Genomic DNA, 72,089 nt, shown 5'->3' on the forward strand with positions numbered 1-72,089 from the left:
TTAAACCAACTGAAAAATTAGATAAAGTAGATAAATAAATAATAATAAAAAAAAAATATAAATGCTTTCGTCTTAATGATCATCTGCGTACATTTTAGCTTAAATTGCAGAAATACGTTTATTTTTTAAACTTAAAGTTAAGATATTTTCATTATCACAAATTAAATTAAAATTAAATCACAATTAAAATACCATTCACCCATTCACGTTGGTAAAAATCATAAGTTTTGCTAGAAATCATTTTCTTTGAAAAAAATGTTTTTATAGATACATTTTATATAAAAAGTGTGCATATTTTTCATTTACTTCTTGGCTCATGATCTGGTAAATTATTTTACAAGGTTTTGAGTTATAAACTTACTTCCGCTATCTTTTTCATTTAATCTGAAAAATAAAGAATTATTTTTGTATTATTTCAATTTAACAAAACTATACTTTCTTAAGCTGAGGACTACTTCTTTAAAGCATGCCATAATCTATGATGCATTTAAGGAGAACATGCTACTTGTCAGGAACAAAAATTGCCGATTTGAAAAAAAAAGTTCTCATAACAACTTATGAAATTTGTAATACCACACTTACACACAGGAATTATTTCCTTTAAGAATAACACATTTTTCATTTTCCTCACAACGTCCATTTAGTGATTTATAAACATTACACATGATTTCTTCTTCTGATCTAGTTTCGTTGGTTACTGTAAACAAACAATACATATTGGTAAGTTGCTAGTGCAAACATAGGAACGCCACCTTTCCTTGTTGATCTTGTTTATTATATATTATATAAGAATTCATTCAGCCTTCGAGAGAAAGTATAACAAACTATGGGCATTGAAAATAGAAATGCATTACTCCACCGGTCGAAACGTTATTCATTAATGTTGCTTTAATGTTAAGAAATATTTTCTAATTGAATAAAGTTTTAGTCAGAAAAGAAAGAAAAAAAAGTCTGATTTCTAGAAAACTAGATTAACGTATACACTTACATATACTAACAGGTTATAGAATTTATCATCACGGATGTTGCAAACACAGTTTCATTAAACACGTCTATTGTGTTCTCTCCAGTCAGAAAAGCGGTAGTTGTTTTTGTAAGATTATCGGCAGATGCAGCTTCCGTGCTATATATTACCTCAAAATCTACCTTAAGACTTCCGACACTTAAAAAAAAGTTCAACACATTTCAGACCTCGACACTAACTTTTTTAGCAGGTGGTAAGCCGGACCACTGGATTTGAAATTAAGGTGGTCCTTCCAGAAGTCAGGTGGTCAATTTTATTATTATATCATTTTACTGCAAATTTAGAAAAATATATGCTTTCAAAGATGTATTATTAACTTTCAATAAAACAGATATTTTAGATATATATTTTATCTAATCAGAAATTAAGGAGAGCAAGATAGTAGGTATTCTATCGTGAATTGAGTTATTTGGGGTTTTTTTTTTATCTCATTGTAAATAAACAACAGGACTCATATTTATGTTTACTTTTATATTGAAATGATTTCTCCCTAAACTCAAGGAAATAGTGAAACCATTTGTGTCTTATTTTCTTACTGTTATTCAAATATGCATTACTGGTACGTGGTACATCTTATAATTATGATAATTACATGATTGTATCTTTTATAGATTAACGTTTTTAATAAAACTAATAAATTATCTTATTCTCGTCTTTGAAAACAAGGAAATATCTAAAGGATAAAAAATAATAACAATGTTAAATATACATGTATAACTATAGTTAAGTTTATTTATCTCACTGGTTTATTATGGAAACAGAATATTAACATCCCTGTTGCTTGATGGTTGATATTTATTTTTGACAGTGAGTATTTTAAACCTTTTAAAGTAATTTTAACACTGGAAGAAATAATTCTCTTATCGTTAAACAGTTAAAATAAAGAAAAGTAGCAAAGAATTACTACATGTATTTTTTCAGTTCTTTTCGTTTGCTGGCTTTTTTTTATTCAAGTCAAGTATATTAAATTTTAAGTTTATCCGGTATCCCATACAATATCATAAATACCATCGTCGGATACCCACGGTTGATAAAAATGTAACATAACATAAATGTCAATGGTTCCACCGTGGGTATCCGACGATGCATAATTACTGGCGTCATTTGAATGAATTTTGTACCAAAATTAATATCACAAATTCTTAACTCGTTTAACTTGCATAAACAAAATATTAGCGACTTAAAATAAAAGTTATTCGTGACTTAAGAACGTCTTAAACTAATCAGATATTTATGTATTTTGTATATTTATGAACCATTAACATGTACATCGGACAAATGATTTTAAACAAAATGTATATAACATGTTTTTGACCAAATCGCCATTCTCCCAAATGAGCCCTGCAGCAACCAGAAATTTCGAGTGGTCCGACGGACCAGTGGCTTTTAAAATTAGGTGGTCCTTGACAAAATCAGGTGGTCTCGGACCAACGGACCACCGCTAATGTCGAGGCCTGCATTTATACATGTTCATTTCACAATTAAATAAGACTGACGCCAAACATATTAGAGTAAGTAACAATTGATCACTTTAACTTTATATCACATTCCAAAATAAATGAAAAGGAACATTTAAAATAGAAATGGCAACGAGTAAAAGATTAATTGTGTAATAGATGACCAAATTTACTTTATATAAGTACTATATTTCTATTTAATTCTGATATCTTAATTTCCATTATGCTAGTACTGATACTTTACAATCACTTTTGAAACACTATACGATCACTTTTGAAACAGTATATACGATCACTTTTCTGTGTTTAAAGTTAGGCAATATTATTACGCTGCTAAACAATAAGTATTTGGAATCATTTGGCACTTTTGCCATCTTAAATTTATCCCATTCTGTATGTTAATTGCTATTAACAAGTGTCCTGTTAATTAACATGTGTTTATGACGTCACTTTATGACGTCAAACTTAAACGAAACACTTGGACGTGAAGGTTTTGACGTCTTAAAAGAGGAGAAGCGCTCTGACCACCATTGCGGTAAGCCGTTGTTTTCATTTCTCGGAAGTTTTCCGATTTTCTTTTATTTCCCCTACCTTATTTATTTTTATATGCATGTTAATTATGAAATATTAATGACTTAAATATTTAATACAATTCATAAAACTTACATTTGCCTTTATTCTCATTTCTTTTGTTTAATTTACACAAACGGTCCTGTGATATCGAACCGAAAGACTGTTTCCCCGTTTACACTGGTGCACTCGTGACCAGGATCGTTTGTGCATTTATATATTATTATCATATATAGTAGTGTACTGTACATATAAATTTAGATCTACCATCAGTATTTTACCGTATTTATTTTACTAGATCTAGTCTGTACTTCAATAATTATGTTCAAAAAAAGTTTGCTTGACTTTCTCACGCCATGGAGAGGTAACTCCAGTAAATCCGTAATGCAAACTCCAAAAAAAAGAAAATTAGATTTTAATGAAAACAGAGCAAACCTTGTCGGATATTTGGCACGATGCCCTCTACAATCCCACAGACAGCAATGTCCATGAATAGTACATCTAGCTGTCAAAATGGCTACGACACTAATGTAAACAGTAGGCCTACACGTCATCATTGTGACGTAATAAAACCAAAATCAATCGATAGATTTTAATGAGGGTATAAACGCCACTAAATCTTGGCTATCGCCAATTTGAGAACTTGCCTTCGTCGTAGAGAAAGAGAGCCCGATCAAATTCAGTGGTGAAATCTGACTTTGGCTTGTTTATTATCCATTTTGAAGCAGGTCGCAAATTACAACAGGTGTCTGAACTTGACAAAGCCCAAAACTTGGGCAATTTGCCACCCCCTCAGAGGCCGTGCACAATGTGTTTTGGAAGAATTGTCTCAAACAGAGTTGAGCCATTATTCTTGTCTGAGAGAAAGCTCTCAATAAACGTTTCAACCCAAGTGAAAAAAGAACCTCGAGTTATAAAGTTTGGAATTTAGAAATAAGAGGCGAAATAAGCAAGAATCCCCTGTTTGAATATGGTTTATAATTTAAAGCGTCTCGGTATAAAAGCTTACCCCGACATGCCGCACAAAACATTAGAAACCTTAATTGTAGATCAATTTATAGAGGGATTAAATAGGTCAGAACTCTGACGCCACGTGCAATTCGGGCACCCTTCTTTATTAGATAGTGCCATTTCTCTTGCAACAGAATTTGAGGCATTTGACTCATTTAAGACTTGTAAGCCTAGTAATGAAGAATATATCCGTCCCGTACAAAATCAAGATGTAAATACGCAAACATCGCTAGAGAAACTTGTCTCTTCTCTAAATGATAAAATTGATTTACTTTCAGTCAATAATATGTCAGGTAATAGTAAAAGACAGGGCAATAGATCCGCTCACCGTCAAAGAGTATGTTATAATTGTCACGAAGAGGGTCACATTAGTACCTACTGTCCGTTAAAAACAGAATAGATCAGTATACAATCAAGATAATTACAACCTTGGCAATGCGCCAGCGCAGTCTACATGTACGCTTCCTAATGAAATTAAAAATACCACAAATCAAAATTCGTTAAACTAGAACGGGCTGAGTTTGAGGCCGAAAGCCCAGTCCTTTTGCAAAAATTTTAATTGTGATTCAAACATAAGGCCTTCTGTTAATGTTAGAGCTATTTCAACACAAGGTTGTTGGTTTCTAACCCTGTGTTATTGGTGGTAGTGAAAAGGATTTATTAATTGATTCTGGTGCGTCTTGTAGTATTTTGACATATGACTGTTATAAATCCTTGGCTAGTTTGCCAACGCTTAATAGAATAAATGTTGTGCTTAAAGGCGCTGACGGTACTCCATTGAATATTTTCGGACAATGTAAAACTCAAGCTTAAAATTAACGGTCGTATGTTTGAACACAAATTTGGTTGTTGCCCAGTTAGATAAAATTGATGGTTTATTGGGCCAGGACTTTCTGGAAAAATTTGATGTTACTACTAGTTGGGGCAAGGGTATTCTTAAAATAAGAAATTTTAAAGTGCAGTTGAAAAGAGAAAATACAAATGTATGCACTCGCGTTTAGTTTCGGAAACGATCAGCATTCCTGCAAAATGTGAATTGTTATTAAAGGGTAAATTACTTGATTCATGGAAAAATGGTACTTTTGGTATCGTAGAACCTAATGATAAAATTTTGCAGCGTAAAGATCTATTTGTAGCCAGGTCTCTTGTAGAAAGCAACAACAAAGAAGTTGTATTCTCTATTTTGAATTTAAATTCAGAGCCTGTAAAGCTGAAACAAGGTTATGAAATAGCAAATTTATCTCAAATTTCGTCAGCACAAGTAGTTTCACACGGTACAAATTTCAACGTTTCTATGGAAAATGATGTACTTCCGGAGCATTTAATGCCCATGTATGAAAAGTCTTGCGAAAATCTTTCAAAAATCACAATCTGAACGATTGCGAAAATTTTCTGATAAATTACCAAGATATTTTTGTAGGGCCTGATGGGAAATTTGGTTGTTACTGATGTAGTAAAAACATTACCATAGACACCGGTGATTACCGTCCAATTAAGCTTCCTCCAAGACGTTTGCCTATTGCGCAACGTGAAGTTGCCGATAAAAGAAATAAATGACATGTTAGAAAATGGTATAATTTCCGAAAGCAATTCTGCTTTTGCTAGTCCTATTGTCTTAGTACGAAAGAAAGATAATTCAGTTAGATTCTGTGTAGATTATAGAAAGTTGAATGATATTACGCGTAAAGATGCCTATCCTTTGCCTAATAGGTTTTCTGATTCTCTTGACCAATTGGCGGGTTCTTCTTGGTTTAGTACTCTTGACCTAGCTAGTGGATTTTGGCAAGTTGCCATGGATACTGATGATAAACATAAAACTGCATTTGCGACGCACAGAGGCTTGTTTCATTTTAATTTTATGCCATTTGGGCTAGCAAACAGTCCAGCCACATTCGAACGTCTAATGGAACTTGTACTAAGTGGCCTGAGATTCGAACGCTGTCTGGTATATTTGGACGACATAATTGAGTATGGCGACACATTTGAAAAAAGCATTTAGAAAACTTAACGCTTGTCTGCGACAGATTAAAGTCAGCAAATTTAAAATTGAAACCAAAGAAATGTGTATTATTTCAGAGGGAGTCGCTTATCTAGGCCATGTAGTATCTGGTGACGGGGTGGCTTGTGATCCAGCTAAAATAGATGCTGTTAAAAATTGGCCAAAACCGATGTCTGTTTCTGATGTTAAAAGTTTTCTTGGACTTGCAAATTATTACAAGAAATATGTAGAAAATTTTAGCACAATTGCATATCCCCTTACACAACTTACGCATAAAAATAGACGTTTTCATTGGTCCGAGGCATGTGAAAATTCATTTACAACATTGAAGTCAAAGTTAATTTGAGGCGCCAATTTTAGCGTAATCCTACAACAACAGGACGCTTTATTTTGGATACAGATTGTTCTAATTTCTGTATGGGCGCCATCTTATCACAAGTTCAAAATGGGGAGGAAAAGGTAATTGCGTACGGAAGTAAGAGCTTAAATAAGTCTCAGCGCAAATACTGTACTACTTATAAGGAATTGCTAGCCGTTGTTCATTTTGTCCGTCATTTTAAACATTATTTATGGGGTAGACCTTTTCTAGTACGTACAGATCATAGTTCACTTAATGGTTAAAGAATTTCAAAGAGCCTGAGGGTATGGTTGCGAGCTGGGCTAGCTATTTTAGACACATATGATTTTGAAATTGAGCACAGAAAAGGAAGTTTGCACGGGAATGCCGATTCCCTTAGTAGAATTGCACAATCAAAATGCAAGCGCGAAAATTGTACTGACTGTTACCCGATTAAAGAGAATAATATTTCTGTTGTTACTAGAAACCAAGCAAAGAAAAGTACATTATCAACTGAAATCGTTCCAAGTGCGGAATTCGAAACCCGTGACTTCTGATATTAATTCTAAATCAAAATCAAGTAAAGGGCACGAAAAAAGCAAATAAAGACAATCAAAATGAAATTAGTTTTATTTCACCAGAAAAAATTTGTAAGTACATGGATTGACACTTGGTCAAATGATCAGCCTAGAGATTTCCAATTAAAAGACCCTACATAACGCCCCTTGATACATGCAATGCAATCGGACAAGGAAAAGCCATCCTTACAATCTATTTCGAAATATAGCCACGGTACTAAAGTTTTATTCAATATATGGCATGAATTGACCCTGGTAAATGAGGTTTTATATAAAATTTCTGATAAGGATATCGGAGGTAAAGTCAATCTTTTGGTTACCCCTAGCAATATCCGCAGATATATTTTTAACCAATTACATAGTAATAGAGTTGCATGACACTTTGGTAGAGACAAGACTGTGAACGCCATTAAATTAAGGTTTTACTGGCCTGGTCTTACTAGTGATGTCTCTAGGTGGTGCAATGAATGTGATCTATGTTCTAGGCGAAAACCTGGCCCAGGTCGAGGAAAGGCCCCAATGAAAAAATGTGCAATCCGGTTTCCCATTGGAACGTATTGCCATAGATATTCTTGGCCCTTTACCAACTTCTGACCGTGGTCATTCTTATATAATGGTTGTAGGAGACTATTTCACAAAATGGACAGAATCTTATGCTATTGCAGATCATACAGCACAAACTGTTGCAGATACTTTAGTGACCGAGTTTATATGTCGTTATGGTGTCCCATATTGTATACATACAGATCAAGGTCGAGAATTCGAATCAAATTTGTTCAAAGCCTTATGCAAATTATTAGATATAGACAAGACCCGCACTACCCCTACCATCCTCAGTCTGATGGAATAATTGAACGTTTTAATCGTACATTGCAACAAATGTTGGCAATGTTTGCCAATTCAAACCGAAATGACTGGGATGACCATCTTCCTTATGTTATGTTTGCATATAGAACTAAAGTGCAAGATAGCACAAAATGTACACCATCTTTATTAATGTTTGGTAGAGAAATAAATGTACCAATTGATATTTTGGTCGGAGATCCAAATAATAATGATATGTGTCCTATAGAATATGTACAGTGGGTTCAAGCCGCTAGTGAGCAGGCTTTCGAATTTGCACAACAAAACTTGACTGGCTCTTTCAAGAGACAAAAGTATTATCATGACCAAAATATGAAAACTAAAAGTATTGAGGTAAACTCATGGGTATGGAGATGGTATCCGCCTAATGCAAATGTCAAATTAGATTTAGGCTGGACCGGACCATACTTGGTTTTAGGTAAACCAAGTGATGTGACAGTAAAAATACAAAAGGCTCTTGATGCCCCAATGATTACTGTACACATTAATGACCTTAAACCATACCTTGGAGATACTTCCAGACTTACATCTTGGATACAACAAGATGACCCAAATAGGGAATTGGTAACCATACCAAGTCAAATTGTGTTATCAAATTTAGATAACGATGTAACCGAAAGTCCACCCAGATTCAATGAAAATTATGAAGATCTAACAGATAACTCCTTAAAAGTTATGACAGATCATCAAAACATTAAATTTACCAAAACTGGACATGAGACAAAACCACCAATACGTTTATTGGAAGAAATCTAATAGCTTTGTTTTTTTTTAGAAATAATTGCATAAAATGTAATAATTGTTATGTAGAGAAATATGTACCTAATTAGTTCATGCATTTAATTAAATCAATCATTATCTCATCATCTTTACATAAGATGGTTTACTAAATAAAAATGTTCTATAATAAAATTTTGCATGTTATGCTAATGACTTTATAATCTGTAATCCTTGTTACTCTCAGATGAAAAACTTTATTATTTTGTTACAATTCAAATTAGAAAGTAAATCAATCATATGTTATCGTTATCGCAATTTGTTTCGTCATATCCAGCAACACATGTGCATTCATATCCATTTACAAGATCTTTACAGGATCAACCGTTTTTACAAGGTTCCGACGGCCACTCGTTGGTTTCTGCATAGTTTCCAAGAAATTCAGTGTTAATAAAATATGTATAGAAACTGTTTTGCAATTGTTAGTTTAATCATTGAAGTCGTAACAGGAAAGCATTATGAATATTTATTTAGTTTCACATTTTCTTAAACGATTAAGCATTATAAATAGTTTGACTTCGTATACAAATTTATATTCTATATGTGTTTTTAAAAATCTTTCACTAATTAATTATAATAATGTAGATTCTTATAAAACCTGACCTGAAATATAACAATGGTTCGAATCTGGTTTTATTTGTTATCTTATATTCTTGTTTTGTTTTGTTTGTAAAGATGTTGTTTCTGCCGTAATGTTTGATTTCTTATAGGGGAAAATCTTTGAAATCAATCAACAGAGCATTTATATTCTGATATATAAGGCTGTTGTGGTGAATAAAATATGGTAATAGGTGTTTCTAAAAATAGAAGCAGGCCTCTATCCCACTTGGCACCATTGCTGTGGTTTTGAAAATTATTAAGCCTTTGTTTTATATAGATAGAATTTAGTTACTTATTACCTAATGTTCTTAGTTTGCTCAGGAGTACTCTTGAATAGGGAAAAATCTAATCGTCAGGATAACACCACCTTTTGAATGCAAAGGGAAATAAACCACATATGTTGAATAAATTTAAATCAACCAAATTTGTAATGAACTAAGTTTTTATTTACACTAAACTAAAAGTTACTTAAAACTAAACAAGTTGACAATAAGTACTGTAATATAAACTGTTTGTAATTAACCAAAAATATGATAATCAAAATAAACTAGTGAATAAAAGATTTAAACCAATTGAAAGTTGTTTTAACTGTTATAAATGAAAATATGAAAAAAACCTTAATGATTCTGTGCTGTTAAACTAATAAATCTGAATAGTAGCAAGCCCTGTTTTAATCTATATGAACAAAAATAAAGATCTAATAATTCAAGATGGCTGCCACTTAAACAAAGAAAAGATATTAATCGATCTTAATTAATTCTGTGAAAATAATTACTTAAATTACTTACAAATTTATCAAAAATGTTTAAGTGAATTTAGATAATCTCTAAGGTTCATTTAAATGCCAAAGAGCCTAAAATAAATTAAATAATTAATTAATTAATTAACCTTAGAGAGGTTTTAGAGATCTTACTTTTCCAAAAATCAGCAGCAGAATGTCAAAACTTCCTGATATGCTTGTATAAATAGACTTCTGAATCCCAGAGGGAGCTAGCATCTACCTTCAGGTGGCACTGCATGTAACAACTTATCTGATTGGTCAAATTACAGCCAACCAAAATTTACTTAACAAATGCTCTCGGCTTATCAGTACTTTACATAACTTTTCTAAAAATAGATTATGATTCATGGAAAAGTTTGCAACAGTATTAAATGACCATGATTATAAAAATAATAAAGTTTTCCAAAATATTTGTAACAATAAAACTAGAAACTAATATCAACTAAACATATTTACAAACGTATAAAAATCATGCAAATGCTAAATTAACAATATGTATTTCATTTAAGTTTAAAGTCCAGTATAAGTGAAAGAAGAAACATTCTATGTATATCGTATGTAAAGAGTCTTAGGCCATGTTAAGTAAGTGTAAAAGTGTGTATCAATAAGTTCTACAAACTATAATCAACATTAAACTAATGAATAAAACAATACATGTTCAATATGATTAAACTTTAGAATAAACTTAAATCTAAGTTAAAGTTTAAATCCTTAATATTACTTTAAAAATATATATGGAGATTATATGTGCTATACTTCGTAAATTATACAACATTATGTAATGATTATGTAAGCTGTTCTAGTTGGAATCCAACTTTACAACATGTTAAAGAATGTATCAATAAGTTCTACAAACTATAATCAACATTAAACTAATGAATGATCAGAATGAAATGTCTATAAAACAATACATGTTCATTATGATTAAACTTTAAAATAAACTTAAATCTAAGTTAAAGTTTAAAGCCTTTAATATTTCTTGAAAAATATTTCTTAAGATTATATAAGTTATACTTCTTGAGTAATATTATGCAATATTATATAATAATTATATAACATGTTGAAGTTGGAATCAAACTTTACAACAAGGCAATATAATTTGTTCTTGTATTTTTTACAGTTTTTCTCCCTGATTTTTTGCAACACATGTACATTTTCATCATTCAAAAGATCAATGCAGGCACCATTATTTATTTAAAGGTCAAGAGAGGATTTATTTATATCTGCTCCAAAAATAAAAACAACAACAACAAAAAATCAATAAATAAAATTAAAATTAAAAAATAAAACAATTATTATAAAACTAAATCTCATATGATGAATTTTTTCAAAGTGTTATTTTGGGGAATTTAAGCGGCTTTCAAATTACCTTTTTACATCAAATCAATAAAGAAAATTCACCCCATTATAATCCTATGATTTACAGTGAACAGTTAGTAACCAACCATTATAAGATACGAAAATGAAATTCAACAAGAAAATTCGGCATCCAATGCACGCAGGTCCAAACAAAACCTGAAAACATCAAAGGATTTCCACGGAACCCAGCAGGGCACCAAATAAAGACATAAGTGTGCACAGAGGCAAAGCAAGGACAAGACGCTGCAAGATTTAACAGTCAGAAACAACAACAAAAACGTCAATAAAAACCACAGGGACAAGGGTCAATGGTGAAAGGGATGGAGGGATCGGAGGGGTAGTGACGGGGAAAATTAAGGAAAAAGGGACAACTTTACAGACCGGGTACTCTAGCTTAACAAGTATAACTATAGGTTTTATTAATTTCTCAGTCAAATCGGGCATGAAACATTTTTTTATTTGAGCGTTATTTTAGGCTTCCAGTTTTGATCATTCTATCAACATGTATAAACAAAAGCAGACTTAATCATCTTGAAAATTTCATTCGTTTATCGCACCGTTTTCACAGTATATGCCGTCATATCCAGCAACACATTTACATTCATATTTGTTGACAAGATCGATACAGGAACCACCATTCTCGCAAGGGTTTGAAGAACACTCATTGATGTCTGTTAAAATATAATAAATTAATGACCGTTCACTTTAAACATTGTCTTATTGCTATAAAAAACACAAAGTAAATGCAAACAAATATATAAAAGGATTGAGTAGGAAAGCTGAAAGTTTGTTTAGTAACTCTATTATTTTGTGGGATCTAAGAGGGATTATAAAAACCTAACAATAAAACAAATCAGAAAATATACTATTTAATGACATGTATGACGTAATATTTTACAGTGAAAAAGAAGTCAAAGACACAGCAACATTGACCTTATAAATCCACGAGGAAGTTACATTTTTTCATATTTCAGTCATGTTATATTTCTGATATTCAATTTCAACATTTTAACATTTAATGAATTATTCCATTAATTTTTTTTAATAAAATAGGAAACACTGAAAGACAAAACAATAAGAAAAATTCAAATTCATTCCGACAATTCAATAAAATTATTCACTTAAACCTCTTCAGATGAAAAACTTTATTTTTTTGTTACAATTCAAATTAGAAAGTAAATCAACCATATGTTATCGTTATCGCAATTTGTTCCGTCATATGCAGCAACGCATGTGCATTCATATCCATTGACAAGATCTTTACAGGAACCACCGTTTATACAAGGTTCCGACGAGCACTCGTTGATATATATATAGTTTCCAAGAAATTCAGTGTTAATAAAATATGTATAGAAACTGTTTTGCAATTGTTAGTTTAATCATTGAAATCGTAACAGGAAAGCTTTATGAATATTTATTGAGTTTCACATTTTCTTAAACGTTTAAGCATTATATATAGTTTGACTTGGTATGCATATTTTATATTCTATATGTGTTTTTTTTTTAAAAATCTTTCACTAATTAATTATGTAGATTCTAACAAAACCTGACATGAAATATAACAATGGATCGAATCTGGTTTAATTTGTTATCTTATATTCTTTTTTTTGTAAAGATGTTGTTTCTGCCGCAATGTTTGATTTCTTATAGGGGAAAACTTTGAAATCAATCAACAGAGCATTTATATTCTGATATATAAAGCAATATAATTTTTCTTGTATTTTTTTACAGTTTTTCTTCCTGATTTTTTGCAACACATCAATAAATAAAATTAAAATTAAAAAATAAAACAATTCAATTATTATAATACTAAATCTCATATGGTGAATTTTTTCAAAGTGTTATTTTCGGAAATTTAAGCGACTTCAAATTACTTTTTTACATCAAATCAATTAAGAAAATTCACCCCATTATAATCCTATGATTTACAGTGAACATTTAGTAAACATTATAAGATATGAAAATGAAATTCAACAAGGAAATGCGGCATCCAATGCACGCAGGTCCAAACAAAACCTGGAAACATCAAAGGATTTACACGGAACCCAGCAGGGCACCGAATAAAGGCATAAGTGTGCACAGAGACAAAGCAAGGACAAGACGCTGCAAGATTGAACAATAAAAAAAAAACAACAAAAAGTCAATAAAACCCGCAGGGACAAGGGTCAATGGTGAAGTGGGTGGAGGGATCGGAGGGGTAGTGACGGGGAAAATTAGGGAAAGGGGACAGCTTTACAGACCGGGTACTCTAGCTTAACAAGTATAACTTAGTCAGTCAAATCGGGCATGAAACATTTTTTATTTGAGCGTTATTTTAGGCTTCCACTTTTGATCATTCTATCAACATGTATAAACAAAAGCAGACTTTATCATGAAAATTTCGTTCGTTTATCGCACCGTTTCAAGGCGGCGCCCCTCTGTGTTCCTCAGATGTATGTCTATGTTGTTTTATACTGTTTTGGCGACACTTTTGTGTCCCTTGTTGTTTCTCGTCTACGGTAAGTATCTTCCCCCTTGCCCCTTGTTTTTGTTTATTTTATTTATCCCCTCCCTTCCCCGGGTATCATGTCCCCTTCCCCTGAATTTTCTTACTTTATGGGCCTTATATTAAATCATTTATTTGTTTTCTTTTAGTTCCTTATCAGTTTCTAATTATTTATTCTTAGGTAGTGGTTTGCCTGCCCGTACTCTGCCTTATGCCCTTTCCTCTTTTTGTTTGGGGTCCTCCTTGGCTCCTTGCCACTGGCTCTTGTTACTGGGTCGGATGGGGGCTGCGTTCATTGAACGCCGCCTTTCCTTGTTGATCTTTTTTATCATATTTTCACAGTATTTGCCGTCATATCCAGCAACACATTTACATTCATATTTGTTGACAAGTTCGATACAGGAACCACCATTCTTGCAAGGGTTTGAAGAACACTCATTGATATCTGTTAAAATATAATAAATTAATGACCGTTCACTTTAAACATTGTCTTATTGCTATAAAAACACAAAGTAAATGCAAACAAATATATAAAAGCATTGAGTAGGAAAGCTGAAAGTTTGTTACGTAACTCTCTCATAGGAAGCTTCTGGCATTAATAAGAACATTCAAATCCAAACATACAAAAATTGTATACTTGTAATTTTGAAGCTATTTCTTTCAATAAAATAAAATTATATACATATTTTTAGTAACGATTCAAAACAGAAACTGCAACAATCATATTTCACCTTTGTTTAAGTTCGTTCTGTCATATACAGAATCACATTTGCATTCATATCCATTGACAAGATCCTCACAAGAACAACCATTTTTACAAGGTTTCGACGAGCACTCGTTGATATCTGCATAATTGTTAAGTAATTTGGTGTTATTAAAATATGTATAGAAACCGTTATGCAATCGTTTGTTTAAGTCTTTGTAGTCGTAACAGGAACGCGTTTACAATGTCTGGTTAGTTAAACGTTTTTATAAACGCGTTTTTGCGTACAATATTATTGATCAAATTATAATGTGTATGTACAATTCGTCAGGAGATATCAAGCAACATAAGTGTACATTAATAATTATTATCAAGATATGTGCAGGTACCATAGGTTCGGTGAACACTCATTTATGTCAATTTATTAGAAAACAGAACTTGAACAATTATTAATATTAAAAATTACATCATTTTAAATGTTTAATGTCTGTAATGTGATATATTTGGTGATCTACCAGTAACTAAAAGCCTAATATTAAAATAAATCAGACACTATATCCCTTTATGACATGTATGACACTGTTTTACTTTGAATAAAAGTAGTCAAAGACACAGTAGCATTGACGTTACAAGTCTACAAAGCTGTCATATTGTTTCAAGTTTGAATCTAGTTGTAAACAAATTAAAACAATTTTTACGATACTAAATTTCATGTGATAAATGGCTGCAAAGTATTATTTCTAAAGGGTTTAAGAGAGTTTTTTTTTTTACATAAAATCAATTAAGAAAATTCAACCCATTATAACCCTACGATTTACAGTGAAATGTTAGTAAAGATTAAAAAATATGAAAACAAAGATCAGCCAGGAAAAGTGGCATCCAATGCACGCTGGTCCCAAACAAAACCCGGCAACACCAAAGGATTTACACGGAACCCATCAAGGCACCAAACGAATTCATGTATTTACCGTATTAAGTTTGAAGGCTACTGATCGTCCAGCTTTTCAGTTAAAAATAGTTTTGATATCATAAGCATTTCGATGTTTTTTTTCAGAAATGGCATTGTTTATAATGGCGGAAACATCTTAAAATCTATATTCTTGATTTTTGGCCAATAACAAATACAGGCGTTTTATTTTGATAAAAAACGAAAGTGAAAAAATGACCAAAAACAAAAGATGCCTATTTATAAACACAATCATCCGTGTACTTAAAACGGGACACACACATGCTTCAATAAAGGTCCTTATAAAAGCATCAATACTAAAACTATTCACCACTGTCACAGTTCTTGCCGTCATATCCAGCAACACATACACATTCATATCCATTGACAAGATCTTTACATATACCGCCATTTTCACATGGGTTTGTAGAACATTCATTGATATCTGTGTAAAGAAAGTTAAGGAACACTCATTAATGTCAATACAATTGGAGTTTGGCTGTTTCATTTTGCTTTTAAGATGGTTTTAACAAATATTTTGGTCATATCACTGCGATCAATCCACCTTATTGTTTTTTAATAACTGTTATAATTTGTTGAGCAAGTGATCAAGTGAGCAAGTGATCAACTACTAATTCTACATTTTCCGAATCTGCATAAAACAATAATGTTGGCGTATTTTCTGTTTTGTTTTGTTCATCAATTTAAATTTTACACGCAATGTCATATATTTTACTAGCTCCTGCAATAAAGTTTAGCTTTATTACATTTTTTTTCTAGTTTCCAGCGCTTGATCTTAGCGAAAAAGAAACAAATATGCTGCAAACTTAGTATCGTTGCTTATTATGTCGAACTTATTACTTTTGTTTTGTTTGAACAAAATAATATTAATGATTTAGTTTAATACAGCTTCATGAATACATGTATATTTACACATGACCTATACTATATCTGTATGAAAATGAATGTATGATACTGATCTAAAACATATACAGTGAGCAATGGCGTACCTCGGCTTATTATGAGTGTACGCCGAGTGCCGGTTTTTGGCCGAATGATCGCCAGAGACTTACATATCAAAGACAGCTATGTGCTATAACTAAGGATTTAGGGGATATTTAAGCGAATTGTACTACTATTGTCTTTATCTATAGTTATGAAAATAACATTAAGTACATATATTGAATGTAAGAGAAATAGCACGAAGTCTAACGTGTACACTGTTTTAAATAATTTAAAAGCTATTTGCTTTTAGAAAAACAAAACATAACCAGGTGTCTCTTTTGTAAAAAAAGATGGGTTTTATTTCCTTTTGTAACAAGTTTAGCTTTTTCTTTGTTAATTTTCTTTTGTTTCACCATACATGTAGCTTAAAGTGAGATATAATCAAGGAAAATATGCGTTAAAAATGATCTTTTTGACTTTAATACAAACACAACAGCTTAAATGTTTAGTGTAACGAAAAGTTACCGTATTCACAGCTAAAATGTAGTATCGCACGATCATTTAGCTTCCTTAAAATATTTTTAATGCGTATTATGTCAATGTTATAGACAATAAATATTGTCCTTAACATTTTTGTTCTCAACTCTAGTCTTTCAATATTTAAGTCATTTCATTACGAAGTTAAATGTTGGTACAAACAGACTCGCCAATTTCTTATCTTAAGTCGGCGAAAATAAAAGAATTTAGACATGATGTGTCTGATATTGTTTTACATTGTTCTCGTTGTATATTTGTCTATGTTTTAAATATGTATAGATGTGACTACGTATAATATAGAATATATGTAGAATGTATATATTGTGATATATTTTGTAAATACTGGTATTCTTTTTTACGGTCAAATAAACAAAAGTTGAATTTGGTTTGTGACGATGGATGTTGGCAATAGTTCACTGCAAAGATCTGATTCACAGTGTCAAAACTATTCTACATACTTTGAAATAAATACAACTTAAAAATTATATACTGATTTATAGTTACAATGTTGAATAAGAAAAAATTACATACAGCTAACTGACCCCCTTCCATTGTGCTGCGAACGCAAAGTTGCAAACATCTTTGAATATACATGTACATGTAGATCTAGATATAAAAAATGAAATAAATGTTTTCTTTTTACTTATCTGATTCTTCTGAAAAATAAAATGATTGTAATATATTGGACAATTTCTTATCCTTTTTGAATTTTGACGAGGTTTATTAGCATTATAACGCTAAACTCAAGCTGGAAAAAGAGAAAATTCTAAAGAAATTGTTTATATCATATTTTTTACTCCCTTTATTCATACTTGAAGTTTATTGTGCATAAAAAGGTAACGCATATTCGAATAAGGTAACATCCTAAGCATACCTGTAGAATCAATTAGCAGCTACGAATATGTTAATGATCTACGCCCAAATAAAGTATTTCATTTTTTTATTTTTTTTTCGAATCGTTTTCTTTTTATAAATCCCGTGCGTATTGGCGCCACTGGTGAGTATTGTAATACGAACGGGAATCAACTGTAACTTGAATACTTTTCTGTGTGTACTTTTATGGAAAGTTATATTCAAATGTTTTTAAAATATCTAGAATTGGTTTGCAAATGCACGTCTTGCCTTTCATGTAAATATGTGTGCATTTATTCAATTGTTAAAAGATCTCTCACTACTCGATTATGCAAAGAAAGGTGATACTATTTTACTTATCAGTAGATCGGTATTTTGATTGGCCTTGACCTAGCATTTAATTAAGGATTTGTTTACAAGTGTGTTCTCTAAAACTCCACAACCGTTAAGGGAGTTCACGTGAAACATTTCGGATCATTAATATATATTACTTTCCTCTAACATGATTTTTCAATGAATCGTACTACTCTGAAATAAGAGGCTTTTCAGCGTGCTGTCTTATTTGCAGCTATTGTTTTAATATATACATGTATACTTAACATGTGGAAATTTATAACCAATTTTGGACTTTTATCACTACGAATTCGCACAAACAAAATATTACATGAATCGTTACATATATAAATGTAATTTGGTGGGTGGGAAAATCAGTGAACATAAATCTGAATTATAGATCTGAATTATGAATAAAATAGTAAAATGAGTGAATAAAAAATATACTTTATGTTGGGAGTTTCAGTTTCTATGATTTTGAGTATATTAATCAATCTTTTCCTATGTTTGTTGTTCGGTGCATAGAAGAAATATTAGTCAGTGACCTACAACTTTGATACAAAATACATGTTAGTATATAAAACTTGAATTTTACCTTCGGTGATGTTTGAGATAGAACTTGTCGACAAAGAAATAACTAAGAATACCTTATTTTACAAAGGGGTAAGGTAAAGTCTAGTACTAGAGTAGTAGGACTTGAAAAGTGACTTACAATAATTTTCAGGTACTTAAGGTTAAGTGATTCTAATACTTTTAGTGATGGATATTAAAAACTGCATAAGATGGTGCTAGAGGCGTAAAAGATGACGTCATCGGAATTTTGAAAAACTACTATTTGATATCAATAAAATAAAGAATAACGGAATCCCTAAAGAACACCATAGAAGCCATCAACAAAAATGTTGATGGCTCGATTTGGCTGAGTCTATTCATCGACGGTAATGGATATTTTCTTTAAAAAGAAGTTAAGTTGTAAGCAAAAATAAATGACATCTTGTGTGCAACATTTTACTTGAAATATAAAAATGTGGAAACAAATATTAGCCAACATTAATAATCTAGAATATTAAGGGATTTAGCGGCTTCCTTTGACTTTCTACGTTTTGCACCGGTCTTGAGCCAAATGAATATTCATTCAGAAAACTGCAGACTCAAACAAACAATTTGGTACATAGAACAGTTGGGTGACATAGACAACTTCGATGTCGTTTTGCACTATGATTTTACGGCACTTTATAGCAATATGTTCCACAAAGCAATGGATACAGATATACTCATTGTAGATTCCAATCAAACTTGCTTATGAGTAAGACAGTTTTTGAAATTATTATGAAAACTTTCTCATATCTTAATTTTAAAATAAATCTTAGGTTGAATATTAAACTATGTTCAGTAAGCGTAAGAACAGATAATGTATAAATAATTTAATCATATATATCATAATATACAGGAAATGCGTGTTGCTAAAATATTTCGCTGTGTGAATTGATCCATAGGATTCCTTGTCAAAAATACATTTGAACCTTCATATTGCCACATTTGTACACATGGAAATACGAAATTTACAGTTAGAACAGTAAAATTGTTAACACGAGAACGGCCGAATTCTTTTATAGTGATCTGTGCAACTTTGACATGAACCTGATTACTGAACATATTTTTACATTCAACCTAACAAAGACTTTAATGTTATATGTTTTGACTGAGTAAAGTATTACCATGTTCACAATTTTTCCCGCCATATCCGTCAACGCATGCACATGTAAAGCCGTCAGTTTCATTGATACAATTACCGTTATTTTGGCATGGGTTGTAGACTTAAACACAATAAATGAATAAATTAAACACAATGAATCAATAAAAAAAACACAATAATAAATAAACAGATGATGGTTTCATAAAATAATAAAATCAATTAAACCAATCGTAAACCAAATTAAATATAAAACTTTATCAAAAGCAAATATAGAATATGATAAACAAAATCAACAAGGAAAGGTGGTCTTCAAGATACTCTCACACTGAAGGGACAAAGTATATAGTTATTTTCCCTTTTACCTATGAATAATGGACATGTCAGACGTATAGTTCCGGAATAAATTGTCACTTTTTATTATGTTGCGTTGTTTACAAAGCAAACAAATATACATATATATATATTTAAATTCGAAAATGGCCTTTAGAAAACAAAATGTGTTAAGTAAGTCTACAAAAAACTTTATCTTCTTCATAAAGATTATAATAATTTAAAATCTTATTATATTTATTACTAACCTGACCAATTATACGGATCAACCAATGACTGACAAGCTAAACATTTAGCAGTAGACATTTTGTTCTCTGGTACACAAACGCCATCGATAAAACAGAAATTAGGCTTAAATGAAAAAGTGCTGTTATTCGTATTTTAAAAAAGGCAAAATGAACAAATAAAGTAAACAGTGATCTCTATTATCATTTCCATGTCCGGTTCCTTGCTTTAATATGTACCTATATATTTGATAAAACTTTGATCGTTTTTGTTAATGAGTCTGTAATAAAAAGCTATTGTAGTAGAATTTCCAACAGTGAAACGCTGGTACAGCGAGTTGTAGTAAAAGAAAAAGTCTTACCTTTATGTGGAAGAATGGGAAGAAAGAGGTAATCTTTGCATCTTGACAAGTTGAGTCGAACACGTAAACGGTTTTATTATTTCCGTATGTAATGCCATTGTTGCTGATTGAAAAATCGTACTTTGTAACAAATACACCTTTAGTTCTAATCGACTTGTCTTGAATGCAGCACACTCCAGTAAATATATCCTCATAACCACCTGAAAAGGTGTGCGTCGAAATGAACTGCCTTTCACCATTGAACGTGATCTGTCACAATATAAAAAGTAAACAGGAAAAATGTTCAGCATGTATTGTACGAAAACAAAAAAAGAAATGTATTGTAAGAAGCCTCTTTACGTACAAAAATTAATCATGGTCAATTTGGAGACCACGTTTTCATACTTAAGAAATAACATCGGTATCAGCGGTGTTTATCGGCTGTCTATCGTATTTGTCGTTTTGATGCGATTAAATTAACCGCCCAGGCCGTTAAATAAACGACAAACACCGCACAGACTGATACTTGTGGATTATTACAAGATAAAATGAAGGCTTAATTCCATTTAATTTAGTTCCGCCCATTGTTTTCTCGTTTAGGGCACACGTATTTTTCAATGGGGGGCCATACGCCGCTTTTCATGGAATGACACTACTGTGTCACATTGAAGGTTCCATGATAACCGCCGTATGAACACATCTGCGGATGTTTCTAAATCCAAAATTTTACTATTTCATGTTTACATGTTGAATTCTGCTTAAGCCGGTGCTAGGGTCGTGGACGGTAACTTGCACTTTCCAGTACCGTCCATGAACAGGCTCAATCAAACAGAGCCTGCAACATTTTCAATTTTGCCGTGTTGGGCTTTCTTTAGGGATCTGTATTTATCTATTTTATCCAAAACATATTTTCTTCAAGCGGATGTTATTTCCGTCTTCGACTTTTGTATAGCGTTATTCTATTTGGCACCCTACTGCCGCTCCGCAGAACATATACATAAAAAAGAACAGCTCCATACACATTCAGTCCTTCATCAGTGTGAATTGGTAGTATAACACCGTTTACGTCTTCTTTGTGTACAGTGACAAAATCACGACATATGTTAGAATAATGAATTATTCAATTTATTACCCAACTGATTAATTAATTATGGGTGATTATTTTAATGTTAATTGTACTGGAATGATATTTTAACTTAATGTATCAATTGCAGATAGGTTATCTCTTCCTGACACATATGACTGTTAGTTTTCATATAACAGCACAATTTGAGACAAAACCTAAACTATTTACCTCAAATATAAATTCCCTATATGTACCTTGGAAATATTGGCCTGGCATATAAAACCCTCCAGAATATTTGAAGATCTGACATGGAAACATAAGCATTCGTCACCATCAGCTAGGTCACATTCTCCGCCACCTTCTATGTCGTCAATTATCAAAGGATCTCTTTCATCTATATCACATTCTGGTCCGTGAAAAAACTCAACACAATCACAATCACCTGTAATATACGTCTGCAATTCATTAAAAAACACAAAATAGTAAAAAATTTACCCATTCTGACAAAAAGCCAGTGATTTCCAATATTTTCAATAATAAATGATTATTATAAATTCCTTCAAACGTTATAAGCTTTATCAGGTACATTTTTGTCAACTACAGCAAGCACGCACGCACTAACATACACATACACACTCTGCATTCACACATTAAGTGTTGCACATGAACATTTATGGGTATATTACTTACTGGTATCTGTGCAAACGCCATTGTTGCTACAATTTCCTGGGCAGGTATTTTTATAAAATTTAACAACCTTTTCAGAGTTTTTTTCAGCGTATGCAGGGTCACGTTCTATGACGTTTTTCACAATGTTATTAATAGATTCTACATGCGCCAAAGCCCATGATGTATCGTTTCCAACCTGAAACAAAAAGTTGGTCAAAAAATGAAATATTAAAAGGTATTATGTAATTACCTTTTCTAAAAATGGAATGATATCCTGTGACGTCAATGCTATCTTCATCTTCAACTAAATAATTATATTAGATATCAACAGAGCTTCCAATTACAAGCGTGCCTTAACACTTAAGCAAGAAGCGCCGCAATGCGACCAAGTTTTGATGTGACCGCAATAAATAGCTCAAAGTGCACTGAATTTATTGAGTAGAAGCTGAAAATTCAATTGCAAGCAAATGGCCTTCACCTTGTTCCAATATATCTAAGTGGCAATCCAAAGCTGTCACACAGCAAGTTTGGTGTCAAAAGGTCAAAGCAAACTCAAGTTATCACGTGCAATTGAATACATTAACCTTAATCACAAACAACTGGGTAGCAATCAAGTTTGGTGTCAATAGGCCAAAGCAAACTCAAATTAATGAGCAGAAAACAAACATCTGAGTAGCAATCCCAAGCTAGCTGCCTCTTGATATAAGCTATCCATACACAAACATGGGTGTCAATAGGCCAAAGCAAACTCAAGTAATTGAGCTAAAACTTAATTTCTATTTTTAGTAACAGTGACCTTGACCTTGATCACAGACACCTTAAAGCAATCCCAAGCTTCATCATGATATAAGCTACCTATACACCAAGTTTGGTGCCAATAGGCTAAAACAGACTCCAGTTATTGACCAGAAACTGAATTTCTATTTTAGTAACAGTGACCTTGACCTTGATCTCAGACACCTGGGTAGCAATCCCAAGCTGCCTTTGGATAAAAGCTATCCGTACACTAAGTTTGGTGTTAATAGGCCATAGCAAACTCAAGTTATTGAGCAGAAACTGAGTTTCTATTTTAGTAATAGTGACATTGACCTTGATCACAGACACCTGGGTAGCAATTCAAAGCTGCCTCTGGATATAAGCTATCCATACACCAAGTTTGGTGTCAATAGGCTGAAACAAACTTAAGTTATTTAGCAGAAACTTAATTTCTATTTTAGTTCCAGTGACATTGACCTTAATCACAGACAGCTGCCTGCCTCTTGACATAACTAACCAAGTTTGGTGCCAATAAGCTAAAGCAAACTAAAGTTATTAGCGAAAATTGAATTTCTAGTTTTAGTAACGGTGACCTTGACCTTGATCACAGACACCTGGGTAGCAATCCCAAGCAATCCCACGCTGGCTCTTGATATTAGTTATCCATACACTAAGTTTGGTGTCAATAAGCAAAAGCAAACTCAAGTTATTGAGTGAAAACCGAATTTCTATTTTTAGTAACAGTGACCTTGACCTTGATCACAGACACCTGGGTAGCTATCTCAAGCTGACCTTTACCTTGATCACAGACACCTGGGTAGCAATCCCAAGCTGCCTCTTGATATAAGCTACCTACATACCAAGTTTTGTGTTAATTAGCCAAAGCAAACTCAAGTCATTAAGGAGAAACTGAATTTCTATTTTTTATAAAAGTGACCTTGACCTTGATCACAAACACCTGGGTAGCAATCCCAAGCTGTCCCTTGATATAAGCTATTCATACACTAAGCTTGGTGTCAATAGGCTAAAGCAAACTCGAGTTATTGAGGGTAAACTGAATTTCTATTTTAGTAACCGTGACCTTGACCTTGATCACAGACATCTGTGTAGCAATCCCATGCTCCCACTTGATATAAGCTACCTACACACCAAGTTTGGTGTCAATAGACAAAAGCAACTTAAAGTTATTGAGCGGAAACCAAAAGTTTACGCCTGCCCGCCCGCCTGCCGGCTTGGGCATTAAAATAATCCGGTTTTCGTTGAAAACCTGGTCAATAAAAGTGCTTGACAATTATATAAGAGATAACAAGAACAGGCCAATTCAGCTGAAAGATATACTGAATAATCAATCTGATAGAATTGGGATTAAGATATGAAATTTCTTTTAGAAATGTCTAAGTGAATGATTAAATATGGTTAAGAAAGTATGTTGTTCTTTAAACTAACTTTTAGATAAGTTCCTTTGAAATTATAAATATTTTGATGGTCCCTACACTTTTAAGTGAAATATTATAAATCCAAATATGTTCCGCTAATTTATTTAAACAGTTAGTGACGGACGGATGAATGATGACAGCATATGATTCGATGTCTTGTTATGAAAATGTTTTAATAACTGATTCGTCAGAAGTCAGAATCAAATAAGAAAATGTTTACACAAATACCTTTTTTGAAAGCAAAAGAACGAAACCTGAACTAAAAATGATAAGCCCAATATTTATAGTGTATAATAGATATTAAAGCAGCACACCTCCATATTTATCCTAATTTTCATGATCTTTTAAAGTATTAAAGTAAAATATTGTAAAGTAACCTAAAAGAAGCAATGTATACATTACAAACAGCACTTACAACCCATGTAGATTATCAAAATGAGATCAAAATATAAAAAAGCCGTTACAGCGTTAGTAACGCAGTAGAAATATGATTATGAATACTAAAAATTCAATCATTTATCGCACATAACAAAAAACTAAAATCTTGAATATGTTTACTTTTTTTAAAATCTCCGTACAATTTTCTTAGATTTAATTTTATTGAAATATTTAGGGTCAACTTGAGGCATTCAGTTTTAAATAAACAAAATTGTGCGATAATGTATAAAATCAAATATGTTCAAAGAAAGACAATTTAATGACGATACTGAAAAAGATACCCGCCTTAACGTAAAAATAACGAAAAAGGTACCAGCCTAAACGTAAAAAACCCACTAGATGTAAAATCAATGATGAGCGGTTTAAGGTTGTAGGTTGGTATATTCGATAATAAAAAGGAATCTTTTAACCAAGAGTGAGTTATCTATCGATAACTTGAAGGATATTAAAGACATATCAAGTGACGGATTTGTTATATCTTCTGATTACATCGATGCATTGTATCTTAGAGGAGATTTTAGATAAGGAAATAAAAATAAGAAACAGAAGGCTGAGACTGTGTATTATACCGATACATTCTTTGAACTTCGTTATTCTTTCCTTTTAATTTGTCTATTTCTAAATATTAAAATGAAATCTTTAGCGATTTCCCTAAAAGGAACCTATGCAAATGCTCGGAGGTCTGTTTGACTGAACCTGTAAATAAAGGGCGGTAGAAATGCAATCTATCAGTCATGCTAAATAGCACAAAAGAAGACTCTGTGTTCCTCAGATGTGTGTCTTGAAGGTTCCATGATAACCGCCGTATGAACACATCTGCGGATGTTCTAAATTCAAAATTTTACCATTTCATGTTTAAATGTTGAATTCTGCTTAAGCCGGTGCTCGGGGGTGTGGACGGTAGTTTGCACTTTACAGTACTGTCCATGAACAGGCTCAATCAAACCGAGCCTGCAACATTTTCAATTATGTTTTGTTGGACTTTCTTAAGGGAATCTTATTTTCTCTATTTTATTGTCTCATACTGTTTTGGTTACACTTTTGTTTGTTTGTGTCCCTTATTGTTTTCTCGTCTACGGTAAGTATCTTCCCTTTGCCCTTAGTTTTATTTCTCAAATATTCACCCCTTCCCCGAATCTCCCATCCCTTCCCCCTGTGCCCTTTGACTTTGTGGGCATATTATTCAATCATTTATTTGTTTTCTTTGAATTCCTTATCAGTTAAAAATTATTTCTTCTCATGTATCATTTAAGAGAGCTCTGCCTTGTACTCTGTCCTCCTGGGCTCCTTGCCACTGGTTCTTGTTGCGAGGTCATGTGGAGGTTGCGTTCATTGAACGCTGCCTTTTCTTATTGATTTTGTTGATCATAGTTAACATTGTTTTTTTTTTGAACGTTAAATGTTGACCTATTTAACTTGTGGTGAGTGTTATATGGTAAGTTCTATTTCAGTCAAGCTTATACGTTTCTTGAAAACATTTCGTGCTTTGGTAACTAATCAAATAGTATGTAGCTTAAAGAAACATACATTATATATCCATCAGCAAGATTAATTTTAATGACACGTAACACATACAATTTCACAAATATAATAATAGTAAAAAAAGAAAACTGGCGAAGTGAAAAAAATCATTTTATATAGGAATAACCAGGTAAATAGTTCTCTCACCATTACATCAAATGTACATTGTTTAATAACTTCATTCGGGTCTTCATTAGCACTGACTTCTGAATATTCTCGCACTGCTAAACTACCAGAAATTTTCTCTTTACACAACGTTTTAGTTGCAGTTTCTGTTATAGAGTTTTTGCTGGTGTCTTTACGCTGAAAGAAATCACAAGAAAATGAATTCCATTGTTAAAAACACTTCATAATCAATCTCTCAGAAAATAATGTTTTTATTATTCGCTCTGACAACATTTCATAAATGGACTTATAAAAAGGGTTTTGACAACATATACAAATCTTTTACTTTCAAGATAAATTTAATTTGGAGTTCAATATCATAACTTTTACCACAAATATTATGTGAAATCGGATTTATATCACATTGTTGTTGCAAATAGTCGTAATATCTATTTTTAATTCATCATTTGTTTTACACCTAAAATGAACTTGTGCACTGTCCTGTTTTTGTTTGGAATCCTCCTGGGGTCCTTGCCACTGGTTCTTGTTACTGGATCGGGTGGGGGTTTCGTTCATTGAACGCCGTCTTTCCTTGTTGAACTTGTTTATCATTATTAATGTAATTTTGCTGTGATTAATGCTTCCGAGGGATCACTTTGTTTCCAGTTATTTTTAATTGTGACAGTATAATCTTGTTGATCTTCATATAAATTTGAATAGTTAGAAGTTAAAAAATCTGAAACTTTATTAATGATAATATACTTATTTTGGACAACTACTTGAACAAATTACCTTGACCCTCATTTTCATTTTCGACGTTCTTTCCGTTGCCATTAATCTAAGTAATCTATTCAATTCTATTTCATCTTCAGAGTTGCCATGTGCACTTCTCTTTCTTCTGCTTGATACGCTACATTTTGTACCAGTTATTGATCTGCTCATTTTACAATTCAAATATTGGGTCGGATAACATGTTGCTTTTGCTACATTTTTTTGACTTGTGCATACACAAAACATCCCATTTTGATCCCTCCAACTATTCAAGGCTCTATTTCCTGTTAGAAACAAGTTGAGTGGCTTTGTTTCGTCAGAAGTTAAACTTAAATGCAAAGTACATTTCAACATATAAAATGGCATACCTCCAGTTTTTAGCAATTGTACAATCATCCATTATTGCAGTTAATTGCTTATTGTTTAACATGCTCTGTCTGCTCAGACTTTATGTAACTTCAGAATAAGGAAAGCTTTAAAAAAATTGCTAAAATAATATGTTCCATTAATCATTTTAGTCGAATCTTTCTTAAAAGATGAAAATAACTTTTTTATACCATAATCAGTAGAAAAACTTAACTAACTGAAAACTGGTTTTTGGTCATCTCTTTACCTCCAGCTTTCTGTAAAGTCAGCAAAGTGACTGTTACGATTTGCATCAGTAATTGCCGAGACAGTTCCATCTCTATGTCGAAAATCATTTGCCGGGTTATTGTCAAACTGTCCACACAATCCCTCAATGTTATACAAGTCTTTAGGTGCCATCGTTATGTCTATGTTCATTGTTCCTTCGTATCTTCCCTCGTATTCATTTTGAAAAAGTCTTATTGTTATTTTAGTTCCAATCGGTGTAAAGACCTTAAATAAAAAAGAGGGCCAAGATGGCCCTAGATCGCTTACCTGACCAATCGAACTCATTCGAAGAATTACCAAGACAAGCATTCTGACCTAGTTTCATGACAGGTGAGTCAAAAATGTGACCACTATAGTGTTAACATGGATTATCCATATTTGAGCAGTTTGACCTAGTTTTTGACCCCATGTGACCCAAATCAAACTTTCAGACCAATTTCCAGGATACTTGAATCAAAACAGTAGCCACTAGGGTGTTAACAAGATTTTTCTATTTTTAGCACCTCCTGTAACCTACTTTTTTATCCGAGATGATCCATGTTCGAATTCATCCGAACAATTACCTAGACAAGCATTCTGATCAAGTTTGATGATAATTGAGTCAAAAATGTGACCACTAGAGTGTTAACAAGGTTTTTCCATATTTGGGCGGTGTGACCTTGTTTTTAACCCAAGGTAACCCATATTTAAACTTGATCTAGAAATCACCAAAACAACTTTCAGACCAATTTACAGGATATTTGGATCGAAACATTAGTCACTAGAGTGTTAAAAAGATTTTTCTATTTCTAGCTACTGTGACCTAGTTTTTCATCCGTAATAACCCATGTTCGAACTTGACATAGAAATAATCAAAACAACTTCCAGACCAATTTACAGGATATTTGGATCGAAACATTAGCCACTAGAGTGTCCACTGAGTTTTTTTTTTGACATGACGGACTGGAAATATTTTTTTGAGATTATTACTCCATTTGATGTAGATATATACTAATAACTTATGTGCAAAATTTCAGATCATTAGCTAGCTCCATTTTTCCAGAATAATTATTAAGTGAAAAAGTGAAAAATGACCCAAAATTGAAAAGCGTTTAAACGCCTTTACTCAAATCGGACTGAGAATAGCACAAAAATATGATTTTCAATGTATTTCTTCTATGTTTGGTTATATTTTATTAATATTTATGTTTTAAGTGCTAATGTTTATCTATGTGAAAAAATAAACTTTCATGTTTTTAGGCTTATAAACCTCAGTGGAGTTCCTTTAACAAGATTTTTAGCTACTGTGACCTAGTTTTTCATTCGAGATGACCCATGTTCAAACTTATCCGAGCAATCACCTAGACAAGCATCCTGAGCAAGATTGATGATGATTGAGTTAAAAATGTGACCATTAGAGTTTTAACAAGGATTTTCAATATTTGGGCGATGTGACCTTGTTTTTAACCCAAGGTTACCCATATTCAAACTGGATCTAGAAAACATCAAAACAAACTTTCAAACCAATTTTCAGGATATTTGGATTAAAACAGCCACTAGAGTGTTAACAAGATTTTTCTATTTTTAGCTCCTGTGACCTAGTTTTTCATCCGAGATGACCCATGTTAAAACTCATCGAAGAAATTACCTAGACAAGCATCCTGACCAAAATATGATAAACAAGATCAACAAGGAAAGGCGGCGTTCAATGAACGCAACCCAAGTTTGATGATAATTGAGTCAAAAATGTGACCACTAGAGTGTTAACAAGGATTTTCTATTTTTGGCTCCTGTGATCTTGTTTTTCATCCGAATTGACCCATGTTCGAACTCATTCGAGCAATTACCTAGACAAGTATCTTGACCAAGTTTAATAATGATTGAGTCAAAAATGTGACCACTAGAGTGTTAACAAGGATTTTCTACTTTTGGCTCCTCTGTCTAAGTTTTTCATTCAAGATAACCCATGTTCAAACTCATCTTAGCTATTACCTAGATAAGCATCCTGAGAAATTTTAATGATGATTGAGGCAAAAATGTGACCGCTAGAGTGTTAACGAACACGCGTAGACGGACGATGGACATTCAACGATCCTAAAAGCTCACCCTGAGGTAGCTTAGGTGAGCTCAAAAGACATCAAATAATCTATTTATTTGTTTATTATTTTGCAAAATCGGACCATCAACAAGAATGCTATAAAAACGCAATATTCAAATAATGTATATACATTTTATAATATAATGACATATAATCAGTTCAATAAAAACAAACGCTTTTCTTTAAGCTTTCGACATTTAGTCTTCTTCAGAAAAAAATGACGTTTATAAATATAATGACAAAATATTAAAGAAGAGAATATAAATCGAATGTTCGTCTTCAATGTTTTCGAATAGCTTAAACATATTCATTGCATGTAATATATTATCAAATTACAACATGCAAATATATGATCACATTTTATATTATATATCAAAACAATTAATTGAAACATTTCACTTGTGAATATAGAATTATTATACTTTATTATATGAAGCTCGAGTTTCGAAAAACACATAACTGGATCAATTATAGAATTGTAAACTTCTGAAGCCGAGCACTTAAAATTTTATTAGAACACTACTTTTTTACACAGAAAACCCTTAATACTAACGTGTTTATAAAATAATTCTAATTCATTCATTGAAATTTGTTTGTTACAACTTATGTACTTCAAAATTTCAGAACATAAGTTGTTATTTTTTCAAATATATTTTGTTTCTAAATCAAGATCAAAGTCTTATTGGATTTATCTGTTAAGTTAACATTATGTATTCTGAAAACCATTTTGAACTATTAAGCTTGAATTTTTTTTTCATAAATCGCACAAAAGTATATATAATTTCTGCATTTAAAACAGCATCATTTTTATGACTGACCCATGTTTTAAGTACCCTTATCATCTATGTTACATTGCATTTTCAACGGGGATATAACTCGACTAAGTTTCCGTTCTGTTTGCATATTATTTCGAATGTTTCTACTTGGTCATTAAAAGGTGTTGGTATTTACAAAGTGTTTGCCTATATACTATCTTAAAGGATATAAATTAATTGAACTCTAGTGGTTTTGTTTTTGTAGTCACTGTGTCATCGGAAAGAAGAGTGGAAAGATTAGCATAGATAATAATCAGTCTCTGCTTTTCTTTGATGATTGTACTGGTCTGTAAATAACAGCCGATGTTCAGGGACTGTATTTTTCTGTTTTGTGAATGTCCAATTTTTCTTGTTAATCCAAAATTGGCTTTTCTTTTTACAGTACAGATCTCTTCTCCTTTTTGATATTATTTTCAGATACGTGCTTTATATCAATGCGTATGTGTTTAAGGCAACGTACAGCTACAATATCTTAATTTCAGTGTTATCAACATAATATTAAATAAGTGACAAAAACTTGACACACATTTTTATAAATGCAATATGTATTTTTATAATAGCAAATGTAAAATTGTAATATAAAATAGCTGCAATTTCCATATATTAGTCTTTAATATAGGAGAATCTTCATTTCCATAAAAGTGTTTATAACACAATACTTACAGTGTACGTGTAATCGTTAATCCTTATTACTTGCAAAATCCCCCCGTCTTCGCATTTTGTAAAACCTAGATAGTTGATACTGCCACATCTATTTATCATGAATACATCTTTTCCAGCTCTTATCGCAACTCCACAGGCGCATGTTGCATGCTGGTTATTACATGTCTTAGTTTGTTCTTGAACCTACCAATACAAGTTATCTCAGCCATTACTTTTAGCTGGATTAAAATCGTTTAACGTGTATATTAACCTGGCAATATTTATATATAACCTTCCATGATCAAAATATTTAACATAAAAAGAACTCGCATGTCAGTCACCAACTCACTTTTGAAAATAACTGATATGAATAGTAAACAGAAAATCGAAAGGAAGATATGAGGCATTTACGACAATAACCAGCTTTCTAATAATTAATAAACTTATTTTTACCCTAAATGATTATTTAACCTGGTATTTCAAAAAGCAGAGATGAAGAAAAAACGGTTTATTGCAATCCGCAATAGCAAACAGACATGTACATGATGTACGCAAAAGTTTAAATAAGCTCCTGATGTAACCGGTTTGCTTTTAAACAATGTTTTTCTGAAATGAATCATGATACCACTTCTTGTAGTCTTCATTTGGCAGAGTTGTCAAGAAATATTTTTAAAGACGGTTTGTTTTAAATATTAGGCTAACATCTTTGGCTTTCTCACACAGAAAAAAGAGTGTTTTCAAAGTTTTGAGATAGCCAAGCATGCATTTAGGCAGTCATTTTGGAAAACAGCTTCTTTCTTGGTTACCCCTAATTACATGTTAGTCTTTTGTGAGGCAAAAGGACTGCTTTTTCACACAGTATATCTAGGAAGAGAAGTATTGTTATCAAAGAGCTGTCAATAGGACATCAACGCTCGACTATTCTTAGTGCTTGATAGTAAAAGAGCCTTGATAATGTAAAACAAAAATAAAAAGGGCAAAATGTTTCTTTAAATCCATCTTATAGTCATAGGCTTTGGAGATAGTCCTATTATGCTCTCAAAGGAGGATATAAAATTTAAACGTTTCAAATCCAGATATCAATAGAATATGAAAATATCTGAGGTGGAATGCAAACCTAAATGTAGATTATAAGTTAAAGAAGGGGCATTATTCCGTCAAAATGCTTTTTAGAGTTACCTCCTCCTATCTACAGGTTGGGGTCATGATGGTAAACAAGTGTGCAAAGTTTCAAAGCCATATGTTAATGGACTTTGAAAATTTAGGTGTTATAAAAAATATTAACGTAAATTCTAAGTTGAATTCCCTATCCGTTACAAATTATTTCCTATTATTCAATCATTTATTTGTTTTCTTTGAATTCCTTATCAGTTACAAATGATTTATCATTTTAGTGATTAGCCCGTCCGTGCTCTACCCTGTCCTGTTTTTGTTTGGGGTCCGTATGGGCTCTTTGCCGCTGGTTCTTGTTGCTAGGTCGTGCGGGGGTTGCTTTCATTGAGCGCCACCTTTCCTTGTTGATATTGTTTATCATATTTTTTAAAAATATTTGAGGTATTACAAAAACTTTTACATAAAATCCAAGGTGAAAAAGGGGCATTTTTCTGTCAAACTACTTGAAACAGTTACCCCCTCCTGTCTATAGGCTGGGGCCATGATGATGAACAAGTGTGCAAAGTTTCAAAGCCATACGTCAATGGACTTTGAAAATATTTGAGATATTACAAAAACTTTAACATAAGTGGTTACGCCCGTACAAACGCCGACGCCGACGCTCGGGTGACTACAATAGCTCTACTTATTATTATCGAATAGTCGAGCTAAATAACATTGTTCAAGTACTAAAAGAAATACCTCGATTCCATATATCGTGTTATGATATAACATAAACACATCCGGATAAAGCTGGGCGTTTTTTCGCTGTTGTTCGTAATTTCTGTAAATAGAATAATATCTCGGAGACATATTAAATATACAAGTTAAGAACTCATAGTTAATTTTTTTTAATTATACAAAACAATTAATGACTAAGATAAATAATACAGGCTTTTAAGTACCCAATTTGCTTTTTGTGCAAAATAATAATAACAATCCGATCAGATGTTAAATACATATTTAAGAATTGGAATTTACAAACACTACTGTGTAGTAATTAAAACGCATTTTACACAGAGTGAAAAACGATTTGATGAAATACAATAAATGATCGTGATTTGTGTGAACATAGAAATATTGTTACATATCAACTGGGTGTTTAGGTCAACGTAAACATCTTACAATTAATTATGTCATATGGTAAACAAAGAGAATTTTATCATAATAAATGGCATAGTCATTTTCATGTGTTAAATGTAACTCTTTCTTGTATCATTGTTGTTTTCTTCATCTGTTTACCATTTTTTTCTTTAACACTTTTTTTTAAATTTAATTCCTTCAACACTGTATTTTAATTAAAATGAACACTACAAAATTTAAGATAGAAACGAACAAACTAACACGCCGTCTGCTGATCTCATATGTGGATCTATGTGAGAGTAACATATCTTGTTTTTGTATTCTCCATTGTCAGAAACGATAACCTAAAAAAAGATATTACGTATGAAATACGCAATTATTTCATGGTTACTGAATATAAATTTTGAATATTCAATATCCTGTTTGCTTGATTGAAAATTCCTTCGTAAAATCGAACAAAGTATGACAAAAGTTCCAACATACAAAAAACACTTATCTTATATGTGTTTAAACATTGTCTACAGTCTGTATCCCCAAATGTTTACACATACTTTTTAATCAAATTATCTAACTTAGTGTCCTTTCACTAGGCCTTTTTTAATTTCTTTTCAAAAAGACAATAATATATTTATAATCCCCCCGTTGACTTGTGTTGTAATTTGACATGGGGTACATTTCAAAATAACGGCACCCATACTGACGTCTCACAAAAAGCATGACCATCATAATAAAGTATATTATTTTCATTAACTTACAGGTCTACATTCATTTTAATTCGATAGCTCATAATTTGCAACTGGAATTGGATAAGAGAGACTACGGTTAAACATATCTTAAGAAGAGCAGTCGAGACAGTAATATGTGACTTTCCAAGGGAACTTTCAAAGGGCCTTCATCAAAAGGTCACATATGACGGGGAGATTATCTATATACAGTCGCAATTTTTTTTAAATATGAAAACCTTCAATATATCATAGTGACTTACATTCATAATTGTTTTAATTGAAAATATCTTATCAATTGTCATTAAACAGACTTAATAGGGTTGCGTTCATTGAACGCCGTCTTTCCTTGTTGATCTTGTTTATCATATTTTAAAGTAAATGAATGAAACAACATAAGATTGCCAGTATAAACAAATATATTTTGTATTAGATCTATATTTAATCATTCTGGCACATTGCATTTGATGCTAAGTCACATATTAATATCAAAAGTTTTCTCCCGGAATAAAAGGTATTCAGGCGTCAAAATTTTCCATAGAATTTATGCAGCTATAGAAATAAATGAACAAAGATACCTAAATAATCATCTATGAAAGTTAAAAATGCCCAAGTCATTATGTACAAATAACCTAAATTTGTTAACATACCGATTGCATAATGCTTAGCATGTTTGGCAGTAGGGAGTAAACGTTACGCCACTTGTGACTTGTATACATCTTAACCGTGTAACTGACAGAGTTGAAATTGAATACAGTTTGTTTGAAGAATACTGACTACTTGATAATATTTTGATAGAAAAGTCAAAGGGTCGCACAGACAGTATCGATTGTAATTTTGCAGTCCTGTTGAGTTGATCTCGTTTATCATGTATTATATTACATAAAAACTACAATCATATGATAAGAAACATGTATTAACAGATAAAATCACTCAAATAAGGACCATTGTTTCACGATTTTATATGCATTACACGGGGCCCTATTAAAATTGGCCCTGTTATTTCCTTATCAAAACTGTCAAGTGCTATAACACTCGCACCTTAGTGGATAGGAAACTTTGTTCTATGTACAAAAACAAATAAACGTATAATTGTCAAATCAAAAGTATATTTTATAATAGGAAGGCGACAATGCACCATTTTTCGTTCATAAACATTTGCATAAATTATCTGACCTTATTCCCTCGACTTGCTGACAGGTCATATAAATGCACTCCTTGTATATGCAGATGTTGGAGCACAATTAAGCGCATTATCCAAGAGCGATAAGTGATCACATGTGCCGCCTCATGAAAGTCATTGGCATGTTGCAGCTACTGTGTAGCAGGAAACACTAATTAATTAACATGGCAAAAGCCCATTTTTATTCAAAGGCGATAACACAAAATTATTCAATTGGAAAACTCATTTAATATATGGAAGTATAAGGGGGTATCTATCAATCCTGTAAAGTTTCATTAAAATTGCACTAGTAATAAAAGATAGGTAGTCCGAAACAAAACTGAACAAAAGGGCCATGATGGCCCTGAGTCGCTTACCAGAAACAACTGCTTTTCAGAGTTGGAAATTATCCATTGTCAATATTTTCTGATATTTAATTTGACCATAAAATATGATTTAACAATATTTTGAATAAATGCCATGACCTGGGGCATTTAAGCTTTAGCTTAAACGGCGCCAATCAAATTAATATGAGCAAACTTGATAAAAGACTACCTAATAATGCTACAAAGTTTGGTGATCATCTATCAATTATTTCAGTAGGAAAGGTTTTCATATTTTTCGCTTTAGTGGCCCCTAAAAAAGAGGCCAATCAAATTAATATGAGCAAACTTGATAAAAGCGTACCTAAGAATGCTACAGACAAAGTTTGGTGATCATCCATCAATTAGTTCTGTAGACAGGGAGTTTTAAAGGCATTTCTATTTTTAGCTTTAGCGGCCCCTAAAAGAAGCCAATCAAATTAATATGATCAAAATTGATAAAAGACTACACAAGAATGCTACAGACGAGATTTGGAGATAATTTATCGATTATTTCTACAGAAGAAGATGTTTAAAGGTTTTTTCTATATTTAGCTCTAGAGACCCCTAAAAGGGGCCAATCAAATTAATATGACCAATCTTGATGAAAGACTACCCAAGAATGCTACAGACAAAGTTTGGTGATCATCCATCAATTAGTTCTGTAGAAATAAATGTTTAAAGGTATTTCTATTTTTAGCTTTAGCTGCCCCTTAAAAGAGCCAATCACATTAATATGAGCAAAGTTGATATCAGACTACCCAAGAATGCTACAGACAAAGTTTGGTGATCTTCCATCCATTAGTTCTGTACAAGAATATGTCTAAAGGTTTTTCTATTTTTAGCCCTAGAGACCTCTAAAAGGAGCCAATCAAATTCATATGAGCAAATGTGATAAAAGACTACTCAAGAATGTTACAGACAAAGTTTAGTGATCATCCATCAATTAGTTCTTTAGATATAGATGTTTAAATACCAATAACATGCACAGCAAGACATACTACTGATCATTCCTGTAAAGTTATGATGAAATTGCACCATTAGTTCTGTGGAATAGTCCGGACAAGCTTCTGTTTAACAGGCAACACAAAATACACCTTTTTTCCAAGAGTCGTAACTTTGCAAATTCATTGAAGCAAAGATCCGTGTAATATGTGCAAGTTCTTGAGCTTCAAATCAATCCTGTAAAGTTTAAATGAAATTGCACTAGTCGTATAAGAAGAGGAGTCCGGACAAACTTTAACACGACATGCCCATTGGCAGAATGTCGAGCCCGCTTGTCTTAATTTAAACCTGAACGTTCATCTTCAGAACAAAGAGAAAGATTTATACATACCCGGTAGGTGAGAACTGTGCAACACATTCTCTTTATACCCAAGGCGAAATCTTGACATTCCGTCATCTTAGGTGACATGACCACAGACTCGATGTGTTCATGTGCATGTCAAGAAGTCTCACGATGAGCATATGTGCCTAAAAATTCGATTCATGTTATCTGAAAATTCCTTTATGCAGAATGAAGTTATGGCATGGACAAGTTTGAAGCACGCACGTACACGCAAACACTCAACAGCCATTTTCTATGTCGAGCTCAGCGCAAGCGAGCTTGACAAAAATCCTCTTACCACTAAGCTTAATACTTCAAAGCAAAAGCTAGATACAGTGCTGACAACCAAATTTTGATATTTCTATTTGAACTTTGACCTCTTGTGACCTTGACATTTATTTTGCGCAAGACAATTCAACTCACCATAGAGTATCTGTGCTAAGTTCATTAAAATCCATCAATGTATATAGAAAGTATACTTACAAATGAATGTTTTAATGTGTTATTTGACCTTTACGCAAGACTTTAACCTTTGCAACAGACACCTGTATTTTTCGCATGAAACTCCGCCTTATAATGGAAAACACTTGTGCGGCGTTATTTTGAAAATCGCCAAGCTCGTAGAAGTAACACTCCCGGACTCGGGTTTTGGGGCCTCAGTGCATCCTTGACCTTTGAGCGGCGGACATGGGTTTTGCGTGTGACACACCACCCCAAGATGGTGAACATTTGTATCAAACTATTTTGTAATCCTTCAAAGAATAACCAAGATATAGACAGGGAAAATCAGACGACGCACTGACTGACTGACAACGACCAAATCGTAAAAAGTGAAAAATGGCGATTTAGTCGAACACGCCATAAGCGGGCTCGACAATTTAAAAATCATCTGACCACTAAGCATAATACTTCAAAGCTTTACAGAACCAACAAACACATTTTAATATTTTTATTTGACCTTTGACCTAATGTCACTAATATTTTTTTGACCTTTGACCTATTGCGACTTTGACACCTGAATTATTTGCGCAACACACCGCCTCACTATGAAATACATTTGTACCGTGTTATATCAAAATCCTTCCATCATGTGGAAGTTACGTTTCGGAGACAGGTTTTGCGCTGACCCAAAGTGTCACCTTTGAGCGACGGACTGGGTTTGTTAGCAACACACAATCCCATCATTGTGAACATTTGTGCCAAATTACATTGTAATTCTTCAAAGAATAAGGAAGATATAGACCGGACAAAACCGGACGCACGGACGGACGAACAAACACTGAACTATACGCGAAAATTGCGACTTAGTCATTAAAGGGACATAACTCTGACAAAAATGATTGAACCTTAAAATACCGATAATATACACAACTAGTCCTAGTACTTATTATAACTGTAAAAATTGTATTAAATTGCACCTGTAGTTTTTGAGAAGTAGTCAGGACACGTTTCTGTGTATCTGGCAACACAAAAAAACACATTTTTATACAAGGATCATAACTCAACAAAACATTATTTAACCAAAAAACCCGTGCAATATGTGCAAGTACTTGGGCTACTTACAGATCAATCCTGTATAAGATGGTAAACAAGATCAACAAGGAAAGGCGGCGTTCAATGAACGCAAATTTCATTGAAATTGCATAAGTGGTTTAAGAGGAGTATTTCGGAAAAAGTTAAAAAAATAAATTCATTAAAAGACAATAATTCTTGACAAAATTATTGAAACGGAAAGTGCCGACGATATACACAACTTGACTTGGTACTGATCACTCCCGTAAAGTTTATATGAAATTGCACCAGTAGTTTCTGAAGAGTAGTCAAGAAAGTATTTTGACGGACGGACAGACAGACAACAGAGAAGTGATCCCTCTATGAAGCGGCGACACAAAAAAGAAATTTTAAACATTTAGATCTTCAGAAAATAAGTTTTGTTGAAATAATGATCTAAATTAAATTGATATAAGTACCGTAATTAGTGGAAAATTATAATTTCTCCATATGGCATGTCCCATGTTGTCAGGAAATTGTAATAACAGGTTAAATACTCGTTTATCACCATAGTTCATGTCGGTTGTTACTATAGAGAAGTCAAATACTGTATTCGGGTTCCAAGTCCATCCTTTTTTTAGCGTCTGAAGATGAAACATGAACAATTGTACTTCAATTTATGATCAGAGGCATGAAAGAAAAAAATACACAGCAAAAGGTAAGAATAACCAATTAATATCGTTACGTCAAACAATATATTTTCTTAATGGTCAAATGAAAGCATTTGTTTATCAACCTTTTGAATTTTTATAAAAATATAAAATATCATATCAATAGATTTGTTTAATTAGAAAAAAAGGTATTGTGTTCTTATTTAGTTTCTTTTCACTACATTAATATACACCTGGGAATAAATTAAGTACACCCGACATTTTGCCTTAATTTTGACATGACTACAACTGAAATATTAATTTTATTTGGGCAATGGTACGCACCACCTGCAGTCACTCTGTAACAACTGGAACAAGCTCTGCACCAAGAATGGCGAATATACATCAAAATCGAATTAGATGCCTCACTGGTTATATGAGAAGAAGGGTTGATGCCATCATCCGGGCACGTGGCAGTTACATACGTTATCAAAAATTTAGCTATGTAATTGTCAACATTTACCAAAAATATCCACCAGTAAATGTTTTGAAAAAGCTAAAAACATATTAATAAACACTTACAGTTTTGGTAAAAAAGAACACCTTTGCTTATAGTTCGATAATTTGGTAATGAGTGGACTAAACTCATAAATTTACTGGTTTATAATTACTAAATTGGTATCGCTTTTTATCAAATCACTATTTCTTACCTCAATTTAGTCGTCATCTCATGACAGTGCTTGCAGTCACAACCAATTTAAAATTTCCGGGATGTGCATAACATATTTCTATGTGTATATATACTTTATACGTACTTGTAAACCATTTGAGCATCGTTGGTTAATCGGGTTTGCTACATTAGCGACACCCGCTGTGCATTGAAATCCTTCATTTTCATAATTAAATATTTGAAAGTTTTCAATACAATCATCGCCAGGTGGTTCCTTATATCTGCATCCTATTGGCATGGTTGATGTCATTTGAAGTACTGCTGTACTCCCTTTATCAATGTATATAGTTGTACTTGGTATCTGTATCATTACACAAAATATCTTTAGGTTATTAATTCTTTGTATCGACTTTATATAAAGAAATATTTGAAATATAATAACATGTATACAAGGTTTTTAAGAGCATCACAATTATGGCAAAGTACATATCGTTCAGATTTTCTTACGTTATACCTTTTCAGGTCTCAAATGAAAAGTATATAAATCAATATTTCTATCGTACTTAGAAAGACGTACTTTTATCTCCTTAATTAATTGTTGTCGTTATTGCTTTAAATTCTTTTATTCTGTTACAATGTTATTGTTCTTGGCTACCAACCTTTCAAATTAAATAATTTCTTGAATCGAAGTGATGAAATGTTTGTCGCAGATAATTGTATCAACAGTGTGACAAGGTGCTGTGAGCATATGCATTTGGCAGAACATTCTGCTTTACGGAAATGACAGAAATAGTAGTGCGCGAGTTCAACAAGGCTTAAGCGAAAGATACATTATCAGATATAGTGTCTCTGAATGTCAATCCATCGCGTCTTTAGTCACATCATTTAAAGGATCGACTCTGTTGTCACCAATGAGTGAATTAGCTTCAAACTCATCCAGTTAAGTTCTTTTAACAATGTACAGAGGGAAATATACAACTCATTCTTAACATCATCAAATTTCCGAAACAAGTGATCCCTCAGAAGCATTAATCACAACAAAATTACAAGAGAACTGCAGACTCGGTTATAAATATATGAAGAAATATATATATATATATATATATATATGTATAACGTGTTTGCGCTGAAAAAGATTAATTGGAATAAGTCGCCGACGAAATTTGTGGAAATTTGGCTAACATGATAAATTATGTGTATTGTAAAGGTATTTTTGATCATAAGTCTGCCTTACTTATAAAAAAACCCCAAAAACTTCTCAACCATCGCACGGCAGCTTTAACGAAAACAAGAGTTTATAGCTTTGCAAGGTCAACAAAAATGAACAACATTCAATTAACGCATCCTAGCAGTAAACCGGATGTGCAATGTTCATTTAATTTTGTTGCGGTTTATGTTTCCGAGGGATCACCTTTCTTCAGATATTTATCACAATATCAACTTCACGCCGCCTTTCCTTGTTGATCGTGTTTACCACATTTTACTTGTTTTGAAAACAGGACACAAAGTGATCCCTCGGGAGCATGTATCACAGCAGACTCGGTTTGATTGAATCTATACATGAGGGATAATGAATAAGTTCAACATCTTTCACGCCCCCTAACACCGGCTTGAGCGGTACTCAATTCTCTACACTTAATAGTGCTGGCATCAATGATCCCGAAAAACCAGAAACATATAACAACATTGAAGTAAAGTAAGGGGCTACTTTTTCCAGCTGCCACACGGCATGTGCCACCTGCTGTCGTAAAGTATAAAAATCTGGAAACAAAGTGATTCTCTCGGAAGCATTAATCACAACAAAATTACATGAAGATTGCAGACTCGGTTTGATTGAGTCTGTTCTTGTAGTGCAGGAATTAGTTAACGTATAAGAAACGCTTGAATCATGATATATTAAATAATCGGAGAAAAATAGAAAACAGAAAAAATCAATTAGATTATATTTGAAAAAAGAATTAGAATTTTATTGTTTTGCTTAATTCTAAAAACTAGATAAATTTTGTTTGGGAGTCTGAGTAGGAGCATTTAGAAAAACAAGACTTTATCACGTTTTCAGGACTAAACTATGCTGTAAAACTTTTAATGTTTAGGGTTAGGTTGTACCTGTCTTTAGTTGCTATTGGAAGAGTTGCGACAAGATAATCTGGAATTTTGAAGTTTCCAAGTTTATTTTATTTGAAAGATTGTAGAGCAAAAGAGGAATTGTCATGCTTATCTTTGGTATGCAGGCTTCATAACCTCTCACTCTCTTTCGAAATTCCATTTTATTTAGTTTCGCCCATTGTTTCACCTTAAGGGCACACGCTTTTTTATACTTATGGACCATATGCCGCTTTTCATGAAATGGCACTAACGTGTCACATTGAAGCTTTCATGATGACTGTCATATGAACACATCTGCAGATGTTTGAAATTTATATTGTACCAGTTCATGTTAATTGTTGATTTTTTCTTAAGGCGATACTAAGGGGCGTAGATGGTAGCTTGCAATTACAACTACCGTCCATAAACAGGCTAAATTAAACCGAACATGCCTGCAACATTTTCCCGTGTTGGGCTTTCTTTAGGGATTCAGTTTTACTCTGGTCACATTAGTGTTATTTGTTCCGTGTGACGACTGTAAAAGTGTCCCCGTATATTTAATCACAGATGTTATATTTTTGATCTTTGAAGATTTTTCAGCACGACATAATTGTTGTGAGTACATGTATTTGGTACTTTTAGTACTTTCTTTCCATTTTGGTGTTTTCTAGTCGGGACAGCTCATCTGTGATAAGCAGGTTGCTTCATAACTTCTAATCCCCTTTCTTAATTCCATTTTATTAGTTCCGCCGATTGTATTTTCGTTTAGGGCACACGCATTGTATTACTTGGCTTTTCATAGATTGGCACTAACGGTCACATTTAAGATACCATGATAATTGCCATATGAACACATCTGTGGATGTTTCAAAATTAAAATTGTACCAGTTCATGTTAAATATTGAAATCTTCTTAAGCCGATACTAGGGGGCGTAGACGGTAGCTTGCATAGACGGTAGCTTGCAATTACTACTGCCATCCATAAACAAGCTAATTCAAACCAAGCCTGCAACATTTTCAATTTTGCCTTGTGCTTTCTTTAGGGATCCTGTTTTTCTCCACTTTTTTGTACTTACAGAAGCAATACGAGCAGATTCCTTTTCGACTGTGTTTAGTTCGTCTATTTCAAATTTTGTAGTCTTTCAAAGACATTGTAAACAATCATATTACTAATATTTCTAATCTTAAAGTCCAAATTAATGAAAAAGAACTCAAACTTCCTATTATGTATTGGATTCCTAAATTACATAAAAAACCTTACAAAGCCAGATTTATTGCTAATTCTACATCTTGCACTACAAGTAAACTTTCTATTTTATTGACGTCTTGTTTGACTGCCATTAAAACACATGTAATTAGATATTGTGATAAAGTCTATGAAAACACAGGCAAACATCTCTTTTGGTCAATTAAAAATTCTGGTGAAATCTTGGATAAATTCAAAATTAATAACTTTCAAGCTTCAACTGTCAGTACATACGATTTTTCTACACTTTATACAACTTTGCCACATAAATTAATCAATGATAAACTCATTTCCCTAATTCAGAAAACTTTTGCACGGGAAAAAGTTACCTTTCTAGCATGTAATTCGAACAAAGCTTTTTTTACTAACGGTATTGTTAAACATTATACCATGTGGACCTGTGACGAAGTTTGTAGATCACTCTCTTTTCTTTTAGACAACATTTATGTCAGGTTTGGTAATACCCTATTTAAACAGATCATAGGAATTCCTATGGGTACTAATTGTGCACCCCTGGTCGCCGATTTGTTTTTGTACTGCTATGAAAGAGACTTTATGTTGAGTCTCTCGGAAGAGAAACAACAAGATGTTATAGTCGCATTTAATAATACTTCCAGATACCTTGATGATATTTTTAATTTAGATAATCCTTATTTTGATCAAATGGTGTCTGACATTTATCCGCATGAACTACAACTTAATAAAACGAACTCTTGAAATTTTAGTACATCATTTTTGGATCTTCATATTACTATCAACAATAATTCTATTCACACGAAAATTTATGATAAAAGAGATGACTTTGACTTTTGTATAGTTAATTATCCACATTTGGATGGAGACGTACCCCATGCAACATCCTACGGGGTTTATGTTTCTCAGTTAATTAGATTCGCTAGAGCTTGTAACAACGTAAAGGATTTCAACGAGCGGAATATTTTTATTACCAGCAAGCTTCTAAAAACAGGGCTACCGCTATCATAAATTACGGAAATATTTTACTAAATTTTACAATCGTAACTTTGATTTAATTTCTAAATTCAATAGTGATTTAAAAACTCTTCTGCGACAAGGGATTAGCCAGCCTGGATTTTTATGGCGATGTGGTTTACAAACTTCGTAAGATTTTGGGTCATGGTAATTTTTCTGCTGTTTTTACTAAAATTATTAAACGTTTTATTAAAAGAGGTTATGACCCTACTATTTTAAGACATACTGCATGTTTAGTGTTCAACCCTTTTACAGTTGGACACTACGCTTTCCTCTTTTGATTGCATCTGACGGACCAAGTGGGAGACTCTATGATGGATAGTTCGTAAAGCCCTTTGGGACTGAATTGTCTTAATGTTCGTCTTCTGCCTTGCTTCGTCGGGCCCTTGTAGGTGATTTTCTTGTTGCTCTGTCTTCCTTTAGGACATTGAGTACTTTTGTTATGGTCATTGGGTTTACTTTTATATGTTTCTACATGATCATTTTAGTGTTTTACTTATTTAACCTTTTGTAACCATGACAACTGTTAGAATTTCACTTGGCGGGGATTCATTTTATTTACACTGTCTCGTTTATAGGAACATGGTGGGGCTAAGAGCGAGGTTTGGTGCACCATTAACCGGTTTAAACTCCCCAGCAGTCATTATTATGCTGCTGACCGTTCCAAGGCGGCGCCCCACTGTGTTCCTCAGATGTATGTCTATGTTGTTTCATACTGTTTTGGTGACACTTTTGCTTGTGTCCCTTGTTGTTTCTCGTCTACGGTAAGTATCTTCCCCATTGCCTCTCTAGTTTTTATTTCTTTGATTAACCCCCCCCCCCTTCCCCCGGTCTCCTGTCCCCTTCCCCTTTGTGGGCCTATTATTATTTTCTTTGAATTCCTAATCAGTTACAAATTATTTATCATTTATTGATTAACGTGTCGTTGCCCTGTCCTTTTTATGTTTGGGGTCCGCCTGGGCTCCTTGCCATTGGTTCTTGTTGCTGGGTCATATGGGGGTTGCGTTCATTGAACGCCGCCTTTCCTTGTTGATCTTGTTTTTCATATTTTTTCCCCATACATCAGCTTATTCAAGTAAGGGGACGTATGAACAAATGTGAAGTGTGTCTCTAATGTTTTCTATCTAGGTGGAATTTCAGTTTTCTCATTATATTTACCCTTTTAAGGCTTTATCTGCTGTATAATTTTTATGTGTGCGTATTGTGAAGTTATTCGAGAAAAAAACCCACAAAAACAACAGCAACAACAAACAAACAAACAATAGATAAATACAGAATCCCTAAAGAAAGCCCAACGCGGCAAAATTGAAAATGTTGCAGGCTCGGTTTGATTGAGCCTGTTCATGGACGGTACTGTCAAGTGCAAACTACCGTCCACGCCCCCTAGCACCGGCTCAAGCAGAATTCAACATTTAACATAAACTGGTAAAATTTAGAATTTTGAAACATCCGCAGATGTGTTCATATGGCGGTTATCATGGAACCTTTAATGTGACACGTTAGTGCCATTCCATGAAAAGCGGCATATGGTCCCCAAGTAAAAAATGCGTGTGCCCTAAACGAGAAAACAATGGGCGAAACTTAATAAAATGGATTTTTGAAAGGGGATCTGAGGTTATGAAGCCTGCATATTACAGATATAACGTCAAAAGACAAATTAAAAAAACCGGCCTCATATCCTAAGGGTGATTCAACAGCATTTAAGTGGGGAAATACTGGAACCACCCAACAAGAAAGATGCCGAATAGATAGAACTAAAATACCACAAGCACAACAATAATGTCGTGCTGAACGATCTTTAAGGATCGGAAATATAACATCCCTGATTGAATGTACGGGGCGGCTATAAAGCTATTTCAACCAACCAACCAACCAACAAATCATATGAACATCCGTTACAAAGATGTTTTTGACAAACTAGTTCAGAAAATGAAATGACTTAAGTTCACGAGACGCTTGAAATTCATTAGTTCCCTCTTATGTTTATGTTGATGATGGAAAATATTTTTGCATTTATGCTGTTTGAAGAAGTCTTTACTACTGTGAAATCATTTTAAATCGAATTTTCCGGCAAAAGGCAATTTCGTGGGGTCGTAAATTTGTGGATTTCAATTTCCAGGTTACAAAAAATATGGGGCCGAAAATTCGAAAATTTCAAAATTCGATGAAGCCATACAAACAATATTTTGCTATGACATTGTTGACACGTGCAAGTTCACGTGTTTCCACCTCACCAAACAACCGAAGATTCGTAACTATAGTAAGTAACATACCGATCGGTCTTCTCAATTAACAAGTGTCAGGTGTCAATTATACTTTATAATATGTTGCGTATCTTTTTCATAGTTAAAATTTTAAGGTGTGTAAAAACCGTCTTTATGAATTTTAAAGCTGTGAATAACGTTGGCTTTCCGTCTTTGATATTGCAATCTTAATTATAATAAGCGCCAATTAACCTTTTTGTTTGCAGCATTGTAATAGGTACACCAATACCCAAGTTAGTTTCTAGATATATACGACAGGCTATCAGTGTTCGTTTCTAATTCGTTTTTATGACTGTTCACATGTACATGTATATGTTATACTAAATCGATTATGTCTTTGACTCAGTGGACTTCAGCATACTAGTATCTTTCAGCTACACAGACGATGTAATCTTCTAACGTGTGCATTTTTGAAATTGAATTTATGTGTGTATAATATTGTTGTTAAATCTTTCAATAAAATTGTTTTATCTTTTGCTATATGGGTTGCCAACGACGCAGTTGAAACACTTACAAAATCAAGGAAGAGAAAACGTGGTCAATATAGCCATTATGATGAGACTCGAGCAAAGATTGCCCGGTTCGAAATTGACAATGGTGTTGCGAAAGCTTCACGCAAATTTACATCTGAGCTTGGTCGTAATGTCAGTGAAACAACTGTACGCAGAATGAGAGACCAGTACTTTAAACTTAAGAAATCAAGTAATTTTGATTTTAATTAACAGGCACTTTTTACAGTTATAAGTATTTTTTTCCGATGCAATGTCACTCTTGTGAATGTGTACAACGAATTTAAGAATGAGGTGGGAATGATTGGATTCAACTGTAAATTCTTGTTACTGAGATACCGTTTTTGAAATGAGCTTTCAACTAAATAGTTTCATTATAAGTAATAATGTTCAACTTCCTTATCATATATAAAAGTATTAAAATTAGCGACATGTCGATATACAAAATACGCGTTCCTTTAACAGCCACGTGCGACGCTGTAACTGTACTGTGTATCGGAACTTGCAAACTTTAACTTGATTTTTGTTATTATGTTTTAAAAAAAATTCTAAAATTTATTGTTATATAAGTATTGTACATTTTTAGAAGGGTGTGACAGCTCAACTATTCCGCGTTTTCCGAAGTGTGCGCCTGCGTTGCTTGAGTATTTAGACGTTGACGTGCATAGTTGGGTTCGTCAAGTGCGACTTCAAGGGGGTGTTATTAATGCCAGAGTTGTAATGGCCGGTGCCGAAGCAATTGGGACAAAACATGCCAAGCATAAGCTGGAACGCTACGGAGGACATATAATCACCTCTAAGTATTATGCCAGATCGCTACTTCGTCGTATGGGGTTCGTGAAACGCAGGAGCACCAAGAATGTGAAACAACTGCCGTCCGACTTCGAAGAAATGAAGGCTACTTTCGTTGAAAAAGTGTCAAACGTAGTGAAACAGCACAATATTCCTGACGCGTAAGTGATAAATTGAGATCAAACAGGTGTTCAGATGGCGCCCGGCGGTGACTGGACTATGGATGCACGTGGTTTGCAACAAGTTCCCATAACTGGCTTAGACGATAAACACCAAATCACGTTAGTGTTAGCTATAGCTAAGGACGGAACATTTCTTCCACCACAGTTGATTTACGCTGGTAAGACAGAGAGATGCTTGCCTAAGTGTAACTTTCCTGATTTGTGGGATGTAACGTTACGTACACTGAAAGTCACTGGAGTAATGAAGAGTCCATGTTGCGTTACGTTTAGAAAATCATTGTACCATATGAACAGACTGCCTCTTGTGAAATCTAGTCAGCAGGCCGTAGCTATCTTTGATGTGTATCGGGCCCATCAGAGTCCAAGTGTTCTAAAGAAGTTAAAGGACAATGGTATTACGCCGCTAGATGTCGCAGTAAATTATGATTACAAGGAGGCTCCTAAGGCGCATTTTCACGAGAGGTACACACAACAAGTGATCGATACATTAAATAGTTGTGATGAAAGTACACGCACTCCTGTTGATTTGAAAACTTCAACGCTGAAACCAATCCACGCTAAATGAATCGTTAGTGCACACGCACAAATGGAGAACAGAGGTGATCTAGTACAGACAGGGTTCAGGAAAGCCTAACATTAAATATTGTAACAACAGTAAATGAGTGTTTAGTAGTACCATGTATTTTAAAATGTGCTTGCATTTCTTTTAATTAAGATGTTTATACGCAAACTACCAAGTTACGGATTGTGCTTTAACTTTTAGCAAACTAACGATAGAAACAATTACTGACATTTTTCATGTCAGATATTTAATATGTGCTGTTAATAGTTTATGTCAAATAATTATGTACTGTTCATGTAAATAAATGAGTTGATATTGATAATATGTTTCATTGATTTAAAAAACTAGAAGTAAACAAATTAATGTAACGTACATGACAGTTGTTTTTATTTACGTAGTATTTACGTAGTAGTTGAATAGTATAACCATCCGATTATCATAAAATATGAATTTGGTGAGAAAACAGCAGATGAAATCTAGTAGTCAATTTACTATACGAAGTTATAAATACCAAAGTAATAATATTATAATATACTCCATATCTGTACAAATAAACATTTCATTCAGTGACCGTATAAATACAAATAGCATCCGCAGTATAGTGCGGTTTGACAGTCACGTGACCCTACGTCACTACAATTTCTACTTTCAGTTTGGATTGCACTTGGTAAACAAACAAAAACGGGTACACACATACAAAACTCTTTAGTATGATAAGTATCCGATTAACACCTATGTTTATCTTTAAGTCAATGAATGAAGTACAAAAAATCGAAGGTAGGCACACAGTTTGTCTACAGACGAGCTAGGTATAGAGTAATTTTACATAACTCCCTCTTAGGAAACCCAACAATATAATTTCAGTTTTAAAACAAAAAGGCTACTGACCTGATCTTTGCCTGAAAATCTGTGTGTTTCATGCAAATCATCGTTGAAGCCCAAAAAAAATTCAGACTGAATTCAGATCCGTAGATTTGTAAAAAGTAAAAAGTCGCCCAGTACATTCAAACAGAGATGTTTTATTTCCGATCCTTAAAGATTGTTCAGCACGACAATATTTTTAGTTCTTTCTATCCGGCTATTTTCTTGTTGGGTGGTTCCAGTATTCCTCATTTGAATACTGTTGAGTCGCCCTTAGGATATATGGCCTGCTTTTTAAATTTGTCCTTTGACCTCTTATCTGTGATATGCAGGCTTCATAACCTCTGATCCCCCTATGAAATTCAATTTTATTTAGTTCCGCCCATTGTTTTCTCGTAAAGCCACATGCACCTTTTTACTTGGGGACCATATGCCGATTTTATGAAATGGCACTTACGTGTCACATTGAAGGTTTCATGATAACCGCCATAATAACACATTTGCGGATGTTTCAAAATTTAATGTTAAATGTTGAATTCTGCTTAAGCCGGTGCGAGGGGCGTGGACAGTAGTTTGAACTTGACAGTACCGTCCATGAACAGGCTCAATCAAACCGAGCCTGCAACATTTTCAATTTTGCCGTGTTAGACTTACTTTAGGGATTCTTATTTTCTCTATTGTATCTATTCAATAACCCGCCATATCATGCCATTATATGATTGCAAATGTGCTCTTAACAAGAAAACAATAGATAAGAATGAATGGAATATTCAAGGGAAACTGAGGAAGATTGTAATAGACAGAAGATAACTTGTCCTGAACTACAAATACATAAATAAAGATGTCGTTCTGAAACTTTTTATATTCATTCATATTCATGTTCATGTCATCATATTGTATTGCATTTAACTAATTGTTAGTCCCCTACCGGTTTACCGGAGGGAACTTTAGGTTTACCCTCCGTCCGTCTGTCCGTCAGTCCGTCCGTCTGTCCGTCCGTCAGTCCGTCTGTCCACAAAACTGGATCCCGCGATAACGCAAAAAGTACTGAAAATATTTTAATGAAACTTGAGCGTGGACGGTAACTTGCACTTTCCAGTACCGTCCATGAACAGGCTCAATCAAACCGAGCCTGCAACATTTTCAATTTTGTCGTGTTGGGCTTTCTTTAGGGATTCTGTATTCATCTATTTTTTGATATATGGATGGATGGCAGTATGGAGATTATGCACGTCTTTTTCTTTTCTTCCTATGTTGAAAATTCTGGTTGCTATGGCAACAAATAGACTGAAAATATGGCAAATTTTACACATAACCTGGATCCCGGGATAACGCAAAAAGTACTGAAAATATTTTTATGAAACTTGATATATGGATAGATGGCAGTATGGAGATTATGCACGTCTTTTTCTTTTCTTCCTATGTTGAAAATTTTGGTTGCTATGGCAACAAATAGACTGAAAATATGGCAAATTTTACACATAACCTGGATCCAGTGATAACACAAAAAGTACTGAAAATATGTTTATGAAACTTGACATATGGGTAGATGGCAGTATGGAAATAATGCACATCCTTTTCTTATCTTCCTATGTTGAAAATTCTGGTTGCTATGGCAACAAATAGACTGAATTTCAAGATTTCTGATTCTAGTTTTTAAGTTTTTTCACTATAAGTTCTTTATTTCTTAAGGTATTTTCTTCAAACTTTAAATATAAGTTGCTTGTCATCAACCACATCATATGTGACAAGGTTTACAACTCTAGCGCAAAATTTATCAGAATTACCTCCCTTGAACTTAAAATTTTCATGAAAAAAACATTTTTTTTAATAACTTCTTTTTCTGAATGTATCTATTTCAAACTTCATATAAATGTTTCTTATTATCACTCAACATTTGTGAGTGTTCAATACTCTACTAAGACTATTTCCAGAATTATGCCCCTTTTGAACTTAGACTTTTTTTTGAGAAATTGGTAATTTTTACTCCAACTTCTTCAATCATGGTAGGATTTTAAAAATGTTATATTTTGATAACAGGGATGTTTCAAAAATAACTTTAGAGTGTCCTTCAGTCCGTCTGTCTGTACATTAAAACTGTTTCCTGTGATCACTTTTAAAGAACTTTTTCAACAAATTTACTTAAAATAGGAACATAAGTGAATGGCCAATGGCCCTTCAGAATGTTGCTTGGGCTCTTACCGGTAGGGGACTTATGGATTGCTTGCAATACTATGATAATTGCTTGTTATTAATTGTGTTGTCATTGCATTTTATAACACAGCATTTCAGCTATAATTTACAAAGCAAGTGGGAGTTTTTTTTTATTATAAAGAACTACCAAGTGAGGACTATTTCTGTATTGTTTCAGCACAACCTACCAAATGTTTAAAGAGTTTTTCCAATTTCTAGCTCTGAAGGCCATTTTGTTCAGCGGACTGAAATCATCTTAACAATTTCTGGCAAAAAACACCCTAGAATCATTTCTGAATAGTTGGCTAAATGACAGAAGAGAAAGTTTCATGAAAGTCTTATTTCTGCTCGAACGTCTGGTGGTCATTTTATGCAAAGACGGAACCATTTACGCAATATTTTGTAGAGAATTCTTTATAATGATCATTGCTGTACAGTTTAATCTAAGTCTTCCAAGTTGTTTTAAAGGAGATGTGATTTAAAAGGTTTTTTTTTATTTTTTTTTTATTTTAAGTTCTAGTGGCAATTCTGTTTAGCGGATCGGAACGAATTGAAAAATCTTTATACAAGACTAACCAAGAAATATTCATGTGAAGTTTTCTCAGCAGTTAAAGAAGATATGTTGTTTAGTTAACAGTAAATTACGGACGAGACGGACACATTATGATATAAATTATGATACTATTTCAAAATTGTTTCTCATTCTCTGGCGCTCTGTGAGAATGTTATAGCAAAGATTAATTTGCTTTTATACATTCAAGTAAATATCTATAGGAACAGAACAATAATAATATCCTCTATTTCTATTTAAATCTAAACACTTACTTTAATGCCTGCATAGTAGCTTTTACTGTACATCATGTCAGTTTCCCCGCCAACTGAAGCACCAGGAGGTGTAAGTGCACTGACACCACAATGAATCTTGAAAGATACAATGTGCAATAACTGTCGTCAAAGGTTTTAAGTAACGGAAACTACGATCATTAAAGTGAATAACACCGTTTTAAAAAAAGAAATAAAGAATTTTGCATTTTAAAGGTGCCTACTACAGCCAAATTTACAAGACATTCAAATATGATAGAAAGGGCATATGTATTCCAAGTGTACCTTTTTTTAAGCTGGTTTGTTAATTGTTTCAAAATGTATAGTTTTCATATTTGAAAACTGCATTTATTTTGTAATTTCTTTATCGAATGAAAATGTGCTATGCAGTGTACAAATTACACCATTGTTTCATTATTTATTTCAGTAGCACATTATGATACTTACATCAAAACCCATTTTAATGGAGTTGTCGTGAAGAACGTTTTGGTGAAAAAATAAGTCATCGGGATTTGGTGATGGGCCGTTTGTGAGAAGAAATACTCCGTTCACATACCTGTGTTCAAATTGAATGTAGAGGGTATCTTTAGTGTGAAAATAATGCAATCCTTTTAAATGATATAGACCGATATACTTATATACATGAATCAGTGATAAAAATAATTGTTTGAAATAACGAAAAGCAATAAATATAAGTTATTAATTTCATGTCGGATAACCATTCAACTTGAATGATTTGAAATTTTATGAATACTTTATATACAATTTACTCAAAAAATGTGTACGGTGATAGAGAAGCTGTTCAGGTATAACATGACTAAAAATTATTCTGTCAAAAGCAAAATATTTTCATTTATTGCTTTTGTAAATGACGCTTGGGACTGATAATTATGAATATTTAATTCTACTTTCCAAAAGCCTGAACATTTCCTCGATAACAGCATTTTACAGATGAAATATCATAATTAATTCAAAAATTTGAGAAATTAAAGTACACGTCTGGTATTACCAGTTGACTTTGTAAAAGAAGCCCGTCTGTAGATTAAAAATACATCTGAAGTAAAAATATGGTATATAGTTGATGGAATTTCCAAATGGACCAGATTCTGGTATTTCTGTGAATTTGAGCTCCGGTGCTATGCCTATATGTCCGAGTGCAACATGTAAGTTATTAGGACAACTGGGTTGGGATTGCTTTTCTGAAAAAATTAAACGTATGCACTAATTATCATTTTTCTTGTTATTATTAAGTTATATATTATAGCAATATGAAATCAATTTACAAAGTGTAATTGTATTTACGTTTTAACAGATATAAATGAAATTTTAATGCATTTTCTTCTTGATAGTTGAAATACGTTTGAGTGTTGGTCTGTTATTTGCATTTCTTTATAAAAATAATTAATACTTTACTGAAACAAAATGCTCTGTATAACTTTGTCGGGGGCAGGTAATACTGTATTTCACGTCCACATTTCCTTATCTTCACTTGATAGTGTAAATCGCACGGGTACAAGTGATCAAGTACACATGCAGTTACTGTTATCGGTGTTTCACTCAATGTATCTATCAGTGGATGTGTGTCTGAAGGAAATATTACAATAAATATAATTGTAATATTCAATGTTTCCCAAATGTAAGATACTAGAAATATTAATATGTTACAGTTGTCTTTCAATGGACTTGGTCGTTTATGAGCACAAAAAGATCAATAACAATAATGAAATTCCAGATGCATTCAAAGATTTGAAATATTCATAATCTTAAATCAAAAAACGCTATTTATTTTATCAGGAAACATTTTTTGAAAAAATATATATTATAGTTCTATAATTTAAACATGCATGGCTTAGCATTATAATATATTAATATATTTATGTATAATTTCCTTAAATCAATATAACATGGGCAAATAAAAAAAGATACTCGTCCTCAATGTCATGCTTATAACAGTATATACAACAAGAAAAGCATTGATGCAAAGCATCAAAGGCAACTCCAAAAATATCTGAGCAAGTTTTGCACTTAAATAACAAAAGATGTGTACTTTATAGCAGCACCATTACATGTGAACTGGAGGCTAGGCCCAGTTTAAGTTGAAACTTAAACAAAAAGAATAGACTCTGTCTAGACAATTTATTGTCAATTAACCAGTCTTAAAAGACTCATGCCATAGGAGAGAATTTCTCCAGATTTATTTTTTGAAATGTGATAGCTCAATCGCTACAGCCGCGGTACATTATTGGCGACGCCGGTGAGCGGCGTCGTCTCTTATGGAATGCTTTTTATTTTGGCCTATGGAAGGAGCTATTATTATTAGCAGTTAATGTCATGTTTTATTTTGATTCGTAAAAATCAAGTAAACAAATATGTTGTTATATTTGTATTTAAAAACTTTATGTAAAAAGCATGTGCATTGTGTTATAAACGATTATCCCATTGATTTTATCCATATTACGTTTATCTATTGCACAGAATGATTGTTTTTACAAAGTGTACCAGTATCCGGATGTTGAAAGCTATCCGATTTTCTGCAATTACTGCTGTCACATGGCCATCTAACTTTTTATAATACTTTTGCATTGCTTAAAAAATTAAGCCTGCAACATTTCATAATTTTGCTGTTTAGGGTGTTCTTTTGGGTTTCAGGTTTTCCCTATTTTAAGGGTCTATCTTATGTATTACTTACTATTTTGTTGTATAAAATTTACCAGTTGTAAGGTCATCAAAAGCATAGAGGCCCTGAGTAGTGACTATTGATAGATTGATTTTACTTGCTTTATATACCTTAGACTGGATTTTTCTAGATTGTTCAGTTAGTACATACCTACAGTTATTATTCTACAGGAATATTCTAATCACTTCGTGAAACTAATTATTATTATGTTGTGGTTTTGAACTGTTTCATTATTAAAGAGAAAATGTGAAGCCGGCCGGATAGCTCAGTTGGTCTTCTGACAGTCATGGGTTCGAGTCATGGTCAGGCAGTTTCAGTCAGGGCTTAGAAGTGGTTTTTCAACTGACACATTTGTTACATAAAATCTTAAATTGCAAGGCATTATATCCAAGTACTTTTCGTACTAAAAATAACTTTTAACATGATTATAAACTTCTAAAACAGGACTTTTTACATTATTTACTTGCCACCCTTGAACAAAACTATCGATAATCCATTGTTTAAAACATATTATTATATAATCTATAAATAGCTTTAAGTTAACTTTCTCCGATTGGTTATGATGTAATATTTGATAAAAAATAACTAGTGAATATCAGAATATATTCACTGTTTTTTCTTCTAAAAATAGATTTTCTGAGTATATTTATGGTTTTTCTCTCTCTAAAAACAGATTTTCTGGAAAGCCATGCAATGACGTGACGTCACACAAAGTTTGTTGTTATTTTCTTGGAAAACTTTAGACAACTCCCAAACTGAAATTTGTCTATTTTAGTCACCGTCTTTAAACTTTAAGAATATTTCGAATTAAGCGTGCCAATGCGCTCTTTTAAGTGTCGGTCCCAGATATTTGAAAATGTAGACAAGCTAAAAAATGTCGATTTCCGTCGTATTGAATTGCATATTTGATATGATCCTTTATAAAAGCGTTTTATGAATTATATAAATAAACAAATATGTACTTTTTAGGTGGTAAATATGATGTGATATGTACTTAAAAATAATATTTACCACGGTTATCGCCTCGGTCAATATTTTTTTTCAGTACATATCACAGCATATTCACCAGCTAAAAAGTTCATATTTGTATAATATAAACTCTTTTTACAAACGGTAACAGGCGAATCCCATACATATGCACAACCATAATCATATAATATTTTATTCAGATTTGACAGCCACTTTTTCTATCACAATAAACAATTATCATACGCAATTGTATACTCGTGCTGTAATATTATATTATCTGTTTTGTCCGTTTAAACCAATATTTAATATTTTTTTACAAATCTCATAATATAAAGAGGATATCGCGCAAGTTCACGTTATACCGCAGTTGAGTATGTCGTTGTTTTAAATATTTTTTTTACAAAATTTGAGATGTATTCTTTCATTTTTTTTTGATTTACTGAATCCCGATATTTCTAGTAATACATAATTTAAAATAGAACCAACAAATGAATAAAACAATTGACAAATAAGTTAAGGTTTTAATCTATATTTGTGACAATGAATAAGTAACAAATTTAAGGCTTTCAATGCTTTACCTACTAAATGCTCCTAATTTATAAACTGAACTACCTGTATAATTAGAAATTGTACCCAAATAGTAAAGTCTTATACTATTGTAGAAAAAGTCTTCGTTGCTTAATACTCCGCCTCGCCTCCTTAATACAAAACTTTTGTTTTATCGGTATTTACTTCTAGACTCCATGTTTTATAATAAGTACATAAAAGCTTAAAAGATTGATTTACTAGGGGTATTTTGACTTCTTTGAACTTTTAGAGAGATATAATATCAGTACAACGGTAGATTTCTGTTAGGCATGCTGCTTTAAATGACTTCATAAAACTTTTTTAACAATTGGTCAATACACAAATTTTATACAATACAGTTATATGAACATAAAAGGATGTAAGCTATTTGAAAAGAAGAACCATAAGGCCTTATTTATCTTTATAGAATTTTCTGCCTTTACAATCAGAAACAATTCAGAATAAAGGACAGATAGGTGATTCCTTTTTTTGCCAAAATCCTACAAGCATGCAAAATAAATCGTATTTGTTTTTTTTTTTAATTCACCCTATATGTATTTCACACATATGTAACCTGTTGCGAAAAAGTCAAGCGTAAAAATTGGAACGTTCCTTATCAGAGTTGTAATACCATATTCAATTTATAATATGTATATTCAATTTCTATTTAGATTGCTTTTATTCAAGTTAAATTTTACCTTTCAAGTAAATTGGATAATACGTTGAACAATGACCATAATCCAGTGTTATGCTCGAGTCGACCATGATATATTGCCATCCATTATGTACTGCACTGTACCATTCATAGTTAAGGTTAACATCACTGAGAAACTCATCATTATGTCTTTGGAACTCATCATTATTTCTTTGGAACTCATCATTATCACTGAGAAACTCATCATTATCACTGAGGAACTCATCATAACTTCTTTTGAACTCATCATTATCACTAAGGGACTCATCATTTTTTTTGTAGAACTCATCATAATTTCTGAGGAACTCATCATTATTTCTAAGCAAGTCATCATTATCACTGAGGGACTCATCATTATCACTGAGGGACTCATCACTTTCACTGAGGGAGTCATCATAATCACTGAGGGACTCATCATTATCAGTGAGGAACTCATCATTTCTGCGTTTGAACTCATCATTATCACTGAGGGACTCACCATTTTTTCTGAGGAACTCATCATTATTTCTAAGGAACTCATCATTATCACTGAGGGACACATCATTATCACTGAGGGACTCATCACTTTCACTGAGGGAGTCATCATAATCACTGAGGGACTCATCATTATCACTGAGGAACTCATCATTAAAAGCTACGTTGTTTGAACCGTCTTCTGTTGGTTTACGGCGCGGCAAGTCAGGTAACTGTTTGACATCATCACAACATGTGCAATCTGAATAAATACAATCTACTTACTGTAAGCACTAATTTATTATTCGTAATGCTTCCTTTCATGCTTCCGTTCTACAACTCTTAAATAATAATTGCAAAAAATATCAAAGAGAAACTTACACATACGTAGGCCATTAAGTCAGAGAACAGTTAACAAGTAAATTTTCTGAGTGATTAATTGCAATTGTACTTGAACAAGATTATAAATATTTGTATCACAGCTTTTTCTAAAGTCTATAAAGTCGTACACTCATAGTTTAAAACTTTTCGCGATGAATATGTATCCAATTCATTAAAAGGTATTTCCTAGATTTCACAGAATCGATAAAAAATTGAAATAAAAATAAAATGTGAAAATAAGAATTCTTCTTGAATGTATTAAAAATGCATTGTTTGTCAAACGCTTCAGTAATATCATTATAGGATATTTGATATTCTATACGTATTTCATACCTCTTTAAATTAAATAAAAGAAAAACTCACCAACATGTGGATTACAAACAACAAACAGTATGAAAATACAAACAATCCGTGTTTCCTTCATCGCTGTCTGCGTACTAATGGATATCTAAGCAAACGATATCTCACTATATCAATATTTTTAACTAGTAGGTGCCAAAACCGTTAAATAAATGCCGCACATCAGTGAGTATTATCAAATCATACAGAAAGTACAAAGGACATATTTATTTTATTACCCACAGGGACCCGGCACAATGTTGGGATAGTGTAAAAAGTATTTCGGGCTGTATATTTAATATATAGACAAGGGATTCAACACGCTAAATCGGCCGAATGGCGCTAGTCCAGTATAGTCAAAATTGCAATTTTGACTATACCGGACTAGTGACATTCGGTCAACCATATCTGTCCACCATATCTGTAACGTTTCACTGATTAAAATTGTTAAACAATCCTTTGTTGTATGCTTAAATCGTCTGCATGTTCCAGTTTGACACATAATTATTTACATTGCAATTACTTCCGTTGAAAACGGATGCTCAATTTTTGACTATTCAACAAAAAGATATTTTATACGCGAAAAGCACACTAGGGTACAAACAACTAAATTTTATGAGTCCAGAGAATCGATGTCCTATCGTGGTTTAACGTCGAAAAAAAATGGCGGCCATTTTATTTCATTTTATTTAGAAAATAGACCACGTGACCAGATTTTATACTGTTAAAAAATAATGTTACCTATGTAACAGTACAAAATTCTTAATCACGTGGAACACTTGCATTAACAGTAAAAATAACTCCCAGAGGCCTATGGAAAATTAGCATTACGTAAACAGTGAGGGGTAATTATATAAAATCTGGTTACGTGTTTTTTTCGAAAAATAAATAAAATGGCCGCCATTTTATTTCACGATTCAGCCTCTTTTTTATCGATATTTACCTCGAAGGGGCATCACAGGTCAGAATGACTATGAAAACCCAGACAATTTAGTGGTTTGCACCCACAGTAGAGTATTTTTCGCTTTTTAAATATCTTTTAGTTGAATAATAATAAAAGAAAAATAACGTCTAAAGCACAATAACAACTTGCAAGGTAAAGACAGTTGAGATATTGTTACATTTGGTTCAATGTTGTTACAGGTAGATTTAGTTGAAATTGTCTGATAATCACAGTATTTATAAAATAAATATTATAAGGGTTTGTGAGTTACAGTAAAAATATCATCCCTCGTAAAAATACTGTTACCCACAAACCCATGTGTTATTTATATATTATCACTTGTGTAATATTTGACATGTATTTGATGCAATAAAATGTGTTTAAACTGATCTAAGACTTTGAAAGAGTAAGAGACGTGATTAAAATAACTTCTTCGTTTAGATTTGGTGAACGTGCCAAAATGATTAAGTTCAATATAATGCAACAAAATGACTTAATTACTGTAAATTTGTTAAGATACGTACTGATGTTGCTTACTATATTAATAAAATATAAATTGATGCTTAAGTACGTAACATTTCGGCGTGAAGTTTTTAAAAAAAAACAACAGATCTTTGAGAAATGCTCCTAACATTAAACCGTTCAAAATTGTCACAAGCTGTTGATCGAAAATATCAACCCGCCATATTTTGCACACATTATTATTTAGTTTCGCCCAGTGTTTCTCGTTTAGGACCCGCGCGTTTTGTTAACCTGGTGACCAGACGCCGATTTCGTGGAATGACACGAAAGTTTCACATTGAATGTTCCGTGATAACTGCAGTATGAACACATTTGTGAATGTAACTATCCATTTTCATGTTTAAATGTTGAATTCTGCTTAAGCCGGTGCTAGCGGGACGTGGACGGTAACTTGCACTTTCCAATGCTGTCCATGATATACAGCGACGGTCTCGAAGTTTGATACACATTTTCCTCAAAATAAATGCATAACTCAGACAAATAAATACTACTTTGAAATATGCATAGACCATGGAACTAGCTTATATGATAGTTACTCAATGAGGCTTACCTCTCTGTCCTCGGACGTGGAAGTAAACCCAGGCCCCATGTCTGACAAAGATGAAATTTTACAAGCTATTCAAAGCAGCGATGAATTGTAAAAAAAATGAAATTCAACTATTAAGATCTGATATTTCACTTGTTAAATCTGAAATTAAAAGTGTAAAAACGTTTTGCAATGAAATTAAAACAGGGGTAGATAAAATTGAAGCTAAACAATGTGCCCAAGAAAAAGATGTTTCTGATTTAAAGCAAGGCGTACAACAGGCTCACCATGATAAAGATATAATTCAACTTGACGTCGACTCTTTAAACGAAAAATATGAAGAACAATTCGAAAACTTTGTTATATTTGTAGAAACACAAGACAAAATTGAACGCCAATTAAACCGTGCTTATTTACGAATATTTGGCTTACACCAACTTAAAAATGAAACTGAATCAATGCTGAAATCAATGCTAATTGAAAATGTTTGTATGGTTGCATGTCCCTGGGGATCTTGGAGTAGCGAATCAATTTTGGAGGCCTATCGGATCGGAAAGCCTGATGCTGAGAATAATCGAATTGTCATCGCAAAATTTGCATCAGTAAGTGATAAACACAAATTGTCTACTGGAGGGAACTATTTGAGGGAAAACAAAATTAGAATTTCGGATAAACTTACCACTTAACAAAGAGTTACCTTGAAGGGGTTAAAAGCGCAGGGCAAGACTGGATATTTTCTAAAGGGACAATTACATATAAGAACAGAAAATAAAACAGACGGCACAAGAGTTTTTCGTAATGTAAAACGTAGAGCTACACAAAACATTGTAGATCATCTTGATGACGAAATAAGTATTGAAGATAGTCCAAATGATCGCAATGAAGTTATAAATATGGTATAGCAATCTGGCCAAGGCCCCAAAGTGAATAATCTTAAAATAGGTGTTTGGAATATTGAAGGTCTATTTAAAAAACTTGAATTTGAGGATTTTCGTAATTATTTGACAACTTTTGATATCATTGGTTTGAAAGAAACTTGGGAAGAACATAATCAAAATACAAAACATGTTTTAAACTCACATACTTGTTATTTTTTACCTGCTTTAAAGAAAATGAAACATGGACAGGCCATGTGTGGCATGTCAGTTTATTGTAGAAATGAATAAGTAAAATACACAACGCGTGTTGAGGAATCATGTGGCATTTGAATCATATTACAAATAGATAAATCTTTGGTAAAATTGAATTAACATCTGTATTTATTATTTGTATATTTGCCACCGACCGATTCACCATTTTATGCTGTATTTTATTGTAAGAAGATGTAATACTAAGGTTGTGTACTAAATATAATGTAACAAATTCAATTATAATGGGTGATATGAATGCACGTTGTGGTGATTTAAATGAATATATAGAAACTGAAATTGATATACCCGTACTTGAACAATTTAGTGATATTATTGAATGCCTGATAGACGAAAATCGATGTTCTTGTGACAAATTTATAAATTCTCAAGGCAGACAATTGATCGACTTCTGCAAGACGTATGCTTTTTATATCATCAACGGAAGAATCGGTGATGACAAGAATATTTGCAATTAAACATTTACTTCATCACAAGACGCAGTATTATAGAGTATGTGTTATTTTCAAAAGGCGCTATGAAACTTGCACAAAATTTTCGTGTTGAGGAGAGAACTGAGTCTTCCCATTTTCCTTTACTAACAGAAATCGATGTTCTTTGTGACAAGGTTGAAACCTCTACAAAATCTCAATGTTCTGAAATCAAATATAATTTGAACTACACTTATAAATTGTCGTTCCAGCAAGACCTGGAAAAGTATTTCAGTAATGAAACACTACATAAATTAATATGCGATATAGATGATATGAATAATAATATTGATGATTTTGTGATGAAATTTACAAATATGTTAAAACAAATGGGCAATAATTTTGTGCGACCTGTAAAGAAAGTAGAAAAAATGCTTTAGTCCAAGGTGGTATGATAAAGATTGTTAAAAGTTAAAACTTATAAAATACAAACAGTTAAGAACATATTGAAGTCATAAAACAGAAGAAAATTTACAGCTTTATATACAGACAAGAAAACAATATAAGAATATGTGCGATAGTAAAAGCAAACAGTTTCATGCGAACGAGTTGAAAGATTTAACCAATAGTGTAAATGACTCTAAATCGTTTTGGTCAAAGCTAAAAAGATTAACAAATCGTAATAGTAAGGCAGTAAGTAAGATTATTCAATAGAATATTTCTTTCCGGTGAATATCCAGATAGTTGGTGCGACTCTATTATTGTAACAATACATAAAAAAGGTGACGTTAATAATGTAGAAAACTATAGGGGTATTTCCCTGCAAAATGTCTTGAGTAAAATTTATTGCTGTGTTCTTGTAAATAGGCTAAAAAATTTTGCCCAAATGTATCATAAAATTTCTGAAAACCAGGCAGGGTTTAAAGCCGGTTATTCAACTATTGAAAATGCATTTATTTTAAAGTCAATTATTGATCGTATCCTTAGAAACGAAAGACGTAAATTATATGTCGCTTTTGTAGATTTTAAAAAGTGTTTTGACACTTTAGATAGACAATTGTTGTGGATTTTTTTTAAAGGAAAATGGTTTAAAAGGTAACTTGTTTAAAGCATTTAAAAGTATGTATGTTAAGGTCAAGTCATGTGTTAGATGTAACTACACAAGAAGTGAATATATACAGAGTACTGTGGGTCTAAAACAGGGGTGCTTAGCCAGTCCTATTTTATTTTGTTTCTTTATAGATGAGTTGAAACGATGTTTGTCTGAAAATGATATTAAGGGAATTCAATTACACCCCGACACTTTTCAAGTATTTTTATTGATGTTTGCTGACGACATCGCTTTAATGTCCGATACTCTGAAAGGTTTACAAAGTCAGTTAAATGTGCTTTCAGAATTTTGTGATAAGTATATGTTAAGTGTAAATGAAACCAAAACAAAAATAGTTGTTTTCAAAAAAGGCGGAAACGAAAAATGGACTTACAAAAATACTTACTAAGAAGTTGTCAGTAGCTTTTGTTATGTGGGTTTAAAGTTTACCCAGCAAATATCTATGAATAGTATGGTCCATGATCTGTGTGTTAAAGGAAAACGTGTAATGATATCTACTTTGAACTCACTATATGGATACGGTCAGCTATGTAGTTACACTTTTTTAAAACTATTTGATTGTAACATTTCTCCCAAGTTACTGTATGGGTCTGAAATATGGGGATTAGGAAGATTTGACGAGCTTGAACGAGTTCAAACTTATGCAAGTAAAAGGTTTCTATGTGCTAAACAAAAAGCTTCAAATGTAGCAGTATTAGGTGACTGTTCCAGATATCCTATGTATATTAAAACATATAAAAGTGCAATAAAATACTGGTTAAAAATTTTAAAAATGTCAGAAAATAGAATTGTCAAGAAATGTTATAAGATGATGTTAAATGATGATTACTACGGACATGTAAATTGGGTTACATCTGTGAAAAAAATGTTTACAAAACTACGGTTTTAGCTATGTGTGGTATGACCAAAATGTACAATATGAAAACTATTTTTTGAGAAATTTTGAAACTAGACTAAAAGATACAAGTCTACAGGAATGGAATGAAAGTTTAAATACAAATTCAAAGTTGCAACTATATAAAACCTCAAAAGGGAATTTATATTTGAAAGATATATTGATATTCTTTATCTCAGGAAGTTTCGGTATATATATGTAAATTTTAGAATCGGTAGTCATGATCTGGAAGTTGAAAAGGGAGATATAATAATACAATAAGAGAAAATAGAAAATGCAAATTATGTGATACTAAGACTGTGGAGGATGAATATCATTTCTTGTTAAACTGTAATTATTATACTGACTTACGTGCAGCATACATACATAAGAAAGGTTTTACTCAAACAAATATTAATAAATTTAATATTATCATGTCAACTTACAATGAAGAACTGTCGCAATGTATTTATATTATGAATTTGAAAGAAGAAAACGATACATACAACAATTGTAAATAAAACCTAATATCATACACATGCTATGCTTTATTAAAATGTTTGTAATTGTATATATTCTTTGCATGGGCTGGAGGCCTTACAGCGAATAAAAGTTTGTTGTTGTTGTAAAAAACAACCACATTCCAACCGAACTTGTAACATTTTAAGTTTGTCGTTATGGGCGTTCTTTGCCGGTTTTGTTTTTCTCTATTTAATATATTGTTTTATCTCCAACGCCCTGCTTTTCCAAAGAGGGGTTAAATGTATAGTATTTGGATCATTCTTGTGTTGGTTTTTATGAAGTTCCGAATATTTTCTCATGTTATGTACTGTCAAGATCAAATGATTCCGCTTCAAGTCATACTACTTCCGTTTCTAAGAGAAAATCGCATTGTAAAAAGGTTTCTAGCGCAGTTGTTAAGAATATCGAAAATAACCAAGTGATAATATTTTTGTCGCTTGAGCAGATTTGAACCGAACTTAGACTTATTTTATTTCTGTTGATCAACTACTTAAAACATTAATGATGACATTGTTGTCTACTTCCTTTTTTTCCAATGTCTTTTTGTTTTTCTTTCATTCCTTAAAGTTATTAAATTAACTTTACCTTAATACATAAATACAAAGTCATTTCAAACGCTTCATAGCAGTCTGGTTCACTTGTCGATGTCTCTGCTGTTCTACATTTATAATCATTTCCAAGCGGAGAGAAATAGAAAGACACGACGATATGCATAAACTCTTAAAATTCGCACAGAAGAAAACGAAAATTGGTACTTAAGTGTGCACAACATTATATTTTTGACAAATCGAAAATGAGAACGTCAAACTAAATTTTCAACATACCTTTTTTATTTATTCATAGATTTCAATATCCTAAGATCGTTTAAGTTTTAATTTACAAGAGTTTTCACTCTTCCTAAATGCTTTTATCAAAATCTGGAAAAAAGTGATCCCTCGGAAGCATTAATCACAACAAACTCACAAGAGAACTGCAAACTGTTGCAAACGCCTTTTAAGTTGTGTTTTGTTTTCATTATTGTTTTGTTTTATTTACAACTCACTTTCAACCTTGTATGATAATTATATTCTGTTGCTCCGTATCATATAAAGGGATTATTCTCTATAGCAAAAAATATATATAACTTGAATTTTTACCACGTTCATTTAAGCAGCAACATAACCTCGCACAGTACCGATATTAACAAAAATGAAAATGTTGCACATCTGTGTATATCCTAAATGCCCATTATGCCTCATAAATTTCTCAAAAACTTTTTTATTGATGATATCTTGTTACAGTTTTTTTTAAATATACTCATTTGCTTTATACATGAACTATCTTGCATCTTTAGTTTTGTTGGCAACTGGTATAATTATAGTGAATTAGTATTTTCTATGACAGTAAAAATACTACTTTGTTTACATTTTGCTACCTTTACAACCCATTACTGCACCTACAGTGCTACTTTTTTCAATGTTCAAACATGTAACATACTCAAAATTCATTACTGCAACATTAGATACGAATGTTTGACATTTCTAAAGAATAAGAAAATATATGGATTTTTTATGGTAAATGCGTCTTTAAAAGACATCGTTGTCAAAACAAGGATTATACAATTTTTAGCTTTTTAACCTTTTTTCAACTTCTTGGCCAATAATCAATACAATCTGTGAGGTAACTTTTATTTTAAAGAGTAACATGGAAATTATCTAATATTAATGTGTTTATCTTAAATCAGCCAATCACGTTCTTCACTTCCTTGTTCATGCTAACTTATAAATTCCACTCATGAATTATAACGTATTACCTTAATGTGATTAAATCATAAGACACTATTCAAGCAACAAAAACATTTTAATCCCTTTAAATACCCATTGGAGTTAATATTTTAATCAATGCTAATTATTCAAATTGCAGTGAAAAGAAACATATATTAAAATATAGCCGTGCGTAAATGAAAGGGAAAATGTTTTGCATAAAAGATATTGAGCTAGTTGTTTTGTGCTATTCATAAAAATAAAAACATCATAAAGTGACATTAACATATTTTGATCAATTATTTGAACGTTTTATAATGTAATGTTACGAAATAGAGAGAAATAAGAATCCCTAAAGAAAGCCCAACACGGCAAAATTGAAAATGTTGCAGGCTCGGTTTGATTGAGCCTGTTCATGGACGGTACTGTCGCGCAAACTACCGTCTACGCCCCCTAGCACCGGCTTAAGCAGAATTCAACGTTTAACACGAACTGGTAAAATTTAGAATTTTGAAACATCCGCAGATGTGTTCATATGGCGGTGAAGTCCTTCTAAAAACAGTTCTAAAAACCAGCATGATAGTCTCTATTGGATACTTTAAATCTTTTAAATGCTTAGTTTTTGCCATTATTTTAAGGTATTAGATTTGTAATTGAGATTTTTAAAAATACATATAAAACTTGATATAATCTTGAACAATCTCCATTATATTTTCAACACAAAAACAAAAAAATTACAAACGTTTACAACCTTGTTTGAAACATATTGACGATTTCAGTTGAATTTTGTATAGTGGAGAAAAAAAAACACAACAATAGATATGTTTTCATCAGTTAAAGAACAGTTGAAGTGACGACATGGCCGAGTGGTTAAAAATCTCATGACGCTAGCCGCATGAGTTCAAACCCCGTCAGGGGCAAGTCGTTGTTTCATTGAGCAAGAAATTTTACACTCATTGATCAGTACTGGTTGGTTCTAGGAACGGATTCGAAAGTGTGTCTATAAGCTTATAGCTTCCTAAACAATCGAACTAAAATGAATTCTGTATAAACCAAAGAGCAGTTCAACTTATTGCAGCTTTATGTAACTTTCGAAGAGGTAAGAATCAACTATAGTTTTGAAATGAAAAGAAGCATAATCAAAGAAAAGCATATCTTAAAAAGTGGGTTAATTGAAACCGATATATGTCAAATTTGATAAAAAGAATAGAGAAAAAGGTCGGGTTCTGAAAACCTATCATATTTGTCATCTTTCAATCGGGCATCTTTATTTCTTCATATAATAATTATCTACATTCAATTCCGAAAAATTATGCACAATAATAAGAGAGTTTCACAGTGCAGATTTAGAAATATAAATTATTTAAAGTGGTAAAACTAACTCTTAATTACTTATTTTAACTAGTTTAAGATTAAAATGGTAATAAAAATTTGCAAATGTTTTGTCATTCAAGATTAAAAAAAAATAAACAAAAAAATCATAACTTGAGCAGACCAAATATACAAAAAAAGATGGCCCCTACTATAGGGCCCAAACCCACATCAAAAGCAAATTCTGTATCCTTACTGAAAATAAATACTCTACAGAAAAGAGTTTCTGCAATAGCATATGTAGAAAGTCTTTCTTTTCACATTAATATATCAATTCGGTTTGATTTACATTATGCAGGACTAATATAATAATTCAATTTAAAATTTAAGAAAATCTATTCTATTTTCATTCTATATTTCCTATGAAAAAAGAACAAAATTTCAATTTATTTTTGAAAATTTAATTGTTTAGCATATTTTCTGTTGTTGGTGTTACAATAAACATACACAAATATTAATACAGGAGAACTAAATATCCATATGTTGATGGACAGACCTTCCATCCTTCTGGTGGAAAATAAAGTCCGAAGATGTTTTAGATATTTTTTTACCTTAATAACTTAAACTATCGTGTACATTTTAATTGTCATGCTTGCAGGCTAAAAATGTTCTTTTGCCAAGCAAAACTTTTGTCGTATATTGTCATTTGCTGCACTTTATAATGTTTTATCTGACGATATGAGGTATTATTTAAAGCGTTTGCAGAATAAACATCTAAAATAAATTTATTTAAGTATCTTCTGGATTTCCAAGAACATTCGTTTTTTGTTGTTATATTTCATTCGGGATCATTGAGTCCAGTACTTTTAAGCGTTGAAAATTGAGTACCACTCAAGCCGGTGCTAGGGGGCATGGGGAATGTTGCACTTTTTATTATCCTTCATGTACAGACTCGATCAAATCGAGTCTGCAATTTTCATGTTATTTTTTTCAATTCTTCCGGGATCACTTTTTTCCAGATATGTGTTTATTATTTGTATAAAATGACTGGAATGGTTATGCTAGATCTATTAGAAAAGAATGAAAGGACTAATTAAAAAAGTTTTTAACAGTTATTCTATCTCTTTGTATTACAACTAGTAATATGAGTAAAAACAAGATATTCTACAAAATTTCAATGTAAAGATAAAAGAGTTGGACGACACCTCTCATCCAATAAACTAACCAGACTCACTAATTTTATTTGTCCTCAAATGACTTCAACTCGGTAGCAATACATTCCTTTCAGAAGCTTTATAAAGTATAAATGCAAAGAGAGCATTCTATTAGTTTATAAAATCGGGAACGTATAAATTATTTTCTTATACGCGATTATGTATTTTGGAAACAAACAATTGTTAGACCACATCTTTATACTCTGCTTCATTATGGATAAGCAATTAAAAATCTTCCGCTCAGTTTTGGCAAGCGGACCCAAATCGGAAAGACCAAATTCAAAAAAGCCAAGTAGCAAAAGTTTTATTTTGAAGCAATTAAAAATACCGAAATAATAAAATAAATAAATATAATACGGCTAATATCATGCAAGGAACAGAACATAAAAACATATATGACAGAATCTGAATAAGCTTTAATAAGAATATTACTCTTTTTTATAGTTTCCTATAAAGCCAGTGTACGCCAATTTAACATTAAAAAATATGATACTTCTGTTGTAGAAAATTTAACTACGAAATCCTTATTCGCAAAATTGATGTTCAAATATATATTTAAAGGACTTTTTAAAATTAACATAACAAGCCATTCTTCCCTTTAAAGACAACTTCGAATTCAAATAACGTTGATCTAAATTTCACGGTGTCTTAATTAGGGTATCACTATAAATGTATCACACTTGATTACAAACAGAATGGATAAACAGTTGCCAGGTGTAAATAAGGCGGAAATTATTTAAAAAAACATTCTCTAACTACAATCCAAATATAAAGGATCTAATTCATCAACAATCAGCAGCTTGATTTGATTTATTTATTGTTTGAATGACATTGCATATATCATTTATAGCAATTTGACTGATTGAATTCGTTTTTATCACTTATGCTGACTGATCTTGTAGTGGTAGCTCAGAACTTACTTTTGCTTGGGTGTCGACAGTCAATACGTGATAGACATTCTCACATACACTAGGTTTATTTAATGTTTCATACTTCAAGTTTATCTCAGTTTCATCAGTTTTATTTGCTGCTCTGTAAATATATTAAAAACAAACATTCGTTTAAGTTGAATGATGGCAACGAAATGTAACTTTCTTAACACTGCGCATTTCTTTAAAAAATATGATGTGGTTGAATTATAACTTTATTTTGCAAAATAGATAAATACAGAATCCCTAAAGAAAGCCCAACACGGCAAAATTGAAAATGTTGCAGGCTCGGTTTGATTGAGCCTGTTCATGGACGGTACTGGAAAGTGCAAGTTACCGTCCACGCCCCCTAGCACCGGCTTAAGCAGAATTCAACATTTAACATGAACTGGTAAAATTTAGAATTTTGAAACATCCGCAGATGTGTTCATATGGCGGTTATCATGGAACCTTCAATGTGACACGGTAGTGCCATTCTATGAAAAGCGGCATATGGTCCCCAAGTAAAAAAATGCGTGTGCCCTAAACGAGAAAACAATGGGCGGAACAAAATAAAATGGAATTTTGAAAGGGGATCTGAGGTTATGAAGCCTGCGTATCACAGATAGGACGTCAAAAGACAAATTTAAAAAGCAGGCAACATATCCTAAGGGTGATTCAACATTATTCAAGTAGGAATATTGGAACCACCCAACTAGAAAGTGCCAAAAAGTTGAAACTAAAAATACCACAAGCACAACAATAATGTCGTGCTGAACGATCTTCAAGGATCGAAAATATAACATCATTGATTAAATGTACGGGGAGACTTTTTACAGCCGCCACACGGCACAAATAACACGGATGTGATCATAAAATAGATAAATACAGAATCCCTAAAGAAAGCCCAACACGGCAAAATTGAAAATGTTGCAGGCTCGGTTTGATTGAGCCTGTTCATGGACGGTACTGGAAAGTGCAAGTTACCGTCCACGCCCCCTAGCACCGGCTTAAGCAGAATTCAACATTTAACATGAACTGGTACAATTTAGAATTTTGAAACATCCGCAGATGTGTTCATATGGCGGTTATCATGGAACCTTCAATGTGACACGGTAGTGCCATTCTATGAAAAGCGGCATATGGTCCCCAAGTAAAAAAATGCGTGTGCCCTAAACGAGAAAACAATGGGCGGAACAAAATAAAATGGAATTTTGAAAGGGGATCTGAGGTTATGAAGCCTGCGTATCACAGATAGGACGTCAAAAGACAAATTTAAAAAGCAGGCAACATATCCTAAGGGTGATTCAACATTATTCAAGTAGGAATATTGGAACCACCCAACTAGAAAGTGCCAAAAAGTTGAAACTAAAAATACCACAAGCACAACAATAATGTCGTGCTGAACGATCTTCAAGGATCGAAAATATAACATCATTGATTAAATGTACGGGGAGACTTTTTACAGCCGCCACACGGCACAAATAACACTGATGTGATCATAAAAATAGATAAATACAGAATCCCTAAAGAAAGCCCAACACGGCAAAATTGAAAATGTTGCAGGCTCGGTTTGATTGAGCCTGTTCATGGACGGTACTGGAAAGTGCAAGTTACCGTCCACGCCCCCTAGCACCGGCTTAAGCAGAATTCAACATTTAACATGAACTGGTAAAATTTAGAATTTTGAAACATCCGCAGATGTGTTCATATGGCGGTTATCATGGAACCTTCAATGTGACACGGTAGTGCCATTCTATGAAAAGCGGCATATGGTCCCCAAGTAAAAAAATGCGTGTGCCCTAAACGAGAAAACAATGGGCGGAACAAAATAAAATGGAATTTTGAAAGGGGATCTGAGGTTATGAAGCCTGCGTATCACAGATAGGACGTCAAAAGACAAATTTAAAAAGCAGGCAACATATCCTAAGGGTGATTCAACATTATTCAAGTAGGAATATTGGAACCACCCAAC

General features: G+C 32.6%; 2 protein-coding genes across 2 annotated transcripts in view; both read right to left on the bottom strand.

Annotated features, from left to right (window-relative positions):
• LOC132747334 (uncharacterized) overlaps window positions 1-4,068 on the bottom strand; it is a 5,130-nt gene extending 1,062 nt beyond the window's left edge. Inside the window, exons 1-5 of the mRNA XM_060736684.1 lie at window positions 4,061-4,068; window positions 999-1,162; window positions 583-697; window positions 362-384; window positions 1-9 (exon numbers count right to left, since the gene is read on the bottom strand). The exon at window positions 1-9 is cut by the window's left edge and continues 1,062 nt beyond it. Coding sequence (XP_060592667.1) covers window positions 1-9; window positions 362-384; window positions 583-697; window positions 999-1,162; window positions 4,061-4,068 — 319 coding nt within the window. The remainder of the gene's footprint in view (window positions 10-361; window positions 385-582; window positions 698-998; window positions 1,163-4,060) is intronic.
• A 16,612-nt stretch (window positions 4,069-20,680) lies between these two features.
• On the bottom strand, window positions 20,681-59,019 carry LOC132747333 (von Willebrand factor D and EGF domain-containing protein-like). Its single transcript, XM_060736683.1, has 17 exons — window positions 58,908-59,019; window positions 57,715-58,425; window positions 54,217-54,387; window positions 53,813-54,002; window positions 53,251-53,359; window positions 52,807-52,902; window positions 40,443-40,658; window positions 39,457-39,621; window positions 34,175-34,257; window positions 33,533-33,614; window positions 31,700-31,882; window positions 28,125-28,369; window positions 27,533-27,839; window positions 26,783-26,938; window positions 22,506-22,680; window positions 22,070-22,257; window positions 20,681-21,019 (listed from the first exon to the last, which is right to left on the bottom strand). Exons 1-17 carry the CDS (start codon window positions 58,966-58,968, stop codon window positions 20,681-20,683), a joined length of 3,477 nt encoding a protein of 1,158 aa, XP_060592666.1. The 5' UTR covers window positions 58,969-59,019.
• Window positions 59,020-72,089: the final 13,070 nt, after the last annotated feature.

This window comes from Ruditapes philippinarum, unplaced genomic scaffold (genome assembly GCF_026571515.1).
Source record: "Ruditapes philippinarum isolate M1 unplaced genomic scaffold, ASM2657151v2 ctg3156_1_1_1_1, whole genome shotgun sequence".
NCBI lineage: Eukaryota > Metazoa > Mollusca > Bivalvia > Venerida > Veneridae > Ruditapes > Ruditapes philippinarum.

Bases quoted from the DNA above. Each gene is read 5' to 3' on its own strand.
- LOC132747333 (XM_060736683.1), bottom strand. From the start codon at position 58,968: ATGAAGGAAACACGGATTGTTTGTATTTTCATACTGTTTGTTGTTTGT. The intron at 39,622-40,442 runs GTACGTATAAAG...TTTCATCTTCAG, and splicing joins GATGCTCAAATGGTTTACAA to ACGCTAAAAAAAGGATGGAC. The intron at 28,370-31,699 runs GTAAGTATTGTG...TTTTTATTTAAG, and splicing joins TTAACGATTACACGTACACT to GTCTTTACACCGATTGGAAC.